General features: G+C 38.8%; 2 protein-coding genes across 3 annotated transcripts in view; one reads left to right on the top strand and one right to left on the bottom strand.

The window, feature by feature from the left end:
• The first annotated feature begins 13070 nt into the window (after positions 1–13070).
• RLIM (ring finger protein, LIM domain interacting) lies at positions 13071–39290 on the top strand. 2 transcript variants are annotated; one of them, XM_040467210.1, is made up of 5 exons: positions 13071–13278; positions 15083–15146; positions 29397–29589; positions 30893–30976; positions 32280–39290. In XM_040467210.1, the coding sequence occupies exons 3-5, from the start codon at positions 29421–29423 to the stop codon at positions 33890–33892; spliced, it is 1866 nt and encodes a 621-aa protein (XP_040323144.1). In that variant the 5' UTR covers positions 13071–13278; positions 15083–15146; positions 29397–29420; the 3' UTR covers positions 33893–39290. The 2 variants fall into 2 exon arrangements, with proteins under 2 accessions (XP_040323144.1, XP_040323143.1); XM_040467209.1 differs by lacking the exon at positions 15083–15146.
• Positions 39291–68764: 29474 nt separating this feature from the next.
• The window catches only part of SLC16A2 (solute carrier family 16 member 2), a 166541-nt gene continuing 163216 nt past the window's right edge, over positions 68765–72089 (bottom strand). Inside the window, exon 6 of the mRNA XM_040467213.1 lies at positions 68765–71338. Coding sequence (XP_040323147.1) covers positions 71118–71338 — 221 coding nt within the window. The 3' untranslated portion in view covers positions 68765–71117. The remainder of the gene's footprint in view (positions 71339–72089) is intronic.

The raw sequence follows: 72089 nt of genomic DNA, 5'->3' as shown, positions 1-72089 counted from the left end.
AAAAATGAAATATGGCCCTTTGTAGCAACGTGGACGGAACTGGAGAGTGTTATGCTAGGTGAAATAAACCATACAGAGAAAGACATATACCATATGTTTTCACTCTTATGTGGATCCTGAGAAACTTAACAGAAACCCATAGGGGAGGGGAAGGAAAAAAAAAGAGGTTAGAGTGGGAGAGAGCCAAAGCATAAGAGAATCTTAAAAACTGAGAACAAACTGAGGGTTGATGAGGGGTGGGAGGGAGGGGAGGGTGAGTAATGAGTATTGAGGAGGGCACCTTTTGGGATGAGCACTGGGTGGTGTATGGAAACCAATTTGACAATAAATTTCATATATTGAAAAAAATAAATAAAATAAATAAATAAAAATATGTCTTTAAAACAAAATTAGAATCATACCATGCATATGTGATAAACTGATTTTTCTTACTTGACAATATGTCATAAACATTTCCCATGTCATTAAACTAAAATAAACCATTTAATGGTGCTATAATATCCCTTCATAAAGTGTGCCATAATTTATTAACAAATAATCTAGTTCACTACAAAGCTATACACTTAAAAATGGCTAAGATGATTTTAAACATTTTTAAAAACATCCTAATTATTGAAGAGAGGGCATTTTAATATTTTGCATTATAAATAATTTAATAATGAACAATCTTTGGGTGTTATTTTTGTGCATGTGTATATATCTCTGATTCCTTAGGAAAAATTCCTAGAATTAGATATGCTAAGCTAAAAGGTATCAGCAAAAATAGAAATATCTTTATTGCTTTTCCTTATTTTAAAAATAATTCGTGCTTATACCTTTTTTTAAGAAAATGTCAAAAGATACAAACAAGAAAATAAAAGCTACCTGGAAACTTACCATCTACTAGATAAACACCATTAATATTTTGGTGACTTATCCAGACTTTTTTTTCTTTGTATATATTATTATACATATTTGAAAAGGAGGATACTATATTTGGTAACCTGCATTTTCATATTGTAACATAAGTATCTTTCCATACCAATAAATATGGAAAGACATAATTATATTTCATTCCTGAAATACATTTCACTGTGCAAGTGTGCCATATGTTATGTAACGAATACTGTATTTCTGAATATTTTGACTGTATCTAGCTTTACATTATTATTAACAATGTTCAATGAACAGTCTTATATATACAGCTTTGTGCACTTATGTGATTATTTCCTCAAGATAAATTCCTAAATGCAGAATTGCTAAGTAAAAGGCCATGCAGATTTTTAAGCCTTTTGGGATATAATGCCAAATCTTACTTCAAAAAGAGTGGACCAATATACACTTTTTTTTTTCATTTTTTATATATATAAAATGGTTTTATCCAGATGGATGTTATTTTTTGTAACTTTTTGTTCAAAGTTAATAAATTGTCTCAACATCATTGGTTAAAAAGTAATCTATCATACAGTTGATTTGAAATGCCATCTTTATCACAGATATTTACATGGAATATTTCTGTATGATTTGAGCTTTTTATTCCCCCAAATCAATCAATACTGGCACTACTTCTTTGAAATTCTCTTAAAATAATAATAATTATAGGGGCACCTGGGTGGCACAGGTGGTTAAGCATCCCAACTTCAGCTCAGGTCATGATCTCAAGGCTCCTGAGTTCACCCCATGTTTGGTGCTGTGCTGACAGCTTGGAGCCTGGACCCTGCTTTGGATTCTGTGTCTCCCTTTCTCTCTGCCCCTCCCCTGCTCTCTCTCTCTCTCTCAAATAAATAGTAAACATTAAAAGAAAATTAAAAAATAAAAATATACCTCATTTGCTCCCAATTAAATTCTTCTTTAGGTAATCAAGTCTACAGAATTAACCTTGCCTGTAGTAACTGCCTAAGTGTGATTTGACAAGTCTCAACAAGCATGTCACCTGAAAATATGTTCCCCAACAATCTGCTATGACTCCCTCAAAAGACCTCTCCACATTCAAATTAGTTGGGGAGGTTTGTTTGTTTGTTTTAGTTTTTAAATTTCAATTCCAGTATATTTAATATATTCGTTTCAGGTGTACAATATATTGATTCAACAATTCCATACATCCCCAGTGCTCATCACGACAAGTGCACTCCTTGAATACAGATATGTGGACCCCACCTCAGTCTTACCAAATCGGAGTTACCAGGGTGAGCTCTGGCACCCGTGATTTGGAGGTTTGGAGATCACTGGTTTCATGAAAAAAGGCAGCAATTACCTCAAGAACGCAAAAGTTGAAACCCATATTTATTATGTGGAAAGAATCTCTTCCAATACCTTTTCCTAAGCTGGGAATTGGCTTATTCAATTTGAGCTAATTATCACTTTGAAATAGGCCACCAAGGAGGTTTGAGTCCTAAAAGGAAAAACTATAGAACTGGCTTAATTGGGAAGAGAGGGAAGCAATATAATGAGATATTCTGGACAGTATTGGGTTTCATGCCAGGAAGACCAATCCATAAATAAGGTTTCCTTTGTTTATGTTAGTCAACATATTAAATGTAATCAGCCTGATCACAAGTGACATTCAAACAAACATCCTGTATTTTATTAATTATGTATTGATTTTTCTGGTTATCTTCCATCTATGGCAAATGATATGGTTTTCCATTTATAATACTGATAAAATATCCTTTTAAATAAAAATATTTACATTTTAAAAGGTGAGTCAATTTAGAGGAAAAAAATCACTAACAGTAAGGAATATAACAAAACTTTTGAATATAGTTAGAAATAACTGAAGTTGGCTAAGCACTGACAACTTGATGCTTGGAAGTCTAGTTGGGGGAGCAATGCTGAAGGGACAACCACAATAGCTTTGCTATTTGATAGCTCTGCTATCTGGCAGCTTTGCTCAGGATCAGAGATAACACCAATTACATTAGTGTCTTTTAGCTTCCTCACCTAATCTTGTTTTGGCTTTTACTGCATTTATTCAACTGGCATCATGAGTCAAACTGTAAAATTTCAACTTTACCCTAATGGAGAGTGACCACTCCAGCTACACTGCTATCAAAGACTGGTGCTCTATTTATGACTGAAGGCTTCTTGTTGAATCAAGTTCTGGACCAGAGAAGAAAGTAGGAAATCTAGTTTTGTGTCTTAGTATGATGATATCTGCATTACTCTATATCTTTTTGTAAAATATTTTCTTCAAAAATGGATGGTAATTCAAGACTCCGGCATTCAGGATCAGAGAAATGAAGATTCCTTACTCTGCTCTTAAAGAAACAGGCTTGCCTCTGTCAAGAAGAGTTTATAGGCATTCATAATCAGGCAGATTTAAGCAATAATCCTTCCTTTGAAAGTGAATGTGTGCCTTCCAGTATGGGAATAACTGAGAGACCACGATGGAGAAGATAGTACACTGAGTGAAAAGAAACACGGGGTATTTTCTCTTCTCTGCTCAGTACTCAAACCAGTGCAAGTCAGCTACCACTCAACATGAAGGGGCTCTAAGGGGGATAGGCACTTCACATGTGAGAAATGGATCTGTTCAGAAATGCATCTGTTGCTCCAGTGCTCCATGGAGAAAATAAAAGCATCCAAAATAAAAATACGCCCTTTCACTCCTTATTCTGAATTATGTGGCCGCATCTTTAGTACCTGACATGTACTCTACAGTCTCACAGGCTTGGTTCGCATCCCTGGCTTCTCCACTTACTAGCTGTATTGCTTGATAGTTACTTCAAACTTTAATTTCCCCAGCTTTAATATAGGTATAATAAAACATACATCACAGGTTTCTGGTGAACCTTAAATAAAAGGACTGCTTAGTGTTAGTATAGAGCCTGACACTTTTTAAGTACACAATAAATATTTTATTATTTATATGTGTAAGTAGTATGGCATATTTTTAAACACCATTTTATTTCTCCTTGAAATATAGAGTTATGGAAGATTGATAGCAATTTTCTCACAGCTGGATTACCTTGAGTGTTTAAGAAGCAGATGAGCACTGACCAGGTTTTCCTGAAGTCAGAGATTTCAACCTTTTTCTAGGTATTTCCAAGTGCTTTTGTCCTGTCAAAAAGAAAAAAAAAGAAATTAACCTAGCCAAAAAAATAAGTGACTTTAGCATATTTCTGCAATATATACATAGAGAAAGGTGGGTAAAACGGGAGGAGAGAGAACTTTTATTTGACACACACAAAAAAATACCCATTCAAGATCTTTAGTATTATAAGATATATAGAACTTTTTAAGAATAACATTTCTAGCAGAGCTGGGCAATACCTTTTAAATCACCTTTAATGAAAATACTTTTTAAGGGGTGCCTGGGTGGCTCAGTCAGTTAGGCAACAGACTCTTGATTTTGGCTCAGGTCATGATCTCACAGTGGTGAGATTGAGTCCCGTGTCAGGTCCCTGTGGAGCCTGCTTGGGATTCTTTCTCTTCCACTCTCTGCCCCTCTTCCACTTATTCTCTCTCTCTCTCTCTCTCCCCCCCCCCAAAAACAGAAAAACAAACATTTTTTAAAAAAAAGAAAATACTTTTTAAAATTTATTATTCACTTTAACCCTGGTTTAGGAGCTAGAAGATATGGGTTGTTAGAAGCAGCATGCACTTAGAGATGCAAACCTATCTCCATTATTTACAGTTGTATGATCTTATGCAAATTTCAGTTTTGCTTCTTTGAGCTTCATTTTCCTTAACTATTAAATGCTCATAACATCTTTCAAGGTTTTTTTGTGTGTATGAGAGAGTTAAATGAGGTAATATGCATAATGTTCTTGGCACATAGTAGGGACACAGTGAAGGATAACTATTATTGTTTTAAATAAGTCCATCTTCTAAGCACTTGTCTGCAGATAACCTGCATCTGAATCTTCTGGAAAGTCTATTTGAAATGAAGAAGATTCCTGAGTTGCACCCTAAAACGTCTGAGTCAGAATCCTAGGGTGAGGCCTGGGAATCTACATTCCAATTAGGTGCCCCTCCCATCTCTCCTTCTGGATTTGAGGTTTGAAGACTTTTCTAGGAAAAACAGTCTGCACTTGGGTTTTTTCTCAGTGAATCTTGGGGGAGGGGAGGTCTTTTGGAAACTGGTACTTCTGAGTCAAAGTGCTAAGGATAGACCTTTCTACAAAGAGACTAGGAAAACAGGGGTATCTGCTAGTGTTGAATGCATGGTTTCAGAGGGTTCAGTGGAAAGTGTTGAGGGGGTGCAAAACGGTGGAGATGGATATGGAAGTGGATTTACAGATGACCTCTATGGAGATGAAAGTTTGGGTGGGTGAGGGACCAGAGGGGCTTGAGGCTTTTATGGTGACTGAGGAGGATGGAGATAAGAAGCAGGGACAGAATCATCCTGTCTCCGCAGAGAAGTTGTTTGATGCTAAAGACAGTGCATAGTCAACCTAGTCTACTTTAAACAATTTATTCTTCACAGTTTAAATAATTAAACGATGATGCATTCATTAAACTAGATTAAATTAAAAAAAAAAAAAAAAAGAAGGGGCGCCTGGGTGGCGCAGTCGGTTGAGCGTCCGACTTCAGCCGGGTCACGATCTCGCGGTCCGTGAGTTCGAGTCCATGAGTTCGAGCCCCGCGTCGGGCTCTGGGCTGATGGCTCAGAGCCTGGAGCCTGTTTCCGATTCTGTGTCTCCCTCTCTCTCTGCCCCTCCCCCGTTCATGCTCTGTCTCTCTCTGTCCCAAAGATAGATAAACGTTGAAAAAAAAATTAAAAAAACAAACAAACAAACAAACAAACAAACAAACTAGATTACTAATTGGGAGACAAGATGGGTATTTCTTCTCTAATCCAAGCCTTCTGTCTTTTACCTGCTATATTGCACTTAATTTGTTAAAGAAAAATTGCATTCTGGTTGTTTTGGTATGATTTAGAAAACTGCTCTGGGGGTGCCTGGGTGGCTCAGTCGGTTAAGCGTCCGACTTCGGCTCAGGTCATGATCTCACAGTTCGTGGGTTCGAGCCCTGCGTCGGGCTCTGTGCTGACAACTCAGAGCCTGGAGCCTGCTTTGGATTCCTTGTCTTCCTCTCTCTCTGCCCCTCCCCCACTCTCTCTCTCTCTGTCTCTCTCTCTCTCGAAAAATATGTAAACATTAAAAAAATTAAAAAAAAAAGAAAAGAAAACCGCTCTGTGCTTTCTATATCAGAGCATCTGAAACCTTCATGCTTGATACATAAGGTGCTTGATATTGCTTCCTTAGGCAGGTTGTTTTTATATTCCCAGAAAGCATAAAATGTAGAAAGATCTTTTCACTGCTGCTGTATTAGATGGGGAAAAAAAGGCACTACAGTAAATTTACTGAGTTCCCCTACTAGTAACGTAATTAACCAGGCATCAGTACATATTTTATTTCTACTGTGTTTGAATATTTGCAATAATACTTCCTATTTCTAGAGTATATTTTGTTGGAGAACAACTCCAGTTCATTACAAAGCATTTGTAGGAGAAACAATATCCATCACCTTTTTCAAAGAGAGAAAGTGAGAGAGCAACTAGGTTTTCAATAGCAATACTAGTATAAACATGGCATTGTGCTGCTAGGAATGAAAACAATTGTAATCTTTCCTACTAGCCTAAGGTGAATATACAAGATGCCATTCTTAAGTCTTTTAGGTTAATAATAACTTCTACAGATGGCAAGGAATAAAAGGGCTTTACTCTTACACTTTCTGTGCTTCACTCCCTAATCTTTCATTTATTTTTAAGTCCTCTAACATTCTGTGAATACAAATTTGTGGGTGACTTTCTAGAAAGTGTTGCCTGGGCCTCTACAGTGAAACCAACACATCAGCTTTAGCTTCTACATATTTTTACAAATTGACTGTAGATGAAACTAGATCCTGCCTCTTTTCTTCTGGACTGTAAATTTTCTCAGGACAGTGACTATATCTTTTTTTTAATTTTTAATTTTATTTATTTATTTTTTAAATTTACATACAAATTAGTTAGCATATAGTTCCACAATGGTTTCAGGAGTAGATTCCTTAGTGCCCCTTACCCATTTGGCCCATCCCCCATCCCACAACCCCTCCAGTAACCCTCAGTTTGTTCTCCATATTTACGAGTCTCTTCTGTTTTGTCCCTCTCCCTGTTTTTATATTATTTTTGGTTCCCTTCCCTTATGTTCATCTGCTTTGTCTCTTTAAGTCCTCATATAAGTGAAGTCATATAATATTTGTCTTTCTCTGACTGACTAATTTCACTTAGGATAATACCCTCCAGTTCCATCCACGTAGGTGCAAACGGCAAGATTTCATTCTTTTTGACTGCCGAGTGATACTCCATTGTATATATATACCACATCTTCTTTATCCATTCATCCACCAATGGACATTTGGACTCTTTCCATACTTTGCTATTGTTGATAGGGCTGCTATAAACATTGGGGTGCATGTGTCCCTTCGAAACAGTACACCTGTATCCTTGGATAAATACCTAGTAGTACAATTGCTGGGTCGTACAATAGTTCTATTTTTAGTTTTTTGAGGAACCTCCATACTACTTTCCAGAGTGGCTGCACCAGCTTTCATTCCCACCAACAATGCAAAAGAGACCCTCTTTCTCCGCATCCTCGCCAACATCTGTTGTTGCCTGAGTTGTTAATGTTAGCCATTCTGACAGGTGTAAGGTGGTATCTCATTGTGGTTTTGATTTGTATTTCCCTGATGATGAGTGAAGTTGAGCATTTTATCATGTGTCGGTTGGCCATCTGGATGTCTTCTTTGGAGAAGTGTCTATTCATGTCTTTTGCCCATTTCTTCACTGGATTATTTGTTTTTTGGGTGTGAGTTTGATATGTTCTTTATAGATTTTGGGTACAAACCCTTTATCTGATATGTCGTTTGCAAGTATCTTCTCTCATTCTGTCGGTTGCCTTTTAGTTTTGCTGATTGTTTCCTTTGCTGTACAGAAGCTTTTTATTTTGATCAGGTCCCAGTAATTCATTTTTGCTTTTGTTTCTCTTGCCTCTGGAGATGTGTTGAGGAAGAAGTTGCTGCGGCCAAGGTCAAAGAGGTTTTTGCTTGCTTTCTCCTCGAGGATTTTGATGGCTTCCTGTCTTACATTGAGGTGTTATATCCATTTTGAGTTTATTTTTGTGTACGGTGTAAGAAAGTGGTCCAGGTTCATTCTTTGGCACGTCGCTGTCCAGTTTTCCCAGCACCACTTGCTGAAGAGACTGTCTTTATTCCATTGGATATTCTTTCTGCTTTGTCGAAGATTAGTTGGCCATACGTTTGTGGGTCCATTTCTGGGTTTTCTATTCTGTCCCATTGATCTGAGTGTCTGTTCTTGTGCCAGTATCATACTGTCTTGATGATTACAGATTTGTAGTATAGCTTGAAGGCTGGGATTGTGATGCCTCCTACTTTGGTTTTCTTTTTCAGGATCGCTTTGGCAATTCGGGGTCTTTTCTGGTTCCATACAAATTTTAGGATTATTTGTTCTAGCTCTGTGAAGAATGCTGGTGTTACTTTGATAGGGATTGCATTGAATATGTAGATGGCTTTTGGTGGTATCAACATTTTAACAATATTTGTTCTTCCTATCCAGGAGCATGGAATCTTTTTCCTTTTTTTTTTTTTTTTTGTGTGTGTGTCTTCTTCAATTTCTTTCATAAGCTTTCTATAGTTTATACCTTTTATATCTATAGCCCCAAGGCGTAGGACAGTGCTACAGCACACAATAAATATTGTTGAATGAATGACTTAACTGAATGAATGGATAAATTACTAATTACCTTTCACTTATCCCTTCCCATCCTGTTATTCTCTTCATCAGGGCAAATTGAAGAAAACACTTCGAATTCATTTATATCTTGAATATTATTGTGGACCCCTGGAATCACTAAGAGGCAGACATTGGTTTTCTGATTAAATTAATTTTGGCCAGTAGTTCTTATTCAAAAGATTTTTTTACATTTTATTTACTTTTGAGGGAGAAAGAGAGACAGAGCACAAGTGGGGGAGAGGCAGAGAGAAGGGAGACACAGAATCCGAAGTAGGCTCCAGGCTCCGAGCTGTCAGCACAGAGCCAGACGCAGGGCTCAAACCCACGAACTGTGAGACCATGACTTGAGCCAAAGTCAGTTGCTTAACTGAGTGAGCCACCCAGTTGCCCCTTATTCAAAAGATGTTTTAAAAAATCTCCTTAGACACTACAGGTAGTGTCTAAACTAAATAGATATTTTGTGGGTGTCATTTGTTTTTTTAAAACAAAACCTGTCAAGTTTCTTAAAGGAGATTGGAATCTTAACATAATAAGTATACCCACTACAAAGAAAATTCAATCTTGAACATATGGCAGTCATAAAGCTCTTTAAAATTTTTTTAGATAATTTTTAAATGATCTCTTTTTAAAACTCTTCAACAACTTCCCCTTGCTCTTAAGAACCCAAAATCTCTAATATGAGCTATCAGCTAATTCTTTGATTCTTTCAAGAAATACTGATTGTCTATTACATATTTTAGGCTCAGAAAATACAGCAGTGTAGTAGTGGGACAAAGCCTCAGTCCCCATGGAATTTAACACTGGGGGCAGGCTAGTAGGAAGATTGACAGGCTAGAAACATAGACATACAAACAGTAAACAACATAAACAAATAGACAAGATAAATTCTGGCATGATGAATGGTAAGAAAAAAATCGCATAGAGCTATTTTCTAAAGAAAATGAGCTATTCTTTCAGTTCTCCATTTACTCATCCCAGGAAATTTGTACAGATCATTCCCTCTTCCAGGGCTCCTCCTTAATCTTTTTCCCTCCTTAATTGTCATTCTTACTTCAGCTCAGGTCTTGGCTAAAAGTGGCAACTTCTCTAAATTAAATGTTCCTTTGTACCTACATGTCTCCTTTGTAACGTTCATTACATTTATAAGTATTTGTTCAGTGTGTCTTGCCATAAGGTTAGGGTCTTCCTGTCCGTGGTCTACTGATCTATTCCCAGCGACCAGCATATAGTGGATGATCAATACATTTTGTTAAATGAATGAGCACAAGAAAGTTTGGGAAATTATTTTTTTTCCAGTTAAAGGACATCTTACAAGGAAGGGGTAAAAATCATTTGCACATCACCCATTATGTAAGAAGTGCATGGGAGAGAAATGCAATTAGACTGAGTGGGAACTGAATGAAAATTATTCAGTGGTTGTTTCCTTGGGTTCTTGGGTGGCTCTGAATGCCATCATAGGATAAACTGTTTTGAGAAGTCACTTCCAAGATTTTGGAAGTAAGCAGCTCCTTGCTTATAAAGCAGCATGGAAGAATACATGGAAGAGAGGAAGAGAAAAAGAAAAGGACAGAAGAAAGAAAGAGAGAAAGGGAATATTAAATGATACATATGGAAAAATAGGTGGATGGGAAGATACTCTTTTATTTTTTTTTTTCATATTAAGACTTGTCTTTCAAAATGAAAATGGCCCCTTCTCCTAATACCAAGTAATGCATGCACATTGCAAGATATTTAAGACAATGCAAAAAGAGGTAAAGAAGAAAGGTGACTAATAATCCCTTTACATTTTATTTGCATGTATACACATCTAGACTTTTTAATGCATATTTACACCTATTTTAATATAAAAATCAGGTTAATCATGCATGCTATTTTGTAAATTGCTTTTTTCATTAAAAATGTAACCTGAACATATTTCCAGATCTAGCTACTAATTTTTAATGGCTATGTAAGAGTACATTATGTACATGCACTGTAAAGTATTTCACTATTATTGGATTGTTGTTTCCCTGATTTTCCAGTATTTAAATATTATAAGCCTCACTATGATTAAAATCTTTGTACATTCATTACATACACCTCTGCAAATGTGTCCACTTGTTTTACTTATAATAAATTTCTGTATGTGGACTTGTTTGTCAAACAGTATCTTGAGGCTTTTGATATGTATTGTCAAGTTGCCTAAAACATGTTATATCAATTTGTACCAGTAGCATACAGGTGTGCCTATTTCATAGGATCTTCGTCAACACTTAATATTATCAAATTTTTTATCTTTGACATTCTAAGAGGAAAAAAGAAACTACTGTTTTTGTTTTCATTTTTGGTTACTAGTGAGGTTGGACCTATTATCATATGCTTATCAGGCAAATATTTTCTCCTTGTTTGAATTGCTTATTTATTGTCCTTACCACATTTTTAAATTGGGGTGTTTATATTTTTAAAAAAATCAATTTATGATAGCTTTGTACAGACTAACGGTGTTTGTCATATGTTTATCATATATGTAGCATTTTTACCAATTTGTCATTTGTCTTTTAGTTTTATTAAAGACTAGTATTACCCCTTAGCTGTCATATGTCATGTTGAAATTATTTTTTTGTTTGTCATTTCTCTTTTAACTTGACAAACCTTGTGTTTTGACATTCAGAAGCTTTTATTTATGAAGTCTTACTTAACAGTAATTCCTTAAAAATTTTTTGTCATGTCTAGAAAGTCCTTCCGCATTTCCAAAGCTATAAACACATTTTTCACTTACATTTTCTCTTATGATTGTAAATTTCACCTTAAGTCATGTTTGCCTCAAGAATATGTCATGGAGTGGCTAATGTTATTACCAGAAGCTCAATACTGGGCTTATTAGGAATCGTAAACCACTGAAGAATTCATTTCACACATTCTAGGTAAAATTTCTGGTACATGATTATGTCATATAAGAAAAAAAATGAGTACAGCCACAGCACCTAAATTATGTACATATACCGTAAAAAAATGACAATATCAAGCCCGCTGGGAAGGTGAGCAGGAAATATGAGAATATTATTGTAACTGCTTGGAGTGAAATACTTATATTCCAGGCTGATAAAATGGTCATCATGCTGAGGGGGGCATTCTCTCAAAAAATATTTGATGGCCTACTACTATGAGCTCGCTCAGGTTATAACAATAAACACAGAAACAAGGTTTACTGCTCTTCAGGGTGGGGTAAACAAATAAATAATATACTTTCAGATTAAGTACTTTAAATAAAATTAAGCAGGTAAGGGGATGGGGAAATTATTTTAGATAGCGTGGTTAGGGAAGTCTCGTCTGGGGAGATGACGACTGAGAAGAGTGTTGGTCGTTAAGAGCTAAGATACAAAGGGAAAATATTCTAGCCTATGTAAAGTTGAAGTGGGGACTTTTGGTTTGTTAGAAGAGCCAGTATAGCTGGAGTGTTACCTGGAAACAGAGAAAACAGAAAAGTGGAAAAAGGAACACAGAAACACCCTAAAAACTTGGGTAACATTGTTTTTCTAAATTAAGTGCGAAAACGGGAGTAGGATGTCATGAGGCTGGTTCCCTAACTTCCTTCAGGCATCAGCATCTAAGAAAGGCCTTAACTGTCCTTTTACAAATACCAAGGTTATCAGATTTTTCCCACCGTTTACAATCATCGCCTCTTCTCAAGTATTTCAGAAAATTACCATCTCAGAGAGGCCAACTGTGACCACTGTTGAAAACCACAATTGCCCCCACCGGGCACGGTCCCATTCCACCGCACCCCACCCCCTTTCCTCTGCTTTTTTCACTAGCATTCATCACCAAATATATAGATATATAGTAATTATTGTCCCTCCTCCGAATATAAAGAATCCTGAGAATGTAGAATATAAAGAACCATGAGAACTGGGATCTAGGGTCTGTTTTAATTTCCGCTGTATCCCCAGCATCTACAACAATGCTTGATAGTTCGCACTCAATAGATGCTGAATAAAAGGTAAGATATTAAACTAGTCTGGACTAATTGTATGAACTGACGTCAGGTTGGACTAATACCGCATTTCTCGCTCTCTGAAAATGGCTTCAAGAGGTCATAAGGTGACGTTCTTCAGTTTTCAGAACTGGAAAGCAAAGGTTCCCACAGTTCTCAGAACGCGAATTTCTCGCCACAATTCAAAATGGCGGAGGAGGGTGGGGCCTGTCACATGGTGGGCGTCACAGCAGCTCTCCTTTTCCAGACCACGGCCCGCCTTGCCGCGTCGTCTGTTGCCCCCTTCTTCCTCCCGCCGAGCCTTTTCGAGGAATCGCCTGGGATTGGCTAATAGACTAGGAGTGGGGCTGCGGGGCCGGAACGCGGCATCATCACTTCCTGTTGTGGGCAGTCGTTTCCTGTCGCTGCTTGGTAACAATGGGGAAGATAATGGCTGCCTGAGCAACGTCTCCGAGCAGGCGCTGGGCTAGAGGCGGGTCTCAACCAGCGACTCATCGGAGGCGGGCTTGAGAGCAGGGGCAGGGGAGGTGCACAGGAGCCTCGGCGGCGGCGGCCGAACCGACCGAGTCGGACCCGACACTAAAATCGAGTAAGTGAAGCCTTGGGAAACCTCTTGAGAAATGGATGGAGCGCGAGAGGAAGACAGCGGAGCTGCGGCCGCCGCGTTCTCTCAAAATGGCCTGAGTGTCGCGTCGTGGCGGACGCCCAGCGCCGCCTCCGGACCCCAAGGCGCTGATTGCTGCGGGGGGCTCCGTGGCGTAGTCGCCGCTGCCATTTTAGTTGGGCGTATAGTCACAGTCTCTTGAAGAAGGGGAAGGAGGTGGGTAGTACTTCCTCCCCGTGGCGGTGCAAGCTAAAGCCAAGGCCCTCTACAATCTTAAGAATTTGGGGGAGGCGATTTATGAGTGTTGGCCTCCGGCATGAGAATCTTTGATCGTCTTAGGGTTTTTTCTCTTTGGTTCTCTGGAGGCTTCCCTCGCTTCCTTACCCCTCTTACATGGCGGGCTTGGGCTTGGGAAAAGGGAAAAAAATCAGGCTGCTCTAAGTCAGTGGCAGGGAACTCTTGGGCCTTTAGATTTCTCAGGATTTGCAGAACCCCACTTCGAGCCCTTCTGCTGGGCACTATCAATTAGGCGCCCCCTGGGGCCACGATGACATCTTCCCTGAGGATCTGGGGCAACTGGTTTACTCCCTTACTCGATAATCCTGGCATAGTCTTTGCCAGATACCACTGCAAGAATCCCCCAAAAAGGCAGGGAAAAGCTGTTGCGTGTTTGTTGTTTTCCCTGGGTAAGGGTGGGAATTGGGCCAAAACATTTTCAACTTAATTTCCTTCAATCCGGCAACAACCCAACCCCTCCCCCCTCAAAAAGAAAAGCCTAAGGGTCTCGGCTTCTGCGGGCGGTACCTGCCACGTACGCCATAGCTTTAGTAACTAGTATTAACCGGTTGGGCTTCTGCTTCCTGAATACTCAGTCCCTTTTTCCCTTATGCTGATTAATTTCAAGATGGAGGAGACAGCCACGTTCCTTCCCTAGACAGTCTCCCTGTACTTATTCCACAGGTTAGTCCGGGAATTTGAGGTCTAGCAATCTTGTTATTTAGGTCATTCTTTTCGTTTAGGGGCAAGAGGAAGCATTTATATGAGGTTGTCATCCACCATTTGCAAGGTCCAACAGTAATTTTTTGCTGCAAATAAGGAGCCCCCATTTCCTGAATCAGAATTAACCGCTGTCGCTTTGGATCATTGAAGGGAGGAAGAAATAAATGTACTACTAGTCGTTTCTAATACTAGAATCATTTACTTGATTCTTCGTGATTAAAGACAAAATTACCCCAAGCACCCCCATCAGGTACATTATGTCCGTCCTGGATGACTTGAGACCAGGCAGCCCAATTATAGCCCCCCCCCCCCAATCAGCTTTATAAATTATAAAAATAAAGTACCCAGGAAGACCAATCCAAATACTTTTTAAACTATGATTTCAAGAGACTGTTACACTGAACAATTTTCATTTTTTAGCCTAAATGTCCTGCTGATCTTTCATACTTTAGTTTCTGCCATAGGCTCCTGTAATGTGCCAAATAAGTACTTGAAAGTAACCATCAGAATCTGAAAATATTACTGGTCTAAGGAAAGGCCTATTTTAAGGAAGCTTATATTAAAAGATAGATTGGCTTTCAGCCTTTAAAGGAAATCTTCTAACACAAGATTGCTGGTTTTCTCTGACCTTCTCAATCTCCCCAAATATCCTAATAGTAATACTAAATTAGGTTGGGTTATGGGGTAACTTAAAATATATAGGATGTGTTTTTTTTTTAGGATGTGTCTATTTCAAAGAAAATGTCTATCTTATGAAAGAGGAAGAATAATGGATTCTTTTTTTTTCTAGAGCAGAGAGTGAAGAAAACTAAAATCCAGTTTATTGTATTACAATACTATGTCATAACAGTCAGGTAATTTATTTTTTGTTGCGTCTCCTGATGATTTATGTGTAGAATGCATGTTTAAAAATATTTATTCTGTTTTGCAGGCCCTGTAATTGGATGGGCTCATTTGATATATGTTTATTGGTGCTGGGCATTCTTCATGATGAAAATGGGTTTTTCATTGGGAATTCAAAGGGTAGTGTGTCTGAGTAGCTAGAACTCACTAGTGTTTTGTCTGTGAATTTTCTTCTTTTAAAATAATATCTGAAGTTTACCAATACCTATATAGAACAGAAAGAACAAAGTAGAAATTTGCTGCCTTAAATCATTGTTGGAATGGGATGGGTCTAAATAAATAGTGTTTCAATGTTCATTGAATAACTAAATGAAACATCAGTTGAGTGTCTTACAGGAATATAATCTTACATTGGTTTGGGTGGTGGTCAACTTTTTTCCTTCAAGGTCCAAAAAATCCTAATTGATATATGATACTGTGATATTAACTCCTTTCATTACCATCATTGTTAGGGTAACCACATAATTTATTGCCCTAGCCAGGTTGCTTTTAGGAGCAAAAGGGACATTATTAATAATTATGCCTGGACAACAGGTGCAAACCTGGATTGCCCTAGGCAAACTGGGATGGAATTAGCTTAAGTTCATAACTAATTTGCATTGAATGTGTATGTTCTGTGTCCTGTGTTTTTACATGCATGACTTTGTAATCCTCATAGCAAAGCCTCATGAGGATATTAACTATTTTACAGAGGTAATCGAAACTGAAAAGAGGTTAAGCAATTTGTCCTCAATTAAATATCTAATAAATGGTAGAGCCCCCATTTTAACCCAGGTCTCTTTGAACCTGGAGTCACTAAACTTTTATACCTCTAGACTTAATTGCTCTCTAATTAGTTTGGAGATGGAAAGAAAATGAAAGCTTGTTACAAAAGAAATCTATAGGTTAGATCATTTCAAAAACTTTTGTTCCCACTTAAAGGGAATCTGCTTTATGAAGTAGGTGAGACTTTTAGCAATTACCCTCTCCCCTTTTTTTATGTCCTGGTTCCTGTTTCAGCTATTACTGCTTGTGATATAATTTGATAACAATTTACAATCAGAAATGGTTTTAAGAAATAGCTTAATGAAATGATCTGGAAATGTTAGGCTGGTTGTATATGTTCTTTCAGGTTAGTGAAGATGTTGTGAGGCCTTAAATAATATAGTAGGTCAGATGGGACATCTGCATCTGTGGAATTATAATGTGTGTATTACTTTTTCCATAGACCTAGTAGATTGTGAAATAGAGCAAATCACTCACCAGCCTCTTGTCCCTTGATTTACCATAGGGTGGATAACAAATTAGAAAGTGAAAAGTCCTCTCTCAAATCCAGATTGATGAGGTGCTAGAATTTTGGGCCACTGCGTAGGACATGTTTTTCTTTTGTAAGTTTACTTCCTTAACACCTCTGTATAACACAAAGATTTCCAAAACCTTATGGGCCATCGACTTCAGAAAGTATTCGTTTATATAATCCCTTGACATTTTGATAACCAGTGTAAGAAGGCAATAATGCTTGTGTCTGTTTTTTCCTTCATTATTTTCTCCCAACCTTGAAAATGGAAATTTCCTAGATAATCAGTTTATTTTTCCTGTCATCAATTGAGATGTTTTTTAAATATGAAAATATTGGCAATTTTGAACAATTCAGGAATATATGAACTTATGGTTTTATTTCTGAAATATATAGTTGATCTTTTTGTTGTAGATTTTCTGACCCAAGATTTTTGTTCATTAGTACCTACATATGTGTGAGACAAATATCTATAGACAGTTTGTGGTGTGTATATCAATTTGTGCACCTTTTGCAGTGATTTCATGACTCCAGCTTGGGCTGCCATTATAACATTTGCATGGTGATGAACATGATACTTTGTTGGGAGGGGGGTATTTGTGTTGGGTGTTTTTAACTTTATAATGAAAAATGATCTCTTTCCTCTCACTCTCCACTTAATTAAAAGCTGTAGGGAGAAGGAAGTTAACTCTTAATTATAATTTTAATTTTCTTACTGGCCAAATTTCCCATTAGTGTCAATTATATCCAAGGTGACTGACTATATTAATTTATCCAAGCTGGAACAGTTTTGAGAGTGAAAGAGGGCCATATTAATAATCACTGTGGGACAACAGGTGTAGATTGCTACTCTTCTGGATAAACTGGGGATATATGGTCACTATGGTCATCATTTCTATGTCAGAACACTGGTTCAGGAAGCACAGTTGTCAGCATGTTTCATTCGGTAACACAAAATTGTTTCCCTCAAATGATATAACCGTCATTTGTGTACATAATATTTTCTTTTTTGGTCAAGGGATTTTTAATTTTAAAAACTTTCTTCACTTTTTAAAAATTTAGATGTAAAACATGTTTTTAAAGATAGTATCTTAAAGATAGTTCTTTTTTTTTTTTCAACGTTTATTTATTTTTGGGACAGAGAGAGACAGAGCATGAACAGGGGAGGGGCAGAGAGAGGGAGACACAGAATCGGAAACAGGCTCCAGGCTCTGAGCCATCAGCCCAGAGCCTGACGCGGGGCTCGAACTCACGGACCGCGAGATCGTGACCTGGCTGAAGCCGGACGCTTAACCGACTGCGCCACCCAGGCGCCCCTTAAAGATAGTTCTTAAAGATAGTTATCGATTAACACCAAAACTGTCAATAGTCAATGATTTTACATTACTTTTTTATGAACACATGAACATTTTGGTGTTTTGAGTCATTTTTTGACTTGTTGGGGATAATGAGGCAGAATTGAGTTTGTGTGGGTAAGACCAAATTCCAATTTAGTGATGTAGCTCAATAATAACATGGAATGAGTAATCGAAGATTAAATTTACTGTCTAAAGTACTTGAGTGAATAGAAATGTCATCATGATGGTTTATTAACTAACTTGTTCCTGTGAACTGGCAGCATTTGGTTTGATCTCTGTCCTCTGATTTGTTGGCATTCTTATTAATACTCTTTCAGTTTACTGTTGTAGAGGGTTGTAATAGAACTGTTTGTGAGCTGCATGTCAGTAGACTTCCTGCCAAGAGATTTAGACCCATGAGGGACACTTCTGAATCCTTTTTTTTTCCTGCTGTCCTTTTCAAGTGGTAAAGATAAAAGAATATAAATGAGGCTAAAGTAACATTGCCATGCAGATAGTATTTTGTAATCTTGTATTGCTATAATAGTATCAATAGTGGTAGAGTCCTTGGTAGCATCCTCTGATAGGCCAGTATTGGAAATAATCAACAAATTGTGTGGGTGATGACAGGTATCATGCATTAGGTAAAGGCAGTGAAACATCAATCCTGTCCTGTTTTTCAAAGAGGGGTGCTTTATATTTCTGTTGAAAAAAGTAAGATAGTCACAAAAAGGAGATAGAAGTGCCTGAGTGAAGTGGTAGGGAGAAAAGCACAGCATTTTAGGCTGATAGCCTAGTTACTCATGTTGTTTCTTAAGCCTTATTTTTCTGACTTATTACTGTAATGTGACCTGGGTTATATTTTATTCATAGTCACAGATTCATAGAACTGGCAGGTACCTTATGGGTGGTTTTAAGCCAGCTCTCTTAATATTGATGAAGATCCTGAGGCACAAGAGGTCAAGTGAATTGGCCAAATTAACATAGCTGGTTAATTTTACAGCTGAGACTAGAACCCACTATCTCCTACTTTCTCCTTTTCACAGAACTGAATTCCACCCTTCCACTGATAGAATAAAAAAGCTGTTTGATTGTTAATCATCTTTTGTCTATTACAAATGCTATAAAATTTTAATTAAACATTCTGTATATGTAAATTCTCAATACTTTTGGTGACTACATATACAATAGTACTTTATATCCTGACCTCAAATTCAGTGGTTCTTTGTGATTTAACTTTTAAAAAAATAACTGCGTTAAATATTTTTCATTTTGGTGATGGTATTATTGAGCTATTTTCTTTATTGACGAGGATTGCATGTCATTACTTTTCATTTATTTCTGAGGTTCTTAAGCTCTGTTGCAAACAGAATGATGCTTGTTCTTTTTCAGTATGACACATTTTTATGTTGATACTATGATTTTTTTTAATTGGCATGTTCTGCTTTAGAACACTATTGAGTCTGGAGCTTGTATGAACACAAAAGATGAAATGCTCAAGGTGCTCTGGTAGTTAGTTGATATTAGGTTACCTTGATTACTCCCTCCCACTGTACCTTTTTGTTTTTAAGAAGAGATTATATCTCACAGACTTAATAGATGTGGCTTCTTTTTAAATTGATATTCACACAAGCATTTGGATTTCAGGATTCAGTTTTGTAAAGTCTTTTGTTTAACAGTATTTTTGGTGCCTTAAGTCTCCTTCATTGGGTACTGTGATGCAGTATATCTATTGAATATAATATGTATGTATTTAGCACCAGGAGTGACCCATTAGTATGAATAATATGTTTTAAGTGACTTTTCACCCTGACATAAGAAAATTACATTCTTTAAAGATTGGAGAACATAGGAAAATTAAATGAAAAACTTTTAACAGTGGTCAGAAACATAGTGATCTGCATACTTGTATTAATATATAAGAAATGGAAATCACTAAGACAGTGCTTTAAAATACTCAAGGTGAATAAAATCTGCTTTAAATTCTCTAATTACAGAATAAACCTCAGGTTTAGTTTTCTTGCTGGCTTTTCTTTCCTGGAATTGAATTTACCTGACACAAACATTCATTGACCAAACGAATAGTTTTTGAAATGACTGGGCAAAATTTATAATTTGGCTGCTCATTTCCAGGAATGGATTTGGATATATTGGCACACAGTACTCTGGAAGAAATAAGGTTAATAAAATATGCTATTTTTTGTTTTTAAAACAAAAGTACTAAAAGTTGACTTACTTAAAAATAAGTCCTACTTCATACTGCTTATAAAAGGTGTTTTGTTGCTTTGGAAGTTTTCATACCAAGAGTGAACATGGTATAAAAAGCTCATAGTGAGGTTGAATACTTTAGACATGCCTGTTGGGATTGAAGGAATGTGTTTTAAAGTATATAGTTTTGCAAAATTATTGGGAGTAGTTGTTCATGTAGTGAAAACTTGACTGGATTTGGAATTAGGAGACTTGTATTTAATTACTGACTCTTTCCACTTACCAGCTACTTGGCATTTGGTAAATCACTTTCTCACTCTATACCTGTTATCTGGAAAATAGAGGTGATTATTCCTACTTCATAGGATTGTTGTGAGGATTAAGTGAAATATAAGTGAAAGGGTTGTGTCAATACATGGTAGTGGGTATTGCTTATAATAAGGGAGAGACCTAAGTGACTTAACAATTACATATTCTCTTAAATTATTTTATTGGTAAGCTTTTCAAAAAAATATTTAAGTTTAAAAGTGGGTGATGCTAATCATATATTTACTCCAAAATTTCTGACTTATGCACATGAATATTGTAACTGAGAGTAAGATAACTAAATAGATTTAAGATGTTCTCTTTTATGTTGATAGAAGGAGCCCAAGAGTGTGGGAGGATTCTTCTTTCCTCTTACTAGTTAAACTGGAAGTGTACCACAGTGTTCACCATAGGGTAGAATCTAGAGACCCATTTTGGCAACATAATTCTTTATTAAAATTTGACACCAAAATGGAGAGAGATCTGTATTTGATCATTTGAATTGTGGTGTCTGGCATCTTTAGTGTGCTTTAACCTTTAAAATGTTCATTTTCACTTACGAGTGGTAATGTTACATCTACCAGGGTCTGAACCTGTGGTTTAGATTTACTATATTTTTTCACTTTATTCCGCTTGGGTAATAAAGAGACTGCTTAAAATAAGACCAGGTTCATGGGTGTGTGTGTGTGTGTGTGTGTGTGTGTGTGTGTGTGTGTAAGATCATTTTACAAGGCATTTGAGAGCATTGCTTATATTCAGGATTTCCTTTTTTCTCCAGAATGTAATTACCTCTTGTTCAGGGGAACTCTGCAGGTGTAACGGTCATAACTCACCCATTAAATGTCCCTAAAGTGTAGAAGTGTCTTGTCAGTGCTGAAATCTCTTGAACCCCATGCCCAGCCTAGGGGAAATGCAGAGTAAGTCAGAAAGAAGACAAAAGTAGGGAAAGAAGTCAGAGTTTTCTTTCCCTGTCCCCTAATCAACTACAAGAAATAAACTTCTCCTTCATTGGACACCTATACCTTAGCAAAAACATTGTGTGTTCTGTTTAATGAAGCCTTGCTGGTTTGGTCGCAGTTTTGAAATAAAAATAAGTGTATTACAAGGGATGTCATGTGGGGAAATTATTTTCCTTGATTTTCTCTGGTGTATATTGGGAGGAGGGAAAAGGAGAGCAGGATATGATTATGGAAGTAAGAGTAATTTGGATGATCATGTGTTGCTTTGTGAGTGTGTCCCATTGTTAAAGTGTTAAATTTAAAGATAAAATTAAACCAAGATAAAGATTCTTGCATGGAATAAACTAACCTCTAAGCTCACCAGGAAAGAGCTGTTTAGGATTCAACAGTCCCTAAAATCACAGTGTCAGTAGGGTTTTCAATAGAGGTGTAATGTTTTGTCTCTAGTTTCCATGTAGGAAATGATAGAAATTCTAAAAAGGTCAAGAATGAAATCTTGATGATTGGTGAACATAGGAAAGAATTCTCTCTTCCATGTATATTGGTAGAATATTAACATTACTATTTTATTTTAGAAAAACATAAAGAGGATGTATAAATAGTGGGTGTGTAGAGCACGAACAATATATTGGGAACACTTTGAAATTCGTCACATATGTGGGATTTTTCTACCTTACAAGCAAATTCTTTCAAATTGCACTGTCCAGTGTGGTAGCCACTAAGCACATGTGGCTACCCGACACTCGAAATGTCACTGGTGTAACTGTATTACTGAACTTTTAATTTTCTTTAATTTTAACTAAGGTAAATTAAAACTGAAGCAGCGTAAAATATTTTCTCATTAAACACAACTTCATTGTTTTGGTAGGACTGCATTTTACTTTAACCATTGAAAATTTAGTATCCAGCTTGAGATGTGCTGTGAATGCAAAATACCAGATTTCACACACTTGGTATTAACAAAAAGAATGTGAGACATCTCACTAATTTTTTATAGTGATAACATGTTGAAATGGTATTTTGGTTATGTTGGGTAAGTAAGATTATGAAGAATATTTCAAAACTATAAAAGACCACGTAAGGCATGAAGTGCCACTCTAGTGGCACAAACGCTGTGTGCAGCAATGGATGAAAAAATTGCTAGCTGAGATAGTAATAGTTTCTCAGGAGGTAAGATTTCGTTTCATTTCATCTTAAAGGGTGAGTGAAATGGGGAGAGACTAAGAAGCGGCTGAGGGAACAGTGTTAGTGGAAGTGTGAAGGTAGTAAAGTACAAGGTATGTTGCAGGGCAGGGATGCAGCAACTTAAGTGGATTTGTCTTATCAAAGTGTTATAACAAAATTGTGGCAGTGGAATACATAGCTTAATAGGACCCTAAGCCCAGAATAGAAAACTAAGAGACTTCCCCATCCTTAATGACATGTTAATCCAAAGGGTCTTTTGAAGTCCGTCTGTTCAAACTCCTACCTAGTAAGCAATCTCCTCTTAATATCCACCAGAATTCTGCTTGGATATTTTGAGAGAATGGGTAGTTTGCTTGCTTCAAGAGGCTGGTTACATCTCCACTTTAGAATAGTTTCATTGTTAGACCGTTGTATCAAAAGAAAGAAATATCTGCTCCCATAGTTCTTCAACTGTTAGCCCTAGTTTGATTCTGTGGTTCTCCCTTTCATGTTATAACTCTAAATCTTTGAAAATGTAAATCATGCCCGTTTTTAGTTTTGTCTTCATGCAAGTCTTCTCTGGGTAATTCAGCCATTTTCTTTATGGTGTTCCCTGACTTGTCATTTTGGTCATTCTAGATCTGAACAACAGGTTGCCTTGGGTCTGTTACCACTTTTATTTGAACACTGTGGTCTATGAACGCAGTATGAGACTATCTTAGGTTTCTTAGCTAGGTCAAACAGGTTTTTTATTGAGCTTTTTGTTAACTGAAAACTTGAGGTCTTCATGTGAACTGCTCTTTTCACATGAGTAGGTTTCCTCCCTACTCTGTACTCTTCATATAGGTTATTTTAATTTGATAATCCTTCATAAAGTGTTCAGGGTAGCACATATACCATCACTTTTGTTGATTTCAGCTCATCCTCACAAGCCACTGAAAATTCAAAATATGACTTATCATATACATACATCTTCATTACTAACTCCCAACTCTGAATTGGTTAGATTTGGTTGGCATGTCTTTGACATGGTTCTTATTTAAATACTGAAGACAGGATTCTTTGCAGGTTAACATTGCTCTGTAACCTTTGAGGGTGAATCTGTTAAGCTGTATTGTCATCAAGCTCTTTGCTACTCAGACTGTGATTCTAGGATCAGCAGCAGCAGCACTTGGAGGCTTATTTAAAATGCAGGTTCTCCGGCCCCACCCCAAATCCACTGAATCAGAATCTGTATTTTAACAGGATTTCCAGGTGATCTGTTTGTATGCTGAAGTTTGAGAAGCGCTAATCTAGGCTACATTTCTCATGATGATAAATAAGGATGTAAAACCTTCTCAGACTCTGTACAGAAATCAACCCAGACTAGTCAGCAGTGTAATTCTGACGTTCCTATTAAAGAGGTTCTCAAACCTAACTGTTCAATAGAATTACCTGTGGAATTTTTAAAATATTGCTATCTGGCCAACCCCAGAGAAAGCTTCCCAGGTGATTCTAATGTACAAGCCAAGGTTGAGAACCATCCCTATGGAAAGCAAATAAGGTTAATTTGGCAGTGAACCCCACTGCTGGTAAACATATTTTTCTTCTCCGTGTTTGCAATATATCTGATAGTCTATTCCAGAATTTCCCTCTAGGTTTTTGGTCAGATTTTGCTGTGCTACAGTTTATAGACTTCACTTTTTATTTGAAGGTTAGATTATTTCTAAATCTAGTGTTTTTTAATCATCTCTCCTATTCTCTGTGATTTCTCAGAGATCATCATTAGAAGTTTTGCAGTTCAGTCTCTTGATTCTCTCTTTGAGAAGTTTGTTTTTTCCACTGCTTCCAGTTGGAAGATGGTTCTCCTTGTTGAATAAAATAGGAACAAAAGAGAAGTTGAGTGCCTCTACCTTCTGTCCTCTGTTAATATACCAACTCCCCCACCACTCAGTATAAGACCCCTTTCTTGTTTCAGATTCTGTTTTTCAAAGCCATTTTAAAAATCTTCCATATTTTTGCAAGTTTCTGCTCCATATGGGCTTTAACCTCCCTGATGCTGTTCTTAAGACTTTGTGACATTCTTAGAACAGTCCTTGGTATGTGAGTTTTCTATTATCTTTGGTTCATATCCTTCAAATGTCAGAACTTACCAGACATTTTTGTCTTTGAAGATTTATGTTTTAAACGCCTTTCAACCATACTGAGTTATACTTTTTTTTTTTATGAATTATTTTTAGAACTATTTACTGATCCTCCACAAGTGGACTTTGTCCTAACTTTCATGTTAACTTTCAGAATATTAGGTGCTTAAGTACATTAACAAATATCGCTGGTGGTTTTCTTTGGTTTGAAGAGTTATGGCTGAAGCATCTTTTTCCTTTGTGCTTTCCTGTATTTTTTTAAGTTAGCTGCTTAACTATTACCAACACCAAATTGTGTTCCTTAGCTACATATGGAAAATTTTGACTTCCTTTTGTTTTTTGTTTGTTTGTTTTCCATTTCCTGGCCTGTATGACTTTAAGCTGTTGATTTCCAGTCTTAAAGTTTAAAGTTATAAAAACCAGACAGGTAGAGAAGCTTCTTCTTTTATTATTATTATTATTATCTGAAAGAGAGTTTGGTTTTATTTTTCTCTTTAGTACTGAATTGTGAATATCCAGATATTTCATGTATTGTATTTGGGATTCAATCTTAGTACTGATATAGATTACCTCTTCCACAAGTCAGGTTTTCATATTTTTGTGGAATTAACTTTTATATTTTCAGTGTGAACTTAAGGTCAATCTGGTGTTAGAAGGAAAAAAGCTAGAGGATGACTTTTTTTTGTTTGTTTGGAGTCTTATTTTAGATTGCTTACTTACTACTGTTGTTTTTCATTAGAGTGGTTAATTGAAAGTGGTAGAAAAGCCAGGTAGTAATGTGTTTTTTGGCTTTGCTGATCAAAAAGCAAAATTGAGCATATTTCGTAGTTATTTATATAAAAAGAGAGAAGCCCGAATTTCCACAAAGTTTTTCTTGGTAAAACTCAAAATATAATAATAATGGAGTAGTATTCTGTAATATGGGTCTGATAACGGGAAGAGTGGCATTCTTTTTTGGAGGGACATTTTGCTTAATCAGGGCTAAACATATTACTTATCAAAATTATTTGCAGATGTTCATCTAGTGTTACTGACTTTAAATGAGACTTTCCTTATTTAATTTTTGAAAATGTCTTTTCACACATACAGGTACAAGAAAACCTAGGAGATACTGCAGGTTCAATTCCAGACTAACATAACAAAGCAAATATCACAAATATAACAAAGCAAATAAACCAAGTCAAATGAATTTTTTGGTTTCCCAGTGCATATAAAGGTTATATTTACAGTGTAGTCAGTTAAGTTTGCAATAAATAGCATTATGTCTGAAAAATGATGTGCATACCTTAATTTCAAATGCTTTGTTGTTTAAAAATGCTATCCATCATCTGAGCGTTTCAGTGAGTCGTAATCTTTTTGCTGGCGGAGAGAGGGTCTTGCCTCCTTAATGTTGCTGCAGCTTCTACATCAGCATTTGCTGCTTCACCTTGCAGTTTTATATTAGGAAACCTCATGAACTACCTTTCAAACTTTTCTCATGCAGCTTCCTTACCTCTCTCAGCCTTCATAGAATGAAAAGTTTTAGGGCCTTATTCTTGATTAGACTTTGGCTTGAGGGAATATTGGGGCTGGTTTGATCTTCTATCCAGACCACTGAAACTTTCCATACCAGCAATAAGGCTGTTACCCTTTCTTATCATTCGTGCATTCACTGGAATAGCACTTTTAGTTTCCTTCAAGAACTCTTCCTTTGCATCCACAATTTGGCTATTTGGCACAAGAGGGCTAGCTTTTGGCTTATTGTGGCTTTTGACATGCCTTCCTCGCTAAGCTTAATCATTTTGCTAGCTTTTGATTTAAAGTGATAGATGTGTGATTCTTCCTTTCATTTGTATACATAGAGGTCATTGTAGGGTTTAATTAATTGGCCTAATTTCAGTATTGTGTCTCAGGGAATAGGGAAGCCCAGGAAAAGGGGGAGAGATGGGGAACAGGTGGTTGGAGCAGTTAGAACACACACATTTATCCGTTTAGTTTGCTATCTTACATGGGCATGGTGCATGGCACCCCAAAACAATTAGAACATCAAAGATTACAGATCACCACAGCAAATGTAATAATAATGAAAAGTTTGAAATATTGCAAGAATCACCAAAATGTGAGACAGAGACACAAACTGAGCTAATGCTGCTAGAAAAATTAGCACCAATAGACTTGCTCCACTCAGGATTGCCAGAAACCTTTCAATTTATTAAAAAAAAAAAAAAAAAAAAAAAAAACCAGTATCTGTGAAGTTCAATAAAACACAGTATGCCTATGTTGCTATCTAATCAGTACACAAGCATAGAATTTTAATGAAGCATATTTATCCCTTACAGAAGGCATTTATAGAATTCATTTGATATTTACCTTTCAGCATATCATTACACGGCAGAATTATCACTTTCAGTTGAAGGTTAGGTGGAAGCTCCTCAGATGCAGTTAAAGGGATTTTGAAATAAGGAAATTTTCTTTGTACTTGCAATGAGGTCCAAAAAATGCTTCCGGATCTGTAATTTGTGCTCAGAAAATAAATCTGTTACAAATTTGTAGGGGAATGGAACTGTTGTTTCTTTGATAGCATGTGTAAAGCAGCTTAACGTTGTGATTCCAGTGTTAGTTGTTGAAATGATCTTACTGCATTATAAGTTTTGCATATAAGTGCTGTTCTGCCTTGTAATTTTAGGTTGAATTCATTAAAACACATTAGGAAGTCTACAGCAATAGCTAATTTCTCAAGCCATTCATCATTTGGTAATAGTGATTGAAGGTGGTTCTTCTCATTCAGAAAAAAAATTCAGTCTTGGACTTGCGTACAATGAATTACGCTATAACTTTACCAAGGCTAAGCCATCAAATTAACAAGGAGTAGGGCAAGTTAGGAAATTGAGCTTCTATTTCTGACAAAAATTCAAGAGAACTGGTGATGTTTAAGTCCACAGTAATGAAGTTCACTGGTAATAATACTGGTTCAGTAATACGTTAGATTCACATAGTTTCTGCAAACTACCTGCTGATGAATAATATAATGAATAACCATAGACTTTAAATACCTTACATTTTCACAAGCTTTATAAATTTGTCCAACTTGTCTTTAGCTGCTGTACATACATATTTACCACCATTTCAGTTGTAACACATCTTAGCAGATTTCACTTTAAGCTGTGCTCAATTAATGTTTTCTCAACTTTTTTGAAATAGAGCACCTCGGTGGCACAGTCAGTTAAGCCTCTGACTCTTGATCACAGCTCAGGTCATGATCTCATGGGTTAGTGAGTTTGAGCCCTGCATCAGGCTCTGCGTTGATGCTGTGGAGCCTACTTGGGATTCTGTCTCTCCTCCTCTCTGCCCCTCCCCCACTTGTGCACATGCTCTTTCTCTCTCAAAATAAAATAAACTTAAAAAAAATACGATCACCTGTAGTTGCTCCATGCAGACTATTCATAGAGGCTACTTCTGTAGTTACTTCAAACTTCTTGAGTAATCAATACTTGACTCCTTGAATAAACAACTGAATAGTATCAATTACATTTGTCGACTCATCAAGAGCCAAGAAAACTCACTCAGAATCATTTGCTGTCTCATTTTTCAATTGATTATGACATATCCCAATATCCTTGAATTTTTGAGCAGCTACTCTCACAAAAATCCAATCATCTTGGGGCGCCTGGGTGGCTCAGTCAGTTAAGCGTCCAACTTCGGCTCAGATCATGATCTCACAGTCGGTGAGTTTGAGCCCCACATCAGGCTCTGTGCTGACCACTCAGAGCCTGGAGCCTGCTTTGGATTCTGTGTCCCCTCTTTCTCTGCCCCTCCCCCACTCACGTGCATGCTCTCAAAAATAAATAAACATTAAAAAATAAAAAACAAAACAAAGCTAATCATCTTAAACAGGTTTATTTTCTCTGACACATTTCTTTAGCTTCTGCAATGAAGCACAGTTTAATTAACTCCCCATTATAAACAGCTTTTCTTGATTTAGCCAACAAACCACTTGGAAACTTACTTTGGTTGAAGCTTCATTTTTTATTCTGAGAAAATATTTTGTGATGAGAGTGTTCTTTCTAAATTTCCAATTTTTTAGACTGTAGCTCTTCTGTGAATTGGGAATATCGTGATGGTTGCTTAGTCTGATAGTATGAACGTGTATTTTATTTTAGGACAGTTAAAGAGTGCCATTGCATAATAAACTCAGTCTTTTCCATCTCACAACAAAATCCATATTCCACTATGCCTTTGAGGTTGACAAAGTGCACTTTTACTTAATTTGACATGATAAGTATGAACTGGTAATTTTTTAAAATGTCATAGTTCTGGTGATATGTATGACACTTGAAATTCTGTCAGGTTACATCACTACAGTTTATAAGGTACAGATCATCACCAATGCAAAGTGATGAGAGTGCCACATCCGGTCGCTCATCTCTACTCAGCTCTGCCATTACAGCACAAAAGCAGCCACAAACAATATGTAAATGAATGTATATGACTGTATTCCAATGACACTTGATGAACACTGAAATTTGAATTGCATATACTTTTTGTGTATCACATAACATTATCTCCCTTTTGTAAAAACAGTCTTTAAAAGTGTAAAAAAAAAGTCATTCTTTGATCTCAAGGAAAAAAATAGGCGCCAGGGCTGGTTTTCATAGTTTGCTTACTCCTGACCTACTTTTTTCCTAGTATAACAGTCCTTTTTGGGAGTTTTTCTTTGATGAAATTTTATTCATATGATGTCTGAAAATTCACATCTTGACCTGCATTCTGGATTTTCACATAATTTAAAGTGTTCTGCAGAACACATGGTAACTTTTGTTTTCAAGATTGATCTCCTTTCTCCTTGTAGATAATTTTCCACTTGTTCATCAAGATGGAAAGCTCAGATTCTAACGATAAAGGAAGTGGTGATCAGTCTGCAGCACAGCGCAGAAGTCAGATGGACCGATTGGATCGGGAAGAAGCTTTCTATCAATTTGTAAATAACCTGAGTGAAGAAGATTATAGACTTATGAGAGATAACAATTTGCTAGGCACCCCAGGTATGCGATGTGTGAAGATTTCTGGTCTTTTAAAAAAAAAAGTCTTATTATAAAAATCTGTTTCTGCAGCCATTATGAAGTATGATTTTTAAAATTTTTTTAATGTTTATTTATTTTTGAGAGAGACAAAGTGCAAGTGGGAGAGAATTGAAAGCAGGCTTCATGCTCTGAGCTGTCAGCACAGAGCCTAATGTGGGGCTCGAACTCACAAGCTGTGACATCATGACCTGAGCCAAAGTCAGACCCTTAACCGACTGAGCCACCCAGGTGCCCCATGAAGTGTGATTTTAAGACAAGGGATACAGAATGACATTTATTGCTGTACTTATTGCCTAATTCTGTTCACTTATATTTGGAATTAACCTCTATCACGTCTTTTAGTTATGAATTATATTATGAATTTATAGCAAGCTGAATTGAAAAGACTGGAACTGAACAATATTTTTGTTTTTAGTTAGCTTTATTTAACCTACAAGACATAAATCTGAGTGTGGAAGAGCTAATGGGAATGTTAGTTCCTAGGACAGACTTCCTTTTTTGTCATCTCTGATTCCCAGATTATATTCTAATCATAATCCTCCAAAGCTGGCCTTGGGTAAAATTGTTAATTCAGAACTTTGTGCTTGGTTATTCTCTTTTGCCCAATTAGGTCCCATTTGATCCTAATTAAAACTCATTATCTCTGGTCCTCCTCATATCTATTTAATTCTTTTTAAAAATTTTTTAAATGATTTTATTTTTGAGAGAAAGAGTGCAAGCAGGGGAGGGGCAGAGAGAAAGGGAGACACAGAATTAGAAGCAGGCTCCAGGCTGCGAGCTGTCAGCACAGAGCCCATTGTGGGGCTCGTACTCAAGAACTACGAGATCGTGACCTGAGCCAAAGTCGGACGCTTAACCGACTGAGCCACCCAGGCGCCCCTCTATTTAATTCTACTAACTTTTGAGTTATTGTTTAAATTTTAAAAGGTAAGGTGTTAGTTAGCATGCCTCTTATGAGAAGGAGTGTGTTTTGAGCCAACAGAACCAGACTTGAATTAGAATGCCCAAGTTGGTATTCTGGCCCTGCCATTTATTGATACATCAGTCTCTCACTTAGTCTGTTTCCTTGTTTTAAAATGCAGATAATAATGTCTGCTTCCCAGAGTTACAGTTTTAAAGAATGAGCTGTTATATGCCAAAGCATTTAGTAAACTGGAAAGAAACTTATATAAGTTTTAATGTCATGTTCCCATACCCAGGTTCCTACTCCTTGGTTTTCATCTCAGTTTTCGTAATTTGGCAAACATTTTTAAACTGTTTTCAGGTGAAAGTACTGAGGAAGAGTTGCTGAGAAGACTACAACAAATTAAAGAGGGTCCACCACCACAAAACTCAGATGAAAATAGAGGTATATTTTGCTTTGGAGGGTGGGTAGAGGATGAAATAGATAAGGAACTTCAGTAAATGTCAGCCAGAGATTACCCAGAAATGGAACAAATTAATTTAGTGCTAAGTAATTGTTAATAAAAAGAGAACTGGCATTTTCTTGATATTTGGTGAGAATGTCAACGTGTTTTTTTTCTGCTTCACCTTTGGGTTGTTTGTATTAATTGAGACATAGTGAGAAATGGCTTTAAATAAGCCACATTTAAATAATGTGATATTTTTTCTTGATTTTTTTATCTCCATTGAAATTTTTTCCTTCCTACTGAATTATTTTTTCCTTATAAACATATGAGTTTTCCACCAGCAGAAAGAAATGGCTATATTCTCTAACCTAGTAGCTATCAACAGGTTATAATTCCCACCCCCACCCCCCGCTGCCCCCCCAGGGGACATTGGCAATATCTGGAGACGTTTTTTGGTTGTTGTCACAACAAGCTGGGGCTTTCTACTAGTAGCTAGTGGGTAGAGGCCAGGGATGCTTCTAAACATCTTTACATCCTAAAATTCACAACAACACAGCTCCCAGAACAAAGAATTATCTGGCTCAAAATGGAAATAGTGCCAGTGTTGAGAAATCCTGCTTTTATGTTTTAAATAGGATTGTGGGGAATTTGGCTATCTAACATAAGAGGCTATAACAGTTTGGTTCTTGAGCATGCCATTACATGTACTATGCCAGATTCAGACTATTCATTTGTTCTGATCTCCAGTTTCATGTTAATTTAAGCTCTTGGTAATATGAAGAAGTACTCAATACTTTTAAACTAGTAAACCCCATTTATATTTTTGCAACGGCTACAGCAGTCTTGTGTTTTAAAAGACCTATATATCAAAAGCATTTAAGTCAGGATCCTAAAAGAAATATTGTAAACTAATGAAAATTTGAGAGAAATGTACTTTGCACTAAAGCAGTAGCCCTGTACCTTAACTGGCATTTGTCTTATTTGATTACATTAGTGTTTTGACAGTGGACTGAAAAAATGTCTTCTGTATATGAAGTATTGAAAATAGACTTCCTACAGTTTCCCTTTAAAAAACATTCTCTAAATTTCTCTAGGATTAGCTTGTTCTTTTGAAACGAAATTAAAACATTCCTGTCTTTACTTTGCAAATCTATACAGTATAGCTTACAAATACCTGTAAATGTGACATCCATTGGGAATCTTTCTTTTTTCTCTAACGCAGAGTTTCAGAGCATTATTATATGATTGTCCTAATTTTAGTAGTTCCTTTTTCTCCCTCACCCCTCCCTTTTTTAAAAACAGGTGGAGACTCTTCAGATGATGTGTCTAATGGTGACTCTATAATAGACTGGCTTAACTCTGTCAGACAAACTGGAAATACAACAAGAAGTGGGCAAAGAGGAAACCAATCTTGGAGAGCAGTGAGCCGGACTAATCCAAACAGTGGTGATTTCAGATTCAGTTTAGAGATCAATGTTAACCGTAATAATGGGAGCCAAAATCCAGAGAATGAAAATGAGCCATCTGCAAGACGTTCTGGTGGAGAAAATACAGACAACAACAGCCAAAGGCAAGTGGAGAATCCACGATCTGAATCAACATCTGCAAGGCCTTCCAGATCAGAACGAAATTCAACTGAAGCATTAACGGGAGAAGTTGCACCTACCAGAGGTCAGAGAAGGGCAAGAAGCAGGAGCCCAGACCATCGGAGAACCCGAGCAAGAGCTGAACGAAGTAGGTCGCCTCTGCATCCAATGAGTGAAATTCCACGAAGATCTCATCATAGTATCTCATCTCAGACTTTTGAGCATCCTTTGGTAAATGAGACTGAGGGAAGTTCTAGAACCCGGCACCATGTGACATTGAGACAACAAATAAGTGGACCTGACTTGCTAAGTAGAGGTCTTTTTGCAGCTTCAGGAACCAGAAATGCTTCACAAGGAGCAGGTTCTTCAGACACAACCAGCAGTGGTGAATCTACAGGATCAGGACAGAGACCTCCAACCATAGTCCTTGATCTTCAAGTAAGAAGAGTTCGTCCTGGAGAGTATCGGCAGAGAGATAGCATAGCTAGCAGAACTCGGTCAAGGTCTCAGACGCCAAACAACACTGTCACTTATGAAAGTGAACGAGGAGGTTTTAGGCGTACGTTTTCACGTTCCGAACGGGCAGGTGTGAGAACCTATGTCAGTACCATCAGAATTCCGATTCGTAGAATCTTAAATACTGGTTTAAGTGAGACTACATCTGTTGCAATTCAGACCATGTTAAGGCAGATAATGACAGGTTTTGGTGAGTTAAGCTACTTTATGTATAGTGATAGTGATTCAGAGCCTAGTGGCTCAGTCTCGAGTCGAAATGTGGAAAGGGCAGAGTCACGGAATGGAAGAGGGGGTTCTGGTGGTAGTAGCAGTTCTGGTTCCAGTTCCAGTTCTAGTTCCAGTTCTAGTTCCAGTTCTAGTTCCAGTCCTAGTTCCAGTTCCAGTGGTGAAAGTTCAGAGACTAGCTCAGAGGTGTTTGAAGGCAGTAATGAAGGAAGCTCATCATCAGGCTCATCAGGTGCCAGGCGAGAGGGTCGACACAGGGCCCCAGTAACATTTGATGAAAGTGGCTCTTTGCCCTTCCTTAGTCTGGCTCAGTTTTTCCTCTTAAATGAGGATGATGATGACCAACCTAGAGGACTCACCAAAGAACAGATTGACAACTTGGCAATGAGAAGTTTTGGTGAAAACGATGCATTAAAAACCTGTAGTGTTTGCATTACAGAATATACAGAAGGCAACAAACTTCGTAAACTACCTTGTTCCCATGAGTACCATGTCCACTGCATCGATCGCTGGTTATCTGAGAATTCTACTTGTCCTATTTGTCGCAGAGCAGTCTTAGCTTCTGGTAACAGAGAAAGTGTTGTGTAATTAAGGTCTGAACTCTCAGCTATGTAGCTGGTATAGTGATGGGCAAACAGGAATCACTTACTTTATGCCCACTTTTTGGGTGGTGCTTAAATGTAAAGTAGCAACCTGAATTGAGTCATTGCTTTCTGAATGCATCATTGTCCTTTTTCCAATTTCTGTTCCAGAATAAAAGGAAATATTTAAAAAGCAATGTTTTAGGACATAAAAATCTGACTTCAGTACCAGTAATTGGCTATTACTGGTGATTCATCATCTACATTTATCAGTTTTTCCTTTGTTATCTTAAAAGATCAGCCTTAGCAATGACTCTTTATCTGTTTCTCATTGATCTTTGATCTTTAACGTTTCCCATGCCATAGGAGAGAGGGACAAAGGAAATTCCCAGTTTAGACTAAGTTACAGTACATGTATAATAAGTGATTGCTTAAAGCTTTGCCATTCCCAGTTATTAGTTGGCACAAATTCAGCTACATGCTGAATGTCATTTGTTCACCTTTCAGATGAGGTGATATTGGACGTCAGTGTAAATAACACTAAGGTTAGGATCTTCTAAATGTATAACTGTCTCCTAAGCCCATCACTGTGGCACACTGTAGAGTGAGCTTATAGTTTAATTGAGATATTTATCTTGTGGAAATATTAAAAAAAGCCTATGCTTGTGTAAGTGAAAAAATCACATTCATTTGTTTAAAAATGTAAAGCTATTTTGTAGAGGCTCAGTACTTTTCCAATGCACTGTTGTATTAATGCATTAAAAATTGTAAAGTACCATGCTTAGAAATGAAAAAAACTGCTTTTTGTGAGCCAACATAGTAAAAACACACCAAACAAAGTACAAAGCTGCTTTTGTAAGTGTGTAGATGTCAAGAGCAGAACATATCTATAGTATTTATAATGTATGTGAACAGCTACTGTGACATGCAGAGGAAAGGACGGAGTGCAGAATTGAACTGCGTTGAAGATAACCAATGGAAATTTTGTACTTTAACTTGGATTTAGGCAGGAAATGAAAGATAGGAGGAGTAAAGAAAACTGCTCTGAAGAATTTGAAATTTTTATGAAGACAGTAGCCATACAGATGTGAACTGGTTTCACATGGTGAGATCCTTGACACAGTATTCTAATTGAGTTGATGAAATAGATTTAACAACTTTGGTAGAGTTTTGGTTTAAAGAAAACAAACCACTACCACCTAGCACAAGTTTACATTGATGTTTCTACAAGTCTGCTCCTCCAAAAAAGAAAAAGGTGGAGGAAAGAGACTATAAACCACTTTTAGCATAAGAATTAAAGTTGGTACAGAGGTGTGTACTCTGTAAGAAAGTCTCCAATTTGCATTATTTTCGAGATTTGTCATTTAAGGTACCAGGCCACACTTGTTAATATTTCATTACTATCTAACACACACTTAACATCTTATATTTAAAGACAAATTGAAGAATTAAGGGATATTTGTCCTTTGTTGAAAGTTGGGTTATTTGAAATTCAAATTTTTCATTGTACTGCTCATATTTGAAGATGAGGCTGCCAACTCAAAATCAATGGCACATGTGTTTTTGTGTTGTTTCCTTAGTAATAAGATTAGGTTTATGAAAAACCCCAGTACTCTTGCCAAATTTCTCTTTTGAGGCCAGTTTTGGTTAGGATTAATCTGACTGTGGAGGACTTGTTTATCTGGGAAAAGATAGTGGACCCAAAGAGGAATTGAATGCATCCTTGGTCTTTAAAGTGACAACTATCCACGCATAGTCAGATACTCTATAAAATAAACAAGTCTGCTTCAGGAATTATCTGGTTACCTTATCTGTTACCAACCTGTCTGTAAAGGTTATTTCAAAGCTCATTCTTTTATATTTTCCTCCAGCTTTCAATCCTACCTAAGTATCAAGGTAATTAACTTGTAAATATGGTAGTTGTTTACTAAGGATATGTACTGCTCTTGCAAGGAAATAATGTCCAAACAAAGCTTCACTTATTTTTTTTAATATAAGCAGATTTCACTGTTTATGGCGCTTATGTAATACATTTTATCTTTTTAAAAAAAATGTCCATGTAAAAGTCAGGATTCCTTTATATTTGTGAGCCTCCTTGTCTCCTTTCCCAAGGGTGTAATCTACGGTTTTCAGATCTGCAGGGTAGTCCCAATTGGCTAAAAACAAACCCATTTTCCTCTTGGTTTGAAATGTCCCATTATAAGGGTGTTTATTTTAAATAGTTTAAAAACAACTACAGCACATTCTAAGCATAAAAGTTATTGACAACAGGTACCTCCCTAACCTCCCAAGATGTATTACTCATTTGTGACATATTAAGGTAAGAGGTAACTCATGCAGAATGCCGGTTATGAATGTAGATATTGAAGCTATTCATAAACACTGGAAATAGGATTTTAAGTTTTTAGCCTTCAGTAGAATGCACATATTGGACATGTGCATGTGGACACCTTTTTCAGTAGCACTCATTAATTTCCATTGGATTGTGTAGAATGGATACAAATATTTTAGTGAAATTTGCTACTTTTTTTTTTTTTTTTTACAAGGCCCATGACTATACTTACTGGTGTTGTGGACCTTGGAAGACAAGGTCATTTGTAGGTGTCAGATGTACAATGGAGAACAAGAGTCTTTTTTCCCCACCAGCATCCAAAACACCTGTTCTCTTGAGGGAACATTTTCTTGCTAAAGACTACATTTCATTTTGTATCTTTGCACTTTTTCTTTATTACAAAAGGTTCTGTGTTGAAGACCTAGTTTGAACTTCATGCAGTAATAGGAACAAGAAAAAACAATGTTGGGAAATAACGTTCAGAGCATAGGGAAAAATACTAAAAACTGAGTTTTCTTGAGTATTTCAGATATTTTTAAAAATTCACTTACTGGTATGAAGTGTTTGAGGTGTTATGTTGTTTAACTCCAAGCAGCTGACAAGGTTGAGATTTATTATTACTAAAACCAAAATTGAGCAAGTTAGGTTTTGAAGTGTGCAGACTTTATCTATAGCAACACTAGAAGATGAGCCATATTGTTAATTTGGAATATTTGCTCTAAAAAGAACACATTAGTTACACCTCAGTGGTGTTAATGGTTAATGGAGGTGGAGATTGAGAGAAGTGTTCACATTAGTGTTGGGAGTATAGGAAATAATCAATTGTAAAGTTAACAAAAAAAGTTCAGTACCAGGATTGTGTGTGTGTGTGTGTGTGTGTGTGTGTGTGTGTAATGTACACACACATACAATCTCTATAAACATGATTGTTGAGTTTATCCAAACTTTAGGAAACTGCTTAGCTATAAGTGTTACCTCAAGTAATTTTTTTTTTCCTTTGGGAAAACATGTCCTTTCTGTGCCAAGTGTTCTCTCCTAGTGTCAGTGTCTCAAATTGTATTTATGAAGGGTTATCACTCAATATGCTTTTTTATTTAACCACCTGCTTCTCAAGTGTCTATGACTTGAAATGGGTCAAGCATCAGTCATGACTTTCAGTCATTTCCCAAAATACCCATGCGATAGGGAGGTTAATGTTGCAAAATGACTCTTACAAGGCCATTTTTACAGCTTGCTAGAATACAGTGGCACCTTGTGGTGGTTGTCGATACTTTCCTTTTAAAAACGGAGGGTATTCCCCTCCACCCCTTTTTATTCTCCTTTGTTCTTTTGTGAACAAAAAATATAATCTTCCTTGAGTTTTTAAGTTTTACTTTACTGGCTTCCCTATCAAATGTATGGTCAATATTAAGTACACAGAAGCCATGTTTGCAGGGCACTTTTTTCTTTTCTTATGAGACTGTTGATTGCTATTTTCTAAAGTATTCTGTACCTTAGTGATGCAAGAGGTGGATAAGGCACATATGAAAGTGTTAGGCGTTGTTTCCCCCCCTTATCTATAGTATAATTGTTCACTATGTTTAATATTCAATAACAGTGTTGTAATTCAATGAGTTAACTGGTAAATTGTACACTTTTGAAAAACACTTGAAGACGTAAATCAAAAATAACATGCTTCATTTGGAAAGTTAAAAGTGCAAGGTCTGAGGAATGAGTGTTTCACTTATTTTTAAATTGGATTTTTAATTAGCAACTAAGAAACAGCTACGAGTTAAGTACTTGCCCTTTAAAATTTTTAGCATCTTGAAATTGAGTTCTTAACTGGAACACTTCTAAAATACTGTAATATTCCCAATAGGTGAGTGATCTCACTTGCTTTAGTAACTCCATTTTGTACTTAAAATAACAGTGTAGGATAGAGCTGGTACTCAAGTGTTGGAACTCTCAAGGGATAACAACAGTTTTTATCAGTTTCATGATGATTTCCATGTCTATATAGGTGTTTTAATTCAAATTTGAAGCAAATGAACACTCTCCAACACTCTCAAATACAATTACAGTGAGATATTTGGTTTTGATTAGGATTTGTTTACTACTAAAGAGCGACATGCTGCTTTATAGTCACTTGGATTGAACGATACCTTAAATACATGCAATGAAAGTGAACCCCACCATACCACTGTGCCTGGTTATTTCAGGGTTCCTCTCAGTTCCTCATCTTGCAGATTTATTCCAATACCAATGTATGGTTGAACCAGCTGCCCAGCCTTAAACTCTACTTAGTGGCCCTCTGCTAACATTCTTTGAACTGATTAATTTGTGTTTGAGCTGTCAGATGTTTGGATTTTACCTCTTGTTAGCTCCGTTTGTCCCTGGTGCTGCTTTTAAAGATCTAGGGCCATGTGATCAGGTATCAGGTTGAGTAGGTATGCAGTTGGCCTGGTTATGTATCTGTGCCTGTTTTATCTTCTCCCATGAAGAGCTGCTTTGGTATAGATGTTTACTTGGATTCATATATAAAGAACTAACTAGGCAGCAGTCTTAGAAAGCTTTCTGAAGCCAAAAGAACCTGAAGGGATTTGGAGGGGGAATAGTAACAAAAGCTGCCTTTATGTCTTTGAACATGAAGCACATAAATGTATGTTCTGTAAAGACTAAAGTGATTGTTATACCAGGGCTTCCTGACCTCTGGGAGAGATTTTCAAAACAGAAAGGAGCACAAAGTGAAGTGAATTTGGTTGGCTTGCTTTATCTGGTTTCTCATTTTCTTTCAATTTTAAATCTGAACGTAACACCCTTCTCCAATATCTATCCAGAAGACTCCTGGTTGGGAAGCCCTGTATTAAATTTTGAGAATGTACCCAGTTTCCTTTTTTTTTTTTTTTTGTACAGTGCTTTACACCTGCTAAAAAATAACTTGTTTAATGCAAAACAAGACCTTGAAAGGTCAGTCATATTACAACTGGTTTGATTATTAATAGTTATCTTTTAGGAAGAAGCTTTTTCCCTATGTAAGATGTCATACTGCAGATTTAAAATATAGACTATCAATAAAATGCATGAAGTGATCATTTGTGCTTGATCATCTCTTGGGTTTTTCTTTAAAAAGGGGAATCTGATAAATCTAATAAAGGTTTTGTTGCATCAAACCAATGTCACACAGACTTGATTTTTAGAATCAAGTGAAATTCCTTAGCACAACCTTGATTTTGATTTTCCTCACTTCCATGAGTTTGAGTAGGTACTGGTTTATGGGATATGACCTCCATTTTATGTTGTATAGTTTAATGGCTTTATCCTTTATCTTCAAGTGGTAAAAGATTAAAGTGTATTCCGATGCAAGAATCCTGAAAAGATTTATGTAAATAAGACATCTTAAGTAGGTGCATTTTTGCTGTTAACTTGTATTCTCACCTTTACCCTGCCTACTCTCTTGCTTGACCTCTGTAAATGCAAAAACCCATCTAGGTGTGCACATGTGTTCATGTAGCTTTTGTTTTCCATCCCTATCTCCAACCTCTAAACACATGATCCTTAAGCCACTAAGATGTCATGTCCTTGTTTCTTAAGTAGGTTGTCACCTTCTGATACCTGGATGAGACTTCCCCTTGGTACTGATAATCATTTAGCTGATGGTGGTTTTTATTAGTTTCATTTCCTCTGGTGCCCACTGAGCCCTGTTATTGGCATGGGAACTCAGTTCCTCGGAATAACTTTGGTGTGGTCAGCTCTTTGCCTTATGACCTTCCCAGGGTTTTTAAGTGTTGTTCATGATTCTGCTCTTTGAAACTCAAGAACACCACTGAAAAGTTGACTGTAGACAACAAAATAAGCCAATGCACAAGCATCTTGAGGGAAATTTGGTGGAAGAGACCATTACCCAGAACAGAGGATCTGGTTCATCAGAGTGGAATAGAAGCTATACTTTTAATGGTCTTTTTTTAAAAAAAATAGGAAATCTAGGGTCCAAGTTCTTTGAGGTCTTTGAATTCAGGCAAGATTTAAATTTAAGACATTCCAAATGGATTACTAATAGCTATATTAAAAATAGCTAAATTTTTCTGATTGCTGTTAGGCATTGTATCAGGCACTCTATAAATTATGTAATCCCCATAGTGACTCTGAGATGTGTTGTTATCACCCTGTTTTATAGGTGATGCAGATGAGAAACAGGCATTTTGTAATTTTCCCAAGGTCACATGGTAAGTGGCCAAGTATTTCCAGTCATCTCTGATTCCAGGCCTTATTTCCATTGTACTCTTAGCCCTGCTGCTCTATGGCTCCTAATTATTATTATTATTTTTTAGAGCGCACATGCTGGGGAGATGGGCAGAAAGAGAATCTTAAGCAGGTTCCATGCTCAGCACAGAGCTTAACTCAGGGGTCTATCCCATGATCCTGGGATCATGACCTGAGCCAAAATCAAGAGTCAGACGTTCAACCAACTGAGCCACCCAGGCGCCCCTGATTTTCTAAGTATTTATCCCAAGTAAGCCCTAGACTAGATTGTTTATAAGGTATTATTTCTTAGAATAAACATAGGTTTTGGCTAGTTTGCCAAGGAAAACTTTATGAGGAGGATTAAAGTTTATATATTGTAAATTCAGTAAATCACTTTGGGCATTACCAAGTAAACCTTAGTACTATGTATATCAAGGTGTCTCAAATTCTGGAGGGAGGATGGAATACATTTTAGGAATCTTACTGGTCATCTCAGCACCTTATTACATGTGCTCTTTGCCCCAGTTTTCACTTGATTTGAAATATGAAATGATTAGAAAAGATTGCAGCCTTTTAAAAGTATGTCAGCTAGCTTATTGGCATCCAAGCAAATGTCCTTTAAAGTTGCCTTGGGCAGCCATAGGCATTCTAAGAATGTTGTCATTGCTCAGAAGATACTTGAAGCTTGTTTGAAATTGCTTTCAGAAACAATTTTATGAACTGAGAGAAGCAGCCCTACTGAGTTTGTTCACATTATTTGCCACTCTGAGACAAGTCTTGGCTATTTCCAAGAATTATCTTTACCTCAGGGAATAGAGATTTGCCACCTTTAAGCATATTCAGAATAATCTATGTGGTCTAAAGGCAACCACAAACAAGGCATTTCAAAGAATAGGTGCAGTAAGTAGTATTTAGAAAAAGTAAGTGGCTGCCAAGGTAAGTACTTTGAAATGATTATTGCTCCTCATCAAACGTCAAGTATAGGCGAAATATATAATCCCTACTCACAAGGAGCAGGCATTTCAGTGGGGAGATGTGTAAATAGTTAATAAAGTATTACAAAAACCTTAAAAGATAAACATACTATAAGTATCCGTCCCCATTCAAATGATAATTGAGAGGAGCAATGAAGAATAATGAAGTGAAAATGGGCTAATCTGAAGCTAGAGTTTCCTCTGCTAATAGATAATGTGTACTCCCACTACGTTCTAAGCATTGTGCTGGTCCGAGATTTCTTGGTTTTGGCAAGATTGGGACCTAAAGCCTCTGAAATACTGTTGAGCTTATTAGCAGACAGGGTTGGTGACTGATACATCTGCTTTTTAAAATGTTTTTATTTTTGAGAGAACAAGTCGGGGAGAGGTAGAGGGAGACACAGAATCCAAAGCAGGCTCCAGGCTCTGAGCTGTCAGCACAGAGCCCGACCGCAGGGCTCAAACTCATGGACTCTGAGATCATGACCTGAGCTGAAGTCAGGCGCTTAACCAACTGAGCCACCCTGGTGCTCCCTTTATACCTACTTTTAAAATAAATACACACTTGGTCCCCCGTCTGCACCAAATGTTCCAGAATAGCACTGTTCAGTAGGAGTATAGCACAAGTGATATAATTTTAAGTTTTCTAGCAGCTACAGCACAAAAGGTAAAAAGATAGGTTAAATTAATAATTTTATTTAACCCAATATGGTCAAAATATTTTAACATGTTGAAATAATATAAAAAATAATATTTAATTTTTTTCAAATTGAGTCTTCAAAATCTGGTATCTTATACTTGCAGTATGTCTCATTTGAATAAAGCACATTTCTAAATGCTCCATAGCAACAAGTGGCTAGCAGCTTCCATATTGGACAGTGCAGTTCTAGAATATGAGAGTGGTTAAAGTAGGTAGGATGCAACTGGTGATGAGTTTTAAAAGTTTACCTGTAGATACACACATCTTACGTGGTCCCCTACACCACCCTAAAACTAAATGGGCATAATTTTTTTGTGTGTCAAAGTTGTAGCTTGAGAGCATCTATCCAAGCTTACAAAACTACCATCATTCTCCCCTTTTGAGGTTAAAATGCTCCCTACCAAAGCTTGAAATCTAACCATTAAGAATTAGCAAATGACCTTCGCTGGTTGAGGGCCCAATGATTAAAAATTAGGGAAGCCCATCACAACTTCAGCATTACGAAGCAAACAAACAAATACCGGTTGTCACATTTATTTATTGCAGGAATAAACACCCAAAGCTTTATGTGGATTCCCTTAGTTCAGTTATGTTAAAATAATACAAATAATTTCCAAGCAGTTGCCCTGTCATCTGAAATCACTGCATTTGAATATTCTTGGCATTTGTTAGAAATGGCTAACCTGGATTTATGTTTCTACTTTGTGGTTAGGTAGTAAGTGATATATTATGTTTAAATTATTGAGTGTAAGGGGGAAAGCTGACCTGAGAATCGAGACTACCAAATTAGACTTCAGCCCAAGTAAAAGCAAGTATTTCCTAACGCTAAATCTTTCTGGTGCCATTACTGAAAGTTTGTTTTGTTCGGCAACACAGAGTGAAATATTAACTCCTATGAAAAAAAGAGCCTTTGGAATTGAGGTTTGGGGAAAAGCTGATTCATCCAGGTTGGCTTTACTTGTATATTCTGTGTGAATATAAGAACATTTTCTGTGGCCTTTTTATTGAAGAATCTAAAAATCTATTTAGTAGTAGAGGATGGATATAGGTTTCTATCATGTGTGACTCAAACCTATCTCTAGCATGTGAATCTGACTGCTTGTTTGGAAGAGGTCACAGAAACACATCACCGGGATTTTTTCAATATTGTGGGTGTAGCTCCTCTAGATTAAAGGTGAAAATTCAGGAAGAGTCCTGTTTTGTCTTTGCCCTGCACTTTCCTGGATAAGGAAAAGAATGGAACAGTGTCTGGAGCTCTGTTAGCACAAAGATACAGGATTATTCCTAAGAAGGAGACCAACTCAGCAACTAAGCCCAAATTCTTCCCTATTGCTTTAGTGAGAAGGAAACTCCCCTGATAATGCTATCTTCTCCAGCATCTGAGTTAATCCCTTTTCTCCCCGTTTGGGGGACAAGTAGCATCTACATTTTTAAACAGGAAAATCATTCAGCCTAATCTGATAAAAGTACATTCCAAGCTTCACTTTAGTATAGAACTTATCTAACAGCACTTGTACAAACATGGGCACTGACTGGGCCCTTTCCGTGTTACTTTAAAAAAAAAAAAAAAAACTTTTTTAATGTTTATTTTTGAGAGAGACAGCATGAGTGAGGGAGGGGCAGAGAGAAAGAGAGGGAGACACAGACTGACAATTTGGTGGATGACAAATATCTACACATAACTGTTCTGAAGAGGTACTGTGGGAGCATATTGTGAGTTATAGCATCCACCCTTCAATCACCAGCACTGTGTACACATGTTAATTCTACTGAAAGGTTAACGTGTATTGCCAGCATGACCCTGAAAAGGAAGAGGATGTGGAGAGATGATTATGGATTTGTGAACAGATCAATAGATGTGTTGTACCTGTTTATCAGCTACCAGGCTAGACCTTTTCACATTTGTCCTCTTGTTTGATATTCATAACAGCTGGTGGGAAATTGGATATTTTCACTTTGTAACTGAAATAGAATCAGAGTATAAGTGACATCTTCTGGGACCCATACTAGTATAATCATCCAAAAATAATTTTTTTTTTTTTTTGGAATTTACATCTCAAACACCATTCCAGGTTTAGGGGATACTGTGGTGAATAAGACAAAGGTCCTTGTGTTCATGGAGCTTACATTCTAGGAGGGAGAGGCAGATAATACCTTTGTAAATACAAATTAAAACTGTGCTTAAATGCTGTAGAGAAGATAAAATGATCTGATGTGATTGTGACTGAGATGAAATAGCGTGATTAGTAGAAGACCTTTCTGAGGAGGTGACACAAGCTGAGACCTGAATGAATAGGGAAGCAGAACTTTCCAGCCCCAGGAAATGAGCTCAGATCATTATAGGTTAGGTTAGGTTAGGTTAGGTTAGGGCCTGATACCTAGGATTTTATTCTGAGATGAGAAGCTGTTGGAGACTTAATCATGGAAGTGAAATGTTCGAACTTAAAGTGGCAGAATCAGAGCTACAAAACAGATCTGACTCTAGGGCTGCTGCATGTTCCATAACATCGCAGGAGGCTCTTGCTTCCCTGTCCCTTTCTTTCTACAAGTGGAAGTGCAGGGAAGCTGGATCCACAGAACCCAGTGAAGATGGCTCTGCAGTGCTCTAAGCTTTTGACTTCTTTTGTAGGTTTCCTAAGAAACTTGGTTTGTGAGATTCATATAAACAGCAAGGTGGCTCTTTATGTATTTTACACTCTAATCCAATTTGAATGACTTTTCTGTCATCACTGAGAAATCCTCAGATAACAGGGACCCAGTGCAACAAATATAATGGAACTAACTTCTCACTGATAACTGGGCCAGCATTGCTCTGTTTTTCTTTGCTAATACCTGTAGGGGGCAGGGTTGCCCGTATAATGAACCAAAGGGACAGCTCTTTTTAATTTTTTTAAAGAGGTGATTACTAAAATCCTTTTCATTGGATGCCTCTAGGTGAGTTCTTGTCAGTGATTTTACTGATGGGTAGACTAAATTCAACAAACTCAGACGAATCTAGCAAATTCAACATACATTTGTGGATTAGCTAATATGCCCTATCATTTTATGATTGACAGTCACCCAGTTCAGTTGCCTGCATCTAAGCAGGTCTATATTTAAACCAGCCTGAGAGAGAATTGGTATATGAAAAAAATGGAAACTCCAGATTGAATACTTCCAGTTATTTAGGGGGTATGGGGCCCTAACCTAACCATGGAGTAGGGGTCCTAACCTTGGTGTTGAAGTTCCTAGGAAGTTCATCTTCTGGGTTTCAGGTACAAGAGCAAAGGGCCAAAGGAAAGACAGTTCCAGGTACAGCATAAGAATCAGGACAGCGACATGCATGTTGGCTCCTTTTCTGCTTATCATGATGGCATATATTGCTTCCTTAGTCTAGTAGGTAGGTTCATGTTGCAGTCTTAACCTTATCCCTCTGCCATGCCACCACTAACTGTTGGGATGGGTCTGGTGGTGATTTCATAACCACATTCCCTCCGGATCCCCAGCCCTGGGATTTCTAGAGCTTCAGGTGAGTGCACCTGGAGCCTGACTCATTTGCAGAGATCTCTCAGGCTAAGCAACAAATTTTGGGAAGAGGCCCTAGTTCAGTGGTTGTGGAAACTAAGTTACTATATTACTAAGTTATTATGACAAAGAGCTCTGCAAATAGCATATCTGATACGGATGCTATTCCTGTGTAAGACAGTTGGCTTCCCCCTCCCCGAAACTTCCATCTTTCTTCCTTCAGAAGAATCTATTCACCTGGAGATCCAATATTCACCTGGAGAGGCAATATAACCTTAACAATAATGAGCAACAATTATTCTATTGAGCAAATGGCCCATTGGAGAGGTTGTTTAGAGACCTAAAAATGCAGTGAGAAGAATATAGGTTTAAGAACCAATCAGACTCAGATTCATAATGCCTCTGACAAGCTGTGTAGTTTTAAATGACACTTCTCTGAGTCGTAGTTTTCCTTTTTGCAAAGCAGGAATAATGATGGCTACTTTGTTGGGAAGAGTAGAGATCACATAGGTAAATTCCCTAGCACTTTCATGGGAGAGATAGTCTATTAAGATATTAGTAAAATAGGAAAGCAGTATTGCCCAATGTGGGAAAGGTGGCCGAACCAACCTCTAATGGCTGTGAAATCTGCACATCTGATTTTGAGACCTTTAAAGAACACTGAGCATGTAGTCTGGGAAACAAGTTTCAATAAATATGAATGCATCTGAACAATATTCTGTGGATGCCCCAGGAAGCCTAGTAGGTGTGTGTGAAGGAGATAGGCAGGATGACAGACACAGTTGTTGGAGAATAAGTTGGGACCTGTCCATTGAGACAGTTAAAAAAAATAAAAGCCCATGTAACAGGTTCCTGCTTTACCAGGTAAACTAGGATTATACTTAATTGCCTGTGAAACAACAGATCAGTGGCTGAAGATTTGTTGCTATGGCAACCTTATTTTTTCTTTTTGCTCAGCATATAGCCAACTGTTTAGAGGCTACAACAACTGTAGCTAGATAGGCAAATAATTAGATATGCCAGGTGCAAAAAAAAAAAAAAGCTAAACACACACACAAATCTGTTAAATGCCAAAAAGAAGCATCTTACAGTGGTTCTTTTAAAACTTGCATGTGGTTCAACAAAGATTCCACACATGTGGAGTGATGCTAAAAAAAAAAATCTTTGATAGAGTTGGAAAATATTGATAAGGAAAAGAAAGAAATGTGGAAAGTGTGGATTTTAGGCCAGGGAAAGCTTTTGTCAGAAAGCAGTGACTCCCAGAATCTTACCTAGAATTTTTCCTGTTTCCCTTTCTCTTACAATTTGGGGTCCTCTTCACTAGGAACAGCAGACTTCAGATACCCCTTACCAACATTTTATACACTATATCCAGCAGTCTTCTGTTTGTAATCAGCATCCGCAGGTCTGAGTTGAACTGAGATTTTCCTTTGTTCTTCTAAAAGGAATGAACAGCCTGCAAAAAAACCACTGAGACAATTCATCTAGAGGAAATCTCTCCTTACATTACCCCATCCATCGCACAAAGCCCTGATACTTTCCTCAATATGCTCAGAACAGTTCAAGGCTTCAACCACCTGAGATAATTGCTCAGAGAAAAAAGCACAATTGGATCCTTCATTCTTCTCTAGTTAATTAACACTTTTTGATTTTATCCACCCCCATGGTATTGCTCCTTTATGTAAGAATTATCTTCCTATTACAGAATAAATTTTCTCATGGTCTATTATCCATGTCCCAACAATTCATAAATCTGTATCTCTAGGCCTGACCTCTCCTTGGAACTTTAGATACTTTTTTTCCTCCAGTTGTTTGCTGGGCATCTCAACCTGAATATTTTACAGGTACTTTAGACTTGTGGAATGTCCTTCTCCTATTTCAGTAGGTGGAACCATGTAGTGATTGGCACTGGACTTGAACTGCTAGGTCTAGCTAATGAGTGAGCCATTTCTCAACTAAAAAGATCATGAAGCAGGCAAGAAGCTTCTAAGAAATCTTGAACATTATTGAGCCAGATCCTAAGGATTAGTGTAGAGTTAGGAGTGAAGATTAGAAAATCTACCTTAGCAATGTATATTTAAGTGTATGGCTGTCAAAAAAAAAAAAAAGTCTAAGCCTTCTAGAGGGGAAATGCCAGTATGCAGGAAGACTTCTGAGGGAAATCTGACCAGCAAGAAGAACTAGAAGAAATTTGGTACAAGAAAATATGATGGAAGTATGGACAAGTTGATGCTGGAAAGTACACTGGTGAAAATTAATTAGTTTTGAGAGGTTACGTTTCAGGAAAGTAATAAAAGTTGCAAAGTGTCGGTGCTGCACTGACAGTTGTGAAATATTGGGCCAGTTACCTGCCCTTTTGGCATCTCAGTTTCCTTATTTGTAAAACAGGGAATTTGGATAATTTTTCCCAGATAATTCAATTTCTAACTTTTTATTTTGAAATAATTATAAATCCACAGGAAATTAGAGGTACTGTATGCCCTTCACTCATTTTCCCCCATTGACTACATCGTAAGTAATATAGTACAATATCAAAACCAAGAAATTTATATTGGTACAATGCAAATGTGTAGTTCTATGTCCTTTTATCATATATAGATTCATATAGCCACCACAACTATCAAGATATAGAACTATTCCATCAACTCAAAGATCTCCCTCATGCTACCAGTTTACACTCACACTCACACCTACTTTCCCCTGCCCCCACCATCTCTAATCCCTGGCAGTCAATCTTTTTCATCTCTATAATTTAGTCATTTGGAGAATGTTACAGAAATAGAATCACATAGTATGTGACCTTTTAAAATTGGCTTTTTGTCATTCAGCATAATCCCATTGAGATCCATCTAGGTTGTCACATGTATCAGTAGTTTGTTCCTTTTTATTGCTGAGTAGTATTTCATTGTATGGATGTACCACAGTTTGACCACTAATCTAGTGTAGGTTATGTTGTTTGCTTTCAGATTTGGACTATTACAAATATGCTGTGAACAACTGTGTAGAGATTTTGTGTGGACATAAATTTTCATTTTTCAGGGATAAATATCCAAGAGTGTAATTGTTGGATCTCATGGTAAAAATGTATGATTAGCTTTTAAAGAAATTGCCAACTTATTTTCTAGAGGGGCTGTAACATTTTATATTCCCATATGAGAGATTTATTTTCTCCACATCCTTCCAGGTTTTAGCATTGTCACCATTTATTATTTTAGCTGTTATGGTAAATATATAATGTCATCTCATCATGATCTTAGTTTGCATTTCCCCAGTGCAAGTAATGCTGAACATCTTTTCATGTGATTATTTTCCATACATATATCCTTTTTGGTGAAATGTCTCTTCATATATTTTGCCTGTTTTCCAATTGGATTGTTTGGGTTTTTTTTTTTCCGTTGAGTTTAATTTATACATTCTGGATACTAGTCCTTTGTTGTGTATGTGGTTTGTAAATATTTTCTTCCAGAGTATAGCTTCTCACTTCATCCTATTAACAGAGTCTTTTGCAGAGCAATTTTTTTAGTTTAATGACATCTAATTTATTGATTGATTCTTCCCCCCTATGGATGGTGCTTTTGGTGTCATATCTAAAAAACCATTAGTCCTGAAGATTTTCTCCTGCTTTAAGTGTTACAGTTTTACATTTTACATTTAAATCTATGATACATTTTGAGTTTTTTTCCTTTTTCCTTATGAATATCCAATTTCTGCAGCATTGTTTGTTAAAGAGATTATAATTTCTCCCTTAAATTAGTTTTGTACCATTGTAAAAAAAATCAATCATACTTGTATGAGACTATGTCAAGGGTCTCTATTCTGTTCCATTGTTCTATATATCTATCTCTCTACCAATATCACAGTGTTGATTACTATAGCTATATAATAAGTCTTGAAGTCAGATGGAGTGATTCCTCTCATTCATTCTTGTTAAAAATTGTTTCAGTTTTATTCTAATTCCTTTATCTTTCCATATAACTTTTAGAATAATCTTGTCCAAATTTATAAAAAAAAACTTGTTAATATTTTGATAGGAATTGAGTTAAAACTGTATGAGTTAGGGGGAAAATAGACATCTTTACAATGTTGAATCTTCTAGCCCATGAACACAGCATGTCTTTCCACTTATTTGGATCTTCCTTGATTTCTTTCACCAGTACTTTGACATTTTTAGCATACAGATCTAGTACATGTTTTAAAAGTGTATAACTAAGTATTTCATTTTATTTTATTTTATTTTTCACTTTTTAAAATTTACATCCAAATTAGTTAGCATATAGTTCCACAATGGTTTCAGGAGTAGATTCCTTAGTGCCCCTTACCCATTTAGCCCATCCCCCCTCCCACAACCCCTCCAGTAACCCTCAGTTTGTTCTCCATATTTATGAGTCTCTTATGTTTTGTCCTCCTCCCTGTTTTTATATTATTTTTGTTTCCCTTCCTTATGTTCATCTCTTTTGTCTCTTAAAGTCCTCATATGAGTGAAGTCATATATTTGTCTTTCTCTGACTAATTTCACTTAGCATAATACCCTCCAGTTCCATCCACATACTTGCAGATGGCAAGATTTCATTCTTTTTGACTGCCGAGTAATACTCCATTGTATATATATACCACATCTTCTTTATCCATTCATCCATAGATGGACATTTGGGCTCTTTCCATACTTTGGCTATTGTTGATAGTGCTGCTATAAACATTGGGGTGCATGTGTCCCTTTGAAACAGCATACCTGTATCCCTTGGACAAATACCTAGTATGCAATTGCTGGGTCATAGGGTAGTTCTATTTGTAGTTTCCTGAGGAACCTCTTGACTGTTCTCCAGAGTAACTGCATCAGTTTGCATTCCCACCAGCAGTGTAAAAGGGTTCCCTTTCTCCACATCCTCACCAACATCTGTTGTTGCCTGAGTTGTTAATTTTAGTCACTCTGACAGGTGTGAGGTGGTATCTCATAGTGGTTTTGCTTTGTATTTCCCTAAAGATCAGTGATGTTGAGCATTTTTTCATGTGTCTGTTAGTCATCTGGATATTTTCTTTAGAGAAGCGTCTATTCATGTCATTACCCATTTCTTCAGTGGAGTATTTGTTTTTTGGGTATTGAGCTTGGTAAGTTTATTTTTAGATTTTGGATACTAACCCTTTATCTGATATGTCATTTGCAAATGTCTTCTCCCATTCTGTTGCCTTTTAGTTTTGCTGGTTGTTTCCTTTTTATTTTGATGAGGTCCCAATAGTTCATTTTTGCTTTTGTGTCCCTTACCTCCAGAGATGTGTTGAGTAAGAAGTTGCTGCGGCCAAGATCAAAGAGGTTTTTGCCTGCTTTCTCCTCCAGGATTTTGATGGCTTCCTGTCTTACATTTAGGTGTTTCATCCATTTTGAGTTTATTTTGTGTATGGTGTAAGAAAGTGGTCCAGGTTCATTCTTCCGCATGTCGCTGTCCAGTTTTCCCAGCACCACTTGCTGAAGAGACTGTCTTTATTCTATTGGATATTCTTTCCTACTTTGTCAAAGATTAGATGGCCATATGTTTGTGGGTCCATTTCTGGGTTCTCTATTCTTTCCATTGATCTGAGGGTCTGTTCTGGTGGCAGTACCATACTGTCTTGATGATTACAGCTTTGTAGTATAGCTTGAAGCCTGGGATTGTGATGCCTCCTGCTTTGGTTTTCTTTTTCAAGATTGCTTTGGCAATTTGGGGTCTTTTCCAGTTCCATACAAATTTTAAGATTATTTGTTCTAGCTCTGTGAAGAATGCGGTATTATTTTGATAGATATTGCATTGAATATGTAGATTGCTTTGGGTACTATTGACCTTTTAACAATATTTGTTCTTCCTATCCAGGGGCATGGAATCTTTCTCCATTTTTTTGTGTCTTCTTCAGTTTCTTTCATAAGCTTTCTATAGTTTTCAGCGTATAGATTTTTCACCTCTTTGGTTAGATTTATTCCTAGGTATTTTATGGTTTTTTGTGTCATTTTCTTTGTAATGATTATAAATGTTACTGTATTTTCAACTTCAGTTTCTTCATGTTTGTTAATACTATATAGAAATGTGTTTGATTTTTGTGTGTTAATCTTGTATAATTCAATGTTGCTAAACTCGCTTTTAGTTTTATAAAGTTTTTGTAGATTCTTTGGGATTTTCTATGTAGATAATTCTGGCATCTGCAAATACAGTGTTATTTCTTCCTTTCCAATCTGCATACATTTTATTTATTTTCCTTAACTTATTGCAGTGGCTAGAATTTCCATTAGTATTTTAAATAAGAGTGGTAAAAATGGGGATCTTTGCCTGGTTCCTGATCTTAGCAAGAAAACAGAGTATTTCCCCATAAAGTATGACATTAGATGTAGATTCTAAAGACATTATTTATCAGATTGAAGCAGTTGCCCTCTATTCCTAACTTGCTGAGAGTTTTTAATCATAAGTAGTATTAGATTTTGTCAAATGCTCTTTCTGTACCAATTCATAGTATCATATGACTTTTCATCTTTAACTTGCTGACATGGTACATTACATTAATGGATTTTCAAATATCGATACAGCCTCACATACCTGGAATAAATCTCATTTTGGCACGGTGCATAATTCTTTTTATACATTATTTGATTTGGTTTGCTAATATTTTTAGAGGGATTTTGCATCTATATTCACATAAGATATTGCTCTATAATTTCCTTTTTCTTTTACTTTCTGTATTGTCTTTGGTTTTAGTGCTGACCTCACAGAATCAGTTGGGAAGTGTTTCTTCATCTTAGGTTTTCTGGAAAAGATTGTGTAAAATTGCTGTTAATTGTTCTTTGGAAGGATGTTTGGTAAAATTTTCCAATGAATCCATATAGGCTTTTCTTTGACTGAAGCTTTTATATTATAAATCCAAATTCTTTTAGTCCTAATTTAGGACTATTCATGTAATATGTTTCCTCTTGATTGAGTTCTTGTAGTTTGTGGGTTTTGATGAATTTATCCAATTTTTCTTTACTTATTAAGGTTATGTATGTAAAGTTGTTTGTAGTAGTCTCTTATTATCTTTTTATTTTTTCTTTTTTTTTTTCAATATATGAAGTTTATTGTCAAATTGGTTTCCATACAACACACAGTGCTCATCTCAAAAGGTGCCCTCCTCAATACCCATCACCCACCCTCCCCACTCTCCCAGCCCCCATCAACCCTCAGTTTGTTTTCAGTTTTTAAGAGTCTCTTATGCTTTGGCTCTCTTCCACTCTAACCTCTTTTTTTTTATCTTCCCCTCCCCCATGGGTTTCTGTGAAGTTACTGTTAAGTTTCTCAGGATGCACATAAGAGTGAAACCATATGGTATCTGTCTTTCTCTGTATGGCTTATTTCACTTGGCATAACACTCTCCAGTTCCATCCATGTTGCTACAAATGGCCATATTTCATTCTTTCTCATTGCCACGTAGTACTCCATTGTGTATATAAACCACAATTTCTTTATCCAGTCATCAGTTGGTGGACATTTAGGCTCTTTCCATAATTTGGCTATTGTTGAGAGTGCTGCTATAAACATTGGGATACAAGTGCCGCTATGCATCAGTACTCCTGTATCCCTTGGGTAAATTCCTAGCAGTGCAATTGCTGGGTCATAGGGTAAGTCTATTTTTAATTTTCTGAGGAACCTCCACACTGCTTTCCAGAGTGGCTGCACCAATTTGCATTCCCACCAACAGTGCAAGAGGGTTCCCATTTCTCCACATCCACGCCAGCATCTATAGTCTCCTGATTTGTTCATTTTGGCCACTCTGACTGGCGTGAGGTGATATCTGAGTGTGGTTTTCATTTTTATTTCCCTGATGAGGAGCGACATTGAGCATGTTTTCATGTGCCTGTTGGCCATCCGGATGTCTTCTTTAGAGAAGTGTCTGTTCATGTTTTCTGCCCATTTCTTCACTGGGTTATTTGTTTTTCGGGTGTGGAGTTTGGTGAGTTCTTTATAGATTTTGGATACTAGCCCTTTGTCCGATATGTCATTTGCAAATATCTTTTCCCATTCTGTAGGTTGCCTTTTAGTTTTGATGATTGTTTCCTTTGCTGTGCAGAAGCTTCTTATCTTCATAAGGTCCCAGTAGTTCATTTTTGCTTTTAATTCCCTTGCCTTTGGGGATGTGTCAAGTAAGAGATTGCTATGGCTGAGGTCAGAGAGGTCTTTTCCTGTTTTCTCCTCTAGTGTTTTGATGGTTTCCTGTCTCACATTCAGGTCCTTTATCCATTTTGAGTTCATTTTTGTGAATGTTCTGAGAAAGTGGTCTAGATATTATCTTCTGCATGTTGCTGTCCAGTTTTGCCAGCACCATTTGTTAAAGAGACTGTCTTTTTTCCATTGGATGTTCTTTCCTGCTTTGTCAACGATTAGTTGGCCATACGTTTGTGGGTCTAGTTCTGGGGTTTCTATTCTATTCCATTGGTCTATGTGTCTGTTTTTGTGCCAATACCATGCTGTCTTGATGATTACAGCTTTGTAGTAGAGGCTAAGGTCTGGGATTGTGATGCTTCCTGCTTTGGTCTTCTTCTTCAAAATTACCTTGGCTATTCGGGGCCTTTTGTGGTTCCATATGAATTTTAGGATTGCTTGTTCTAGTTTTGAGAAGAATGCTGGTGCAATTTTGATTAAGATTACATTGAACGTGTAGATAGCTTTGGGTAGTATTGACATTTTGACAATATTTATGCTTCCAATCCATGAGCACGGAATTTTTTTTCCATTTCTTTATATCTTCTTCAATTACCTTCATAAGCTTTCTATAGTTTTCAGCATACAGATCTTTTACATCTTTGGTTAGATTTATTCCTAGGTATTTATGCTTCTTGGTGCAATTGTGAATGGGATCAGTTTCTTTATTTGTCCTTCTGTTGCTTCATTATTAGTGTATAAGAATGCAACTGATTTCTGTACATTGATTTTCTATCCTGCACTTTGCTAAATTCTAATCAGTTCTAGCAGACTTCTGGTGGAGTCTATCGGATTTTCCATGTAAAATATCATGCATCTGCAAAAAGTGAAAGCTTGGTTGGGGAAGATGGCAGCGTAGGAGGATGCTGGGCTCACTGTGCATCCTGCTGATCACTTAGATTCCACCTACAGTTGCCTAAATAACCCAGAAAAACACCAGAAGACTAGCAGAACGGAGTCTCCGGAGCCAAGCGCAGACGAGAGGCACATGGAAGAGGTTAGGAAGGGCAGAGAGGCGGTGCGCGCTCCACAGACTGGCGGGAGGGAGCCGGGGTGGAGGGGCAGCCTGCCTGCCAAGCAGAGCCCCTGAGTCTGGCTGGCAAAAGCGGAGGGGCCAGACGGAGTGTGTTCCGACAGCAAGCGCGACTTTGCATCTGGGAGGTCATAAGGTAACAGCTCTGCTCAGAAAGCCGGAAGGCTGGAGGACAAAGGGAGGGAGAGTTGCTGAGCCCCTGGAGACAGAGCTGTTTGGTGGGGAACAAAGGCGTTCGCCAACGCCATCTCCCTCGCCCATCCCCCAGCCAAAATCCCAAAGGGAACCAGTTCCTGCCAGGGAATTTGCTCGCTCTGCGCAAACACCCAACGCTGTGCTTCTGCGAAGCCAAACCTCCAGCAGCAGGTCTGACTCCCTCCCGCTGCCACAGGGCCCCTCCTGATGTGGATCACCTAAGGAGAAGCAAGCTAAGCCTGCCCCTCCTGCCCCCGTGCACCTTCCCTACCCACCCCAGCTAAGATGCCAGATCCCCAGCACCACAAGCCTGGCAGTGTGCAAGTAGCCCAGACGGGCCAGGCCACCCCACAGTGAATACTGCCACTAGGAGAGGGGAAGAGAAGGCACACACCAGTCTGAATGTGGACACAGCAGTGGGCTGGGGGCAGACATCGGGTCTGACTGTAGCTCCGCCCACCAACTCCAGTTATACACCACAGCACAGGGGAAGTGCCCTGCAGGTCCTCACCATTCTAGGGACTATCCAAAATGACCAAACAGAAGAATTCCCCTCAAAAGAATCTCCAGGAAATAACGACAGCTAATGAACTGATCAAAAAGGATTTAAATAATATAAGAGAAAGTGAATTTAGAATAATAGTCATAAAATTAATCACCAGGCTTGAAAATAGTATAGCTGACAGCAGAGAATCTCTTGCTACAGAGATCAAGGACTAAGGAATAGTCAGGAGGAGCTGAAAAACGCTTTAAACGAAATGCAAAACAAAATGGAAACGACATTTATCCATGTTAAAAAAGAGTGAAAGCTTAACTTCATCTTTGCCAGTTTTGATGCCTTTGATTTCCTTTTGTTGTCTGATTGCTGATGCTAGAACTTCCAACATTATGTGAAACAACAGCGGTGAGAGTGGGCATCCCTGTCGTGTTCCTGATCTCAGGGAAAAAGCTCTCAGTTTTTCCCCATTGGGGATGATGTTAGCTGTGGGGTTTTCATAAATGGCTTTTATGATCTTTAAGTATGTTCCTTCTATCCCGAATTTCTCAAGGGTTTTTATTAAGAAACATTGCTGAATTTTGTCAAAGGCCTTTTCTGCATAGATTGACAGGATCATATGGTTTTTATCTTTTCTTTTATTAATGTGATGTATCACGTTGATTGATTTGTGAATGTTGAACCAGCCCTGCATCCCAGGAATGAATCCCACTTGATCACGATGAATCATTCTTTTTATATGCTGTTGAATTCGATTTGCTAGTATCTTACTGAGAATTTTTGCATCCATATTCATCAGGGATATTGGTCTGTACTTCTCTTTTTTACTGTGTCTCTGTCTGGTTTAGGAATCAAAGTAATACTGGCTTCATAGAATGAGTCTGGAAGTTTTCCTTCCCTTTCTATTTCTTGGAATAGCTTGAGAAGGATAGGTATTATCTCTGCTTTAAATGTCTGGTAGAACTCCCCTGGGAAGCCATCTGGTCCTGGACTCTTATTTGTTGGGAGATTTTTGATGACTGATTCAATTTCTTCGCTGGTTATGGGTCTGTTCAGTTTCCTCCTGATTGAGTTTTGGAAGCGTGTGGGTGTTTAGGAATTTGTGCATTTCTTCCAGGTTGTCCAGTTTGTTGGCATATAATTTTTCATAGTATTCCCTGAGAATTGCTTGTATCTCTGAGGGATTGGTTGTAATAATTCCATTTTCATTCATGATTTTATCTATTTGGGTCATCTCCCTTTTCTTTTTGAGAAGCCTGGATAGAGGTGCATCAATTTTGTTTATTTTTTTCAAAAACCAAATCTTGGTTTCGTTGATCTTCTCTACAGTTTTTTTAGATTCTATATTGTTTATTTCTGCTCTGATCTTTATTATTTCTCTTCCACTGGATTCAGGCTGTCTTTGCTGTTCTGCTTCTATTTCCTTTAGGTGTGCTGTTAGATTTTGTATTTGGGATTTTTCTTGTTTCTTGAGATAGGCCTGGATTGCAATGTATTTTCCTCTCAGGACTGCCTTCACTGCATCCCAAAGCGTTTGCATTGTTGTATTTTCATTTTCGTTTGTTTCCATATATTTTTAAATTTTTTCTTTAATTGCCTGTTTGACCTATTCATTCTTTAGTAGGGTGTTCTTTAACCTCCATGCTTTTGGAGGTTTTCCAGACTTTTTTCTGTGGTTGATTTCAAGCTTCATAGCATTGTGTTCTGAAAGTATGCGTGGTATGATTTCAATTCTTGTAAACTTATGAAGGGCTGTTTTGTGACCCAGTATGTGATCTATCTTGGAGAATGTTCCATGTGCACTCGAGAAGAAAGTCTATTCTGTTGCTTTGGGATGCAGACTTCTAAATATATCTGTCAAGTCCATCTGATCCAATGTCTCATTCAGGGCCCTTGTTTCTTTATTGACCGTGTGTCTAGATGATCTACCCATTTCTGTAAGTGGAGTGTTAAACTCCCCTGCAATTACCACATTATTATCAATAAGGTTGCTTATGTTTGTGAGTAATTGTTTTATATATTTGGGGGCTCCTGTATTCGGCGCATAGACATTTATAATTGTTAGCTCTTCCTGATGGATAGACCCTGTGATTATTATATAATGCCCTTCTTCATCTCTTGTTACATCCTTTAATTTAAATTCTAGTTTGTCTGATATAAGTATGGCTACTCCAGCTTTCTTTGGACTTCCAGTGGCATGATAAACAGTTCTCCATCCCCTCACTCTGAATCTGAAGGTGTCCTCAGGTCTAAAATGAGTCTCTTGTAGACAGCAAATAGATGGGCCTTGTTTTTTTATCCATTCTGATACCCTATATCTTTTGGTTGGCACATTTAGTCCATTTGCATTCAGTGTTATTATAGAAAGATATTGGTTTAGAGTCATTGTGATGTCCGTAGGTTTCATGCTTGTAGTGATGTCTCTGGTACTTTGTCTCACAGGGTCCCCCTTAGGATCTCTTGTAGGGCTGGTTTAGTGGTGACAAATTCCTTCAGTTTTTGTTTGTTTGGGAAGACCTTCATCTCTCCTTCTATTCTAAATGACAGACTTTCTGGATAAAGGGTTCTCGGCTGCATATTTTTTTTCTGTTGATCACATTGAAGATCTCCTGCCATTCCTTTCTGGCCTGCCATGTTTTAGTAGAGAGATTGGTCACGAGACGTATAGGCCTCCCTTTATATGTTAGACCACATTTATCTCTAGCTCCTTTCAGAATTTTCTCTTTATCCTTGTATTTTGCCAGTTTCACTATGATATGTTGTACAGAAGATCGATTCGAGTTACGTCTGAAGGGAGTTCTCTGTGCCTCTTGGATTTCAATGCCTTTTTCCTTTCCCAGGTCCGGATAGTTTTTAGCTATTATTTCTTTAAGTACACCTTCAGCACCTTTCCCTCTCTCTTCCTCCTCTGGAATACCAATTATGCGTATATTATTTCTCTTTAGTGCATCACTTAGTTCTCTCATTTTCCCCTCATACTCCTGGATTTTTTTATCTCTCTTTTTCTTGGCTTCTTCTTTTTCCATAATTTTATCTTCTAGTTCACCTATTCTCTCCTCTGCCTCTTCAATCTGAGCCGTAGTTGTCTCCATTTTATTTATTTTGCAACTCGTTGGTAGCCTTTTTTAGCTACTCCTGGCTCTTCTTTAGTCCTGGATCTCTGTAGCAAGAGATTCTCTGCTGTCCTTATACTGTTTTCAAGCCCAGTGATTAATTTTATGAGTATTATGCTAAATTTACTTTTTGTTATATTGTTTAAATCATTTTTGATCAGTTCGTTAGTTGTCGTTATTTCCTGGAGATTCTTTTGAGGGGAATTCTTCTGTTTCATCATTTTGGATAGTCCCTGGAGTGGTGTGGGACTGCAGGGCACTTCCCCTGTCCTGTGGTGTATAACTGGAGTTGGTGGGCGGGGCCGCAGTCAGTCCTGATGTCTGCCCCCAGCCCACCGCTGGGGCCACAGTGAGACTGGTGTGTGCCTTCTCTTCCCCTCTCCTAGGGGCAGGATTCACTATGGTGTGGCGTGGCCCGTCTGGGCTACTTGCACACTGCCAGGCTTGTGGTGCTGGGGATCTGGCATATTAGCTGGGGTGGATCAGCAAGGTGCACAGGGGTGGGAGGGGCAGGCTCAGCTCGCTTTTCCTTCGGAGATCTGCCTTGGGAGGGGCCCTGTGGCTCCAGGAGGGAGTCAGACCCGTCGGAGGGATGGATCCGCAGAAGCACAGCGTTGGGTGTTTGCGAGGTGCAAGCAAGTTCCCTGGCAGGAACTGGTTCCCTTTGGGATTTTGGCTGGGGGATGGGCGAGGGAGATGGTGCTGGTGAGCACCTTTGTTCCCCGCCAAGCTGAGCTCTGTTGTCTGGGGTCAACAACTCTCCCTCCCGTTGTCCTCCAGCCCTCCCGTTCTCCAAGCAGAGCTGTTAGCTTATAACCTTCTAGATGCTAAGTCCCTCTTGCTGTCAGAACACACTCCGTCCAGCCCCTCCACTTTTGCAAGCCAGACTCGGGAACTCTGTTTGGCCGGTGGGCCGCCCCTCCGCCCCGGCTCCCTCCCACCCGTCCGTGGAGCACACACTGCCTCTCCGCCCTTCCTACCCTCTTCGGTGAGCCTCTCGTCTGCGCTTGGCTCCGGAGTCTCCATTCTGCTAGTCTTCTGGCGGTTTTCTGGGTTATTTAGGCAGGTGTAGGTGGAATCTAAGTGATCAGCAGGATGCATGGTGAGCCCAGCGTCCTCCTACGCTGCCATCTTCCCAGGATCCTCTCTTATTATCTTTTTAATGGCTGCAGGATCTATAACATTATCTCCTGTTTCATTACAGCTATTGGTGGTTTGGGTGTTCTCTCCTTTTATTCTGTCTTACTAAAAGTTTGTAAATATTACTGATTTTTTTTTTCAAAGAACTAACTTTCAGGGGTGCCTGGGTGGCTCAGTTGGTTAAGCATCTGACTTCAACTCAGGTCATGATCTCAAGGTTTGTGAGTTTGAGCCCCATGTCAGGCTCTGTGCTAATGGCTCAGCGTCTGGAGCCTGCTTGGGATTTTGTGTCTCCCTCCATCTCTGCCCTTCCCCTGCTCATGCTCTATCTCTCTCTCTCTCAAAAATAAATAAACATTAAAAAAAACCAAAGAACTAACTTTTTGTTTCATTGATTTTTTTCTATTGTTTTCTTATTTTCTCTTTCTTTCATTAATGCCTTTTATTATTTACTTCCTTCTGCTTGCTTTGAGTTTATTTTGCTTCTTTTTCGTAGTTCTTGAAGTAGGAGCTTAGATTATTGATTTTAAAATCATTCCTAATCTATAATGTAAGCATTTAGTGTTATAAACTTCCCTCTCAATATTGCTTTAGCTCTGTCCCACATATTTTGGTATGTTGCATTTTGGTTTTCATTCAGTTGCCTTTATTTTTGTGTTTTGTTTGTTTGTTTGTTAGAGAGAAAGCTTGAGAGAGCATGATCAGGGAGAAGGGCAGAGGGGGGAGAGAGAGAATCTTAAGAGGCCCCATGCTCAGCACAGAGCCCAACATGGGGCTCAATCCCATGACTCTGGGATCATGACCTGAATGGAAATCAAGAGTTGGACACTCAATGAATTGAAGCATCTAGATGCCCCCAACTGCCTGTATTTTTAAGTTTCCTTTGAGACTTTCTCTTCGATCTATGCATTGTTAAGAAGTGTGTTAATTGCCACTTATTTAGAGACTTTGCTGTTGTCTTTCTGGTTTTGATTTTTCATTTGATATCATTATACTGAGAAGACACATTATTTATGGTTTCAATTATTTTAAATTTGTTAAAGTTGGTTTTATAGCTCAGGATATGGCCCATCTTAGTGTATATCTCATGGGTGCTTGAAAAGAATGTTTATTATGCTGTTGTGAGGTAGAGTGCTCCTTAAATGTTGATTAGATCTTACTGGTTGATGGTTCTATGTCCTTATTTATTTTTTCTCTCTAGTTTTTCCATCAACTTTTGAGATATATTGTTGAAGTCTCTATATTGTGGAATTGTCTATTTCCCCTTTGTTTCCTGTTCTTGCTTCAGCTATTTTGAAGCACTGTTTAGGACTGTTATATCTTCCTGGTAGCCTAAACATTTTATCATTATGTTTTTTCCTTTTGTCTTTCTGGTAGTTTTCTTTGCTCTGAAGTCTCTAGTGTATCAAAACTTAATACAGCCACTCTCATTTATTTTTATTAATGTATATATGGCATGCTTTCCCCATTCTTTTACTTTCCACCTACGTATCATTATATATTTGAGGTGAATTTCCCATACACAACATATACTTGTGTCATTAGTTAAACCACTCTGCTAATCTCTGTAATTAATATATTTATGTCATTTACATTTAGTGTAATTATTGATAAGTTAGGGCCTAGGTCTGACATTTTATTATTTGTTTTCTGTTTGTTGCCTCTGTTCTTCATTTCTGGCTTTATTCCTGCCTTCCTATAGGTTTTCTTTTTAACTTTTTTTAGAATTCTATTTTATTTATCTATAGTGTTTTTGAAGATATCTTTTTACATAGCTTCTTTAGTTGTTGATCTAAGTGTTACATTTTATGTACATAATGTACTGCAGTCTATTGGTGTTGATATTTTGCCAGCCTCAGTGAAATATAGAAACCTTACTTCCTTTATTGTCACTTCACTGTCCCCCACTTATAATATTGTCTTAAATGATTCCCCTACATACATTGAAAGCTACATCAGACACTGTTATAAAGTTTGCTTCAATTGTCAAACATACCTTACAAAACTAAAGAGGATAAGGAAAATATGTTGTTTTACTCATATTTCTACTCTTTCCATTGTACTTTTTTTCTTTCCTGATGTTCTAAGATTCCTTCTTTTGTCATTTCTTTACTGTTTGTAGAACTTCCTTTAGCCATTATTTTACGATAGGTCTGCTGGCAACAAATTCTCTTAGTTTTCCATTATTGGAGAATGTCTTGATTTCCTCTTCATTCCTTAAGGATATTTTCACTGGATATACAATTCTGAGATAACAGTTCTTTTTTTTTTCAGTACTTGAAAAATTTATGACTTCTTCCTTTCTCCCCTCCATGGTTTCTGATGAGAAATCCATTATCATTCTAATTGCTTTTTCCCTATAATTAAGGTGTTATTTCTCTCTTACTGCTTTCAAGATCTCTTTTGCCATTATTTCTTTGAATATGTTCTCAGCCACACCTTCTTTCTTTTCTCCTGGAACTCTGATGACATTATTAGTAATTTTTTTCTGTTGTAGTCCCACAGCTCCATGAGGTTCTGTTAATTTTTTTTAGTTTATTTCCTTTCTTTTGCTTGTTTTTTTTAAGTAGGCTCCACAACCAATGTGGGGCTTGAACTCATGACCCCGAGATCAAGAGTTGCATGCCCTACCAACCGAGCCAGCCAAGCACCCTCTTTTCTCTCATTTAGACAAGATAATTTATATTGGCTTTTTTTCAAGTTCTCTATTTCCTCTTTCTTCTTCATTCTGCTGTTGAGCCTCTCCACTGAATTTTTTATTTCAGTTATTGTATTTTTCAGTTCCAAAACTTCCACTTGGTCTTCTTTATATCTTCTATTTATTTGCTGAGACTTTCTAATTTTTGAATTATTTCAAGCATGTTCATAAATTGAAGTATTTTTATGATGACTGCTTCAAGTTCCTTGTCAGATGATGCTAACATCTGTGCCATCTCGTTATTGTCATTATTATTTTGTTTTAAACTCAAATTGATATTTTCTTGGGTCTGGTATGATGTCCTTGTATCATGAATGATTTTTTATAGAAACCTGGACATTTTAGTTGTATGTGGGTTTTTAGTCGAACTGTGGGTTTTTAAAAAATCTGTTTTAGCAGGCCCCTCTGACAGCATGCCAGTGGAAGAAAGGGCACACTACCTCATTACTCATTGCTGTCAAGTTAAGATTCCTCACTGGTCCACCATTGACACCCCAGTGTTGAGGGGCTCCTCATTACTGCTTTGTGGGCGTGGCAGTTAAGGCATACCACTGGATTTCCTTTGATACCACAAGGGATGCAAGGGACAGGGATATTAGGTGTTTCTGCCGGACTGGGATGAAAGTTTGGGCTCCATACTTGGTCTTCTGTGACAGCACCACGGTGATGAAAGGGGGAGAGGTTAATTGCTATAACATGATGAAAGTGAAAATCTAGGCTCTCCACTTTGCTTTGCTGGCTGGGGTGGGGCTGGAACAACAGTTGTTTCCATGGTGTTTGACTAAAGTAAAGTGGTTATTGTGTAAAAGTTTTCTGTCTTTCTAGGCTGACAATTTCTGATTGGATAGAGAGGAAAATATTTTCTTTGGCTTTTTGTGTCAGTACCCATTGGCATTTTTGGGTTTTTGGCTTCTCCAACACCAAGTCTGGGATATACAAGGTAAAAACCTAGAGCACTTACCTCGAGGAAGTCACTCCTCAGGTTCTGAGGTCCCTAGCTGGTCTACCTTCTTATCTCCACCTTTCAGAGTTTTTTTAAAATTTGTTTTTCATATAATATTCAGCATTTTTATCTGTTGTTCATGTGAATTTTGAATAAGTAAAAACCAGTCCCAGAAATTTCAATGACTTTGAGGTACTTCTGTAAATCCCCTAAAAAGTCACAGAATACAGTGTGAAAACTACTGGATCTGAACCTCTCCACTATTTCAACCCCGACCTTCTTTGGATCTTTGATTTCCTCCTCGTATGACAGCCCTTAATTGTATTGACCAATGATTATGAAGACAGAGGTCAGCTGGCTAGAAAAAAGGGAATCAAGGTAAGTTTGTTTATAGCCCCTGTGCTCTGTCAATATAATATTTAAAGTGCTCCTAAAGTTCACTAGTTATAACTATTTACAAAGCTACTGAACTAGAACTGGCTTTGCCTAGAACTCGACTTTCCCTGAAACCTGGCTGCCCCTGCTTTCCAGGCCCAGCATGGTTGACAGATAGTCCTAACCTTGAAGGGACCCCACTTGGATGCTTGAAGCTGTTCATCCTAAAGGAAAGGCTTAATCTAGGTCTTACTGGGATCAGGGAATTTAGAGCCTACCAAACAATGTGGTACTGAATGGTGGGGACTGCTAGATGACCAACCTCCCCTGTAAATATAGGGAATCTCTCACCTGGGAGTAGAAGAAACGAGGAGGAAGGCAATGGCCACAACTGCTGAGAGTCACAGACAGGAAAAGTCTACCTCACTGAGGTGTATGGGCAAAAGTTTAGGCATGTTCTCCACTTTTCCTTTCCATAGCTCCTGGCTTAGGAGCTCCCCTACCTTTAACTGCATAATATTTGCTACTCTTTCCCATCTCCTCTCTGAAGCTTAGCAAAGCACTGGAAGTCTAAAAGAGAGAAATCCTTTGAGCTAGCTATGTTGACTACTTGGACACACAAATCCTTTCCCATAAAAGTAGGTCCGCTCAGGAACTGTTCTTTCTCCACCCAATAACCAAATTAGACAGAAGGGCCTTTGTGGGGTCTCTGGGCATTAAACAAGGACCTGAATATTAGCCCTCAGTGTTAATAATTTTATTGAATAATAAGAGAACTGAGGGAGTAAGGCACAGGAGAACTCACTTTGGAGTTTTACCTCCATTTTGAGGCACAGAGTAACCCAGAAGACAGTGTTGTGTATTCCCAGGGAAAGGCAGATTAGGGACTCCTAATTATTCTTCCATACTCCTCTCTTCATTCCTCTCCCTCCATAGGAGAGGCTGGGGTGGGTGGATGGACGGGGGGTGCACAAGGATTCTGGCTCAGCTTCTGCAGGCTTCATGCCTCCATTTTGGGACTGTGGTGCCATTACTGCCCAGTTTTCCTTGGGGGACAGAGGGGGCCTGGGGGCAGCAGGTACTGACTCCAGGAGCAGCAAGCAGACTTTCTGAGAAGTCAGGGGGAAATGAGAGATTCACTTATCTCCCTACTTTCTGTAAGGAAGGGTGGAAAGATCCTTGGAGAAGGGCTGGAAAACTGGCACTTAGTTCCTGTCAGGGCCTCCCTTTCCCCATCTGTAAAGCAGGTATAAGAGCAGCTGCCTCTCAGGGTTGCAGGGGGTGGATAAAATGTGATGAGGGATATTGGAGCACCTGTGAACTGTAAGTTGCCCACCCAAAGGTGAGGGCACCCTGTTATCATTGAAGGGAGTCTCTGTGTGTTCATGGAGCCAAAGGAAGAAGGAAGTGTGTCTGTGCATGGGGGGGTGGGGGTGGGGCGAATGAGGAGGCTAGTAGTTGAAAGATGTCTCAGTGACAGAAGGAAACTCTGGCCTTTGCAAGGCTTTGAGGTAGATGGAACTGCAGGGCTGAGCCTCCCAGAAGACTCCATCCTAGGGGAGGAAGAGTGTATGTGGCTGAGTGGGAGAGGGGAGTGGGAGTGGTTACCCTCTCCCTCTCTTTCACTCCCACTTGGGCAAATGGCTGAAGGAAGCAGGTTGATGGAGAGTAGGGTGGAGGAGTGTCAGATGGGGAGCAAATTGAGGAGGGGGCTCTTAGAGTCAATCTGGTCCGTTCATGTTTGGGGGAGGTTTCTCAAGCCTAGGAAATCCCACTAGTATACCTGTGTGAACCTAGGGCAGCTGGTGGGGGCTCACTTTCACCCTGAGTGGTATCCAGGGACCATGTGGTGAGGGAGCAGACCTGAGCTGGGAGCTCTCACCCACGTGGTTGCCCACCCCTCCCCAGGAGTTCTGGGGACAGCTATTATGGGGGACTCTTGGGATTGAGGAGCTGGTCAATTCTTTGGAAGAAGCAGCCTCATTGTGCTAACTTGCGTGGGGGAGGCGCCCCACAGGCCCTGCCCAGGGTTGGAGGTTGGAGAGGCAGGCGGAGGGGGATGGCTGCTCTGGACCCAAGCGTTTCCTGGAGGCGATTCCCACCCCCCCCCCCCCAGTCCCCGCATCTCTGAGAGCCCCTTGCGCAGAACCGCTTAGATCCTTCACCAGCTGCAGGCTGACTCTAACCTTGGGGCCTTGGGGCCAGATCAGGTAAGGGGAAGAGAGAAGAGGGTCTCAGGTAGGACAGAGTTGTCGCTGGTCCGGCCCGGATCGCCTCCAGGGCTCGGGACCAAGCGCTAGGTGGGGGCAGCGACACTGCAGTCCCCGGTGGTGGTGGTCTGGGCGGGGCAGTGGGGGCAGGGGGATGGAGGAGGAGCGCAGCCTGGGACACACGGCGGTTGCGGTCTATTCATCTGGCTCTCTGAGCAGTTGGCAGGACCTGGCGCTGGGTTCTCTAGCCTTTCTTCCCGCCCCCTTTCCCTGGGCGGGCCTGATTCCCATCTGAGTATAGCAGGGTCAGATACATCTCTGTGGCGCGTCTCCCGGGTTCTTACCCTCCCCAGACGCGGAAGTGGATGGAGGGCCACAGGGTGGAGGAGGCAGGAACCTTGCCCTTTCCCACCCAGTGTAGCCAGAGGACGGTGGCAGAACCAAGCGATGCCCGGGACCCGCGGGACCACAGCCCCATCTCCATCTCCAGGCACTCCCTGAGTGTAGGGTAGGCATGGAGACCTGGTGGGAAGGGATACCTGTTAGCACCCCCATTCCCGGATCCCAGGGCCCAGTCGTTTTGAAGGCAGTGTAGCGTGGGTGTGCAGTGGGAAAAGGAGGGTAGCAATTGCCTGTCTCTAGTCTCTCATCCCTGAAGCAGGTATGGCTGGGGGCGCTCTACAGGTTCTGTCAGTCTATGAGTCCTACTGGCCAGGCAAGAGTGCTGCTGGGCTAAGGTCTGACACTTATTAGATGTGAGCAGTGGTTAATTTTATCTGGCTGGGCTCTGGCTTAGCAGGAAACCAATGTTGAGCAGCCAATAGTTCTCCCAGGTGGCTTTGGCCAGGGGGAGGCCAGACAGTAAGGTGGAAATGCTGGGGCCTCCATCCTGGAAGGGCCATGGTGGTTCCTATTCCCATCCCAAAGCTCTGAGGTCTGTAAGCTGTGGGGCTGTTGGGATCCAGAAGAGAAAAATATACCTCAGAAAAAAGATAGTATAAATTCCTTTTTGTGTTTTTCTCTTTGTTTTCTCCACCTCTGCTTCTTTCATTGTGAAATCCCTGAGTTCTAGCAGAATGCCTGACATATAGCAGGTCCCTAGAAAATATTTCTGAATGACTTGAAAATCAGTCATGGAACTCTGCTTATGGTGACCACTAGGGAGAGTTGGAAGGCAGGAATTGAAGGGCCTTCTGAAGCAAAACCTCCTCAACCCTTACAGGAGTGGTATCTAATCCCTTTCCTTATGCCTCTGGAGTCTCCTGTACATTTCAGCTCATTAAAATTTCAAAACTCCCTTCAAGGGTTCTGGTTCAAACCAGCATCCACCCTATCTAGGTGCCAGCTGTCAGACATCAGGGATTTGCTGGGGGGCACCTGTAATCCCTGTCAGCTGGCCTGTTCTGTTGCTGTGAAGAAGTGGCAGGCAGCTGCTGGCTCCCTCTTCAGACCTAAAAAGGCCCTGGAGGAAAGCATGTGCTCATAAAATTTATGGGATTCCACAGCTTTGAAATCTAATGATCTGAGTGATCAAACACAGACTGGGGCCTTGGGGCTACTGGAGGAGGGGATAGAGGAGGCAGTATAACTTGGGTGGGAGAGCCTGGGGCCGGGCAGCAGGACAATTAGTCTCAGTGGGAGGAGATGAGGAGTCTGGTAGCCTACGGATGTCTGCACTAAGGGGAGAAATGACAATTGCCAAGAGCTGAATGGTAAACCACCCTCTTTTAGAGGAAACCATCCCCCTCTCATTACCCCTCCCCTGTTCAGTGCCCACAGAGAGATGGACTTTATTTGTACCTCTTGGGTTACTGGAGATGGAAGAGCAGTAAGTGGGGCCAGCTTTCCAAGGGCAAGGCTGCATGAAGGTTTTGAGTGCTTAGGAAGAGAGAACACCAAATGCATGTGTTGGTTGAGGGTGAGGGTAATCTTGAAAAGACGTGATATGCTAAAATCAAACTGTTCAGATTTCTTTTTTGCTTGGAGCTGGTCCTTTTGACATCCTTTGGGAAATGAGCTCACTACATAGGTTGTTAAATGAAGTACACAAATTATTTCCCCCTTCTTGAGTTCGTTTCCTCATCTGTAAAATAAGGGATTTGGACTGGACTGGAAGTCAATTACCTGAGTCCAAGTCTCAGTAGGCTCTGTCACTGATGAACTATGTGAACTTGCTCAGTCCCTTACTATCGCTAGGCCTCAGGTTTCCTCACTTAAATTCAATGCAGAACGTGGACAAGGGAGACTCAAGTTACTCCCATCTTTTGTCATTGTTGTAGGTCTCTCTTTTGCATCACCCTCAATTCCAGGGTCTGTTGCTGTTCTGACTGTGTAACCCAGCTATACCAGTCCCTTCAGGTTCTCCATCAATAACAAGGGAGAGGATTAAATTGGATTGTTGCTAAGGTCTATGTCCATTTTCAACGTGGCATCTAAGTCCCAAGGCGGTAGCCTTGGTCGGGCCTCCACTGAGCCTCAGCCACTAATTGTGTTCTCATTTTGTAAAGTGACTGCTTTTCTACTTTAGAGCTCCTAAAAATCTAATCCTGAATAGATTAGATTAGATTAGATTAGATTAGAATCCACCCAGCTCCAAACCCCCTATATAGCTCCTTTGCCAATTTCTGCTCTCACAGAGAGTATAGACCCTGGCAGAAATTTTATTTGAAACGAAATTTCAGTTCTGAAGCCAAACTTCTTGCTGTTAACTCGGTTGAGTATTTCACCCTTGTAGGCAACACACATACCAAATCTAGATTTTTAGATATGTTTATTTTGTTCCAAACCTTTTGAGGATTTAAATGTCCCAGATCTCAAGCTCCCAAATTTTGTTCGTTTTCCTAGATTTAACTGTGGTGCATTAGAGGCTGCATCCTACCCGAAATATTAATACTGAGCTGCTTTCACCAACCAGCATTCTCTCCAAAAGCACACAAGCTCACACATGTACATGCACATATGTGGAAGAAATAAACTGATATCCCACTATGTCATGTGACAACTGATAGGGCAGATTTGCGACCTGTGAATGTCTTTCCTTCATCTGGAGAGAAGTAGTTGGCACCTGATTTTTAAGAGCTATCTTCACCTTGAGCAACAAAAGATGCTCACCTCAAGGCCTTCACCTTGAGGCCCTACAGAACTGCCCTTTAGTGACTTGGTAGGGGAAGGACAGGAAGAATGAGAGCAGGGGTTTGTTGCTCCAACATTTTCAGTGGTCAGTTACAAGGCTTCTGGGGCCCAGCTCCCCCTGTTCCACTGCTTTTGGAGCCAACAGGATAGTAATTAGGCCCCTTCCTATCCACAGGTCTAAGAGCCAGTGGGTTTTCCTTTGGGGGGGTTGATAAAAGCTGGACTAGGACCAACGGAGGGCATACAGGACTTTGGACTTGAATGAGGCCATCATAGGCCCACCATGCCACAGCTGCCTGTTTGTAGCGGAAAATGTTATGGGTGGGGACCACTGTTTTCTTTGGAGCTCCTCACAGGCAACCTCATCCTTCTGTCCCTGGGATGGCCCTGTCTTAGGGTGGCAAGTCACTGTTAGCTCCTAGTAATGGCCAAGGATGCTTGACAAGAAGGTGATGAAAGATTAGAGTAACAGGAGCACAACAGACAAATGCCCAGAATAGGGAGAAAGAGACACAAAGAGACCAAGTAAGGAGAGAAACTGAGCTCCTAAGGGGGTGAGTTGTGCTAGCTTGGACACAGCCTGGCTGGGAATGCTTTTCAGCAAGAGTGTTGCCCAGAATCTGGGCATAGGGGAACATCTGGCACCTATTTCAGAGGGATTAAGATGGTCCAGACGCTACCTTTCCTGGCACCTTTAATGCCTGCTAAGCAGAATGGCTCAGAATGCCCAGCATGGGAGACACATTCAGTGATAAAGGCTAGGAGGCTTCCCTCTTCCTAAGAGAAATTGTTCAACACTACATGCAGCTGCTGCCTCTACCCTTGGAGCATCCAGGTTGGGAATGGGATTTTCCCTAAAACAGTCCCTTTCCTGCCCTGACCCAGATGGTAATATTAACCTATCATTAATAATGAGAGATGGAGGAGTTGGTCCTTTGCCAGGTCAATAACTATTGCCTCTCCCCCAATCATGCCCTCCCCCATCATCAGTCCTCCTCTGCATGCTGAAATGAAAGGAATTTCTTCACATTTCGACAGATGAATATAAGGATGGGGAGCTGGTAGTGCCTGCAAGTTACTGCACTGGCCTGGAAACTCTAAAAATCAGTGAGTGGAGCTTTATGGTGTTTAAGATCCCTTTCCCTATGTGATATTCTACTCTTCCAGTTTATAATTATAGAAGCTTGAGCTAAAAAGTAAGATGTGGCTCAGCCTGAGATGAGTGGAATTAATGACATGTTAGGGGTGGGCTGGGCCAAGGTGAGGCTGATTGGCACAAGCTCTAGATCCCTCCTGTCTTCAAGCACCCATGCGTCTATGACAGTCATAAAAAGAAATAGAGGGGGAAGAGAAGGGAGAAGAAGCAGTAAAGGAAACGAATGAAGGGAAGAAAGAAGCGGACTGTTAACCAACTGTATGATGGGGAAACTGTACACTTGTAAAGTGATGTCACCCACAGCTCTTGGGAAGCCACAGCCCTCAGAGGCTCTGAGATTAAGCAAGGCTCATTGTCTGATTTTACCTCTCTGCCCTTTCTCTTCCCCTTTACCAATGGTTTCCAAGGACAGATGACAAGGAAATCCTGAGCACACAGAGGCTTGGGTCTTCCCACCAGGCTCCGAGCGACACAGTAGCACCTTTGGAAGTTGCTTTTAGTGGGTGACTAGCAATCTGGGGCCAGGAGGTACCATCTCCAGGTGTTAGAAAGTATATGGAGATGTTCCAAAGGCCAGGGGGATCCCAAGCTTTTCTAGCTCCTGGGAGAAGGACCCTGGCAAATTTAAAGGCATTAACAGGGAGAATTTGGTTAATGAGTTTAACAGGAGCTTTGGCTCCAAGGGGATGGTCAGGTGTCTGAACTGCTGTGTGTGTATGTTTGAGAACAAGTGTACTGATGGCAAAAATGTAAAAGCTGAGCAGGGTGGAGTGAAGGGAAAGGGTTGGGGAGAAGCACACAATGGCAAGGAAAACACATTAGATTGGTTCCTCAGGGATGGGGGAGCCAGGCAGCAGCTCCCCATTAGGGTCTGCATCAGGGGCCAACATTTTATCCTTGCTGGAATCCCTTTGCTCTTTCTTGAACATCCTTTGATGCATCAGAGGGACGAAGAAGAGGATTATAGCCCCAATGATTGGGGGCACACCAGCAAAGTAGAAGGCCACATGGTAGTCCCCAAAACAGTTGCGGAGGAGGCCTGAAATAAGAGAGACAAGTCAAGTTCAGCTTTGCCCTTTTGCCCAAAGGTGCTATCTGCCTCTTTTAGGGGCCATCACAATGCCTATCCAGTGGATCTTGGCCTGCACTACCTTTACCCAGGATCCCCTCAATTTAAACATTCACAATGAAAAAAAATAAAACCTCTGTTACAAATTCAGGTGGCTCCTCTCTGAGGTAATGGAGTTGCAGGCCCTTGAGGTTAATGCTTATTATGAAAGAGGCTAATAAAGCTTCTCTTGAAGTTCTCCGTTTTTTACTTTCATGAAGCTACAGCTTGACTTCCAGTCATTCCTAGGTATGGAGTTAGGAGGGAAGCTAGTTCAAAAGACTTCCACAGATGGCCAAGTCTTGACTTGATTTATAGTGATATACCCTCCACCCCCAACTTAGGCTAGAGTGTTCTTATGGAACAATTCAGCTAAGTTTCTGTTTTATCTTTCTCTTAAGTGCCCTTTCTCTGAAGTTCCCATTCACCCTAAGGGAAGGCTGTTTGTATATCCTTCATCCGGTTATAGATATGGTTGGCCCCTCTGGGTTTCTATAGGTTGCTAATAACATGGATACGTTTGGCATGGTATGCAAGTATTCCCCTGCTTACCTTCAGAAGCTAACATGGGGCACCTCACAGGAAAGATGATCACAGAAACACTACTGAGGAAAAGAAAGTAGGCCCTTGGGATGCTTAGATGGTAAGCAAAATGGAAAGAGATGTGGATTCTGGGATCCAC

This window comes from Herpailurus yagouaroundi, unplaced genomic scaffold, assembly GCF_014898765.1.
Source record: "Herpailurus yagouaroundi ecotype Mexico unplaced genomic scaffold, PumYag 67375, whole genome shotgun sequence".
NCBI lineage: Eukaryota > Metazoa > Chordata > Mammalia > Carnivora > Felidae > Herpailurus > Herpailurus yagouaroundi.
This window is presented reverse-complemented; position numbering and strand designations above follow the sequence as displayed.

Excerpts from the sequence above, each read along its gene's own strand:
- RLIM (XM_040467209.1), top strand. The coding sequence starts at position 29,421 with ATGGAAAGCTCAGATTCTAACGATAAAGGAAGTGGTGATCAGTCTGCA. Across the intron at positions 29,590-30,892 it reads CAATTTGCTAGGCACCCCAG|GTGAAAGTACTGAGGAAGAG; the intron begins GTATGCGATGTG and ends AACTGTTTTCAG. Across the intron at positions 30,977-32,279 it reads AAACTCAGATGAAAATAGAG|GTGGAGACTCTTCAGATGAT; the intron begins GTATATTTTGCT and ends TTTTAAAAACAG.